Raw genomic sequence first — 60,948 nt, 5'->3', positions numbered from 1 at the left:
AGGGTGCTGCATAACCTCATATGTTGCTCACACAACATAATCATGATTAACTATGTACATTAAAAGTTTTTTTTTTTTTTATGCTGAGCGCTACCCACACTAGCGTTGCGATCGGCTTGTCGATCGTGATCGATGTATTGGGCACACCTGATTAGTTAGGTTCATATTCGTGAGAAATGTAGCCCTGCCCCTCGTTCAACCAATATGTTTGGTCTTATTAAAGTCACATCCCGAGCAAAAAGTGTACCAGCAGGTTATGCTGTTATATTGTCCCTACCAATGTTGAGACTAAACCTACGCCATTGGAGAGAATGCTTACCCAGGAAAATAGCTTTAACAGGTGGAGACTAGCGTGACAGACACTATTGGCAAATTCCATGTGACTGGCTGTTGGTTGCAGAACACACTAATGAGATTGCAACACCTGATATGCAACAATATTACTCTGTGAGGGAGAGGCACCATGTGAAAATAGTATATTTTTTCTTTTCCTGAAAACGTTTCTCTTCTTACTTCCGGCATTTGAAAATGCGTTTTTAGCTCGTTATTGACTTGTCATAGTCATGAAAAAAGTGTTAAATGATGAAATATTTTCGTTGTCGTCATCGTTGATGAAAACAACACTAGACTGACTCACACTGCTTTGTTTGGGTAACCATTTTGCACCCTTTTATTGGTTTCAGAAATGGTTTGTCGAATGAAAGAAAATACAAATTAGCCGGTAATTTAAAAAATCACCACTCCAATAATTGAAAGAAAATAGTTTATAAATGGTGGCTGTTGCTGCTTGAGTTCTGTCAGTTAAATTTCAGTACAGTATTACGTCAAAATCACTGCTCATTAGTTAGCTTGGCCCGTAGCCCAAGGGTAAAGAATCACAAGTTTAAAACTCACACGGAAGCACTCCACATAACACTCACACACCCAGACTTGAGCCCGCATTCAAGCGTCAATAGACCTTTGCCCTATCAATTGAAATGCTCCCTTTTTCTTTCATACTGGATGACGCCACAATCATCAGTCAACAGGATTACAAATTACCACCAATGGCCCATCTCATTTTTTGTTAAAAAGCACAATTCATAGTTCCATTAATCACAGCAAGTCGTTCCGGTCCTGGATCTGACCTTGATGAGTTGGCAGCACTGTGCTGTTGGCATCATTTTTGCTTCACCAATGTTCCGTGTTGTATCCATTTGTGGATAATGGCTTTCAGTGTGGTTCACTGGAGTCTTTCAGGCTGATGGATGTCAATTCATTTTTCAGAGGCATTTTGTGGCAGCTTTAGCATACAGTATACTGTATAGGCATGATTACAGACTAATGAACAAACAAATATAGAAGAATAGAGGATAGCGCAAAGCAGAGAGTGTAATTCACCAGAAGGCACTACTACATTGTATTGGAGTACTTAAAGGCCCAGGGCATCTTTTTGCACATTGCTGCCCAAAAGAGTGTTTCCAGCCATGATACACTCTGTCATACTTGGTGCTATAAAACACAACCACCCACACACACACAGACACACGTAAAAACACACACACACACCAAACAACATTATCAATTGAAGTCAAACAAAACAAACAAGCCAAAAAAAAAAAAAAACGTCTTCGAAGGACTTACCATTTTGAGCCGTTAACCATGACACAGCCTTTTGAGCAAGAAGCTTCCATTCAATTTGTGCATCTAACTTAAATGCGTGGAGCCAGACCAGGGCCAAAACTGTGGCCCAGACATTCCCATTCACCTGTTCCCACAAATTCAACACATTACACACACAAGTAGAAAAAGTGCTGTGGCAAATTTATAACAATGTCTCACTTTTGGTGGCTTGGGCTGTTCCAACTCCTTGCTGGTCTTGTTGAGCGCAGCAGCCAGAGCCGGGTTGAGTTCCCAGCAGCCTGACGCTTTCTGGAGGGAGACCAACTGCAGCAAAGAGTCTGGGTGCTTTAAGATGGCAGGGGTGGGGACAGGGTCATCTGTGCGTCGAGAGTTTGAGGAAAAGAACGTTTTGTGATATATTCTGGAACTAGACTGGTGTGCAGATATTTTCTATGCTTACAGTGGTATGAAAAAGTATCTGAACCTTTTGGATTTCTCCCATTTCTGCATAAAGTCACCATTAAATGTGATCTGATCTTTGTCAAAATCACACAGATTAAAATACAGTGTCTGCTTTAACTAAAACCACCCAAAAATGTATAGTTTTTTTTTTTTTTTTTTTTTTTTAATGAGGATAGTATGCAAACAATGACAGAAGGGGGAAAAATAAGTAAGTGAACCCTCTACCTATGGACACTTAAAGAGCAATTGAAACAATTTTTTATCAAACAATTTAAGTCAGGTGTGTGCCCAATTACTGATAAGTGGTTTAAAGCTGCCCTGCCCACTATAAAACACACCTGGTAAGAATTGTCTTGATGAGACGCATTGTCTGATGTGCATCATGGCTCGGTCAAAAGAGCTTTCTGAAGACCTGAGATCAAGGATATTTAATGTATAAAGCTGGGAAAGGATATAAACCATCTCCAAAATCTGGATGTTCATCAATCGACAGTCAGAGAAGTTGTCTACAAATGGAAAGAGTTTGGCACTTTTGCTTCTCTCCCAAGGAGTGGCCGTCCACCCAAGAGTTCAGCACAGAATGCTCAGAGAGGTAAAAATGAACCCTCGAGTGTCTGCTAAAGACTTAAGAAATGACTGGCACAGTCTAATATCTATGTGCACACACCAACTATATGTAAAACTATGGCCAAGAATAGTTTTCATGGGGGGACGCCACAGAGGAAGCCACTGCTGTCTGGAAAAAAAACATTGTTGCTCGTTTAATGTTCACAAAAAGGCACTCGGACACTCCACAGAAGTTTTGGCAAAATATTTTGTGGACTGATGAAACCAAAGTTGAATTGTTTGGGAGTAACACACAACATCATGTATGGAGGAAAAATGGAACAGCTGACCAACATCAACACCTCATCCCCAACGTAAAGCATGGTGGAGGGAGCATCATGATTTGGGGCTGTTGTGCTACCTCAGGGCCTGGACAACTTGTAATCATTAATGGAAGAATTAATTCAAAAGTTTATCAGGATGTTTTGCAGGAAAACCTGAGGTCTTATGTCAGAAAGTTGAAGCTAAAAAGAGGATAGATGCTGCAACAAGATACTGATACAAACACAGAAGTAAATCCACTTCAGAATGGTATCAGATCAACAAAATACACGTTCTGGAGGGACCAAGTCAAAGTCCAGACTTGAACCCCACTGAGATGCTGCGGCATGACCTAAAGACATCGATTCATCCCAGACATCCCAGGAATCTGACTGAATTAGCACTTTTGTAGAGAGGAATGGGCCTAGATTAGTCCTTATCGATGAGCCAGACTGATCTGCAGCTACAGAAGCGTCTGGTGTTACGTAATTACTGCCAAAAGGGGGTGAGGGGGCACAAAATATTAAATGTGATGGTTCACTAACTTATTTCGCCCCCTTCTGTCATTTTTTTGCATAGTATCCTCATTAAAATATGAAAACCTAAAAAAGTTTGGGTGGTTTAAGTTAAAGCAGACAGTTTTTTCATCTGTGTGATTTTAATAAAGATCAGATCACATTTGATGCTGATGTTATGCAAAAACGTGCAAAATTCCAAAAGGTTCAGATACTTTTCCGTACCACTGTATGAATAGATAGGTTGCATCTAATCATATGAACTTGTGAGGTCCAAAACAATGCATCTGGCCATTCTCATGAGTGTGAAATCTTGTAGTGTTACGTTTCTTTTGGTGTATACCGAGGGTTGAAAGTGGCCGGAAAGGCCCGAAACGCCACTCCAATAAAAGATTTGGGCCGGAACTGTGCTTTGATCCCGAAAATATGACGGCAACTGTCAAAACCCCATGTAAAAAAATCTGCCTGGCTATCACACATGCATCTCATCTAAATCATTTCTTCTCATTTAAGTACTCCAGTACAATGTAGTGCCTTAATTCTGCTGAATTACTCTCTCTGCTTTGCGATATCCTCTCTTGTTCTATATCTGTGTCCTAAACTCAACTCAAAAAAATGCTTGTGAAAGCTATTTCTCTTTTCTCTTGATTTTTTTTTTTTTTTTTTTTTTTTTTTTTTGATTGAAGTAATTTTTTTTTTTTTTTGATTGAAGCAACTTTTTTGATTGAAATAATGTTGACTTGTGATTTGTGCCACATTTTGGCTAGGACATTTTTGTCTTCATTATTCAATCAAAATTCAATCAAAAAATTAGTTGCTTCAAAAAAATATTTTCAAAAAGAAAAATCACTTCAATCAAAAAAAGAAAGAAAAATTTAAATCATAAAAAAAAGTTTTTGAAAAATTTGCATTTCAACACTTAATTTTTCATTGAAAAAGTTGCCTTTGATTGAAGAAATCTTTTTTGTCTTTGGGCCATATTATGGGTAGGACATTTGTGTCTAAATGATTCAATCCTCCCAAAACGTTGCTTCAACCAAATAAAAAAAAATCTTTTGAAAAATAAAATTGCCCTCCCCTATTTTTTTTTGTTTTTGAAAATTCTATGCAAAGCAAACGATCGTCTAAGTTTCTAGTCACATGATCTTTTCGAAAAATAATTTCGACCCATTATAAAAATATTTTTTTTTGTTCATTTCATTCATTTTTGTTGCAGTTTTATTGTTTTACTTATTTTATTTATTTTACTTATTTTACAGGAAAAACAGTTACAGGCAATTACACTTGTCAGCCACCGGGGAGGCTGCCCCCCTTAAAATCCGCTTATGGTTTAAAAAAACTTTTTTTTTTTTTTCAAAAAACGCCCTCCTGTTCAAAATTTTTCTTCTCCCAGAAAATTGAGATTTTAAGATTTCCAATGATGCATATAGGACAGTTTTGAAATTTGGCCAAACTGGGGGTCTGACAGCCGAACTTCAAGTTACCCGAGTGTTTTCCGCCATAAATACTATGTATCTATATAAATAAAATATTATGGCGACCTTTATGTCAGGGAGTTGTGGCAAGAAATTCTCGCCTCTTTCACCTCTGTGTATACTTACAGGTATATACATTTTTTTACAACAGTGATGTTTCATGTCGGTGTGCTTATTTTGTTCTTGAGAGTGGTCCAAAGCATTTGGTCAAAGGAACATAACCTAGTGGCGTTTACTGAACTAAACAGAGGTAGGTCGCGTCTTGTGCATGTACAACTCACCCGAACATTTACTTTCTGGGCGAAAAAGGTGTTTCACTTTGTCCATAACAGAAAGACTCTCAGGTTTGGCCTTAACACCTGAAAGAAAAAGTGAGCAGGGTTATCAACTTTGTAAAATTGTTTAGGAAGAGACTGCGCGTGTGTATGCATGAGTGTTTGCATGTTTTCAAAGTGTTTCCTGTAGAAGTTTTGTTGTTTTTTTTTTGTCGGCAGCTGTGGCAGATATAAATGGAAATAGATTTTTCAAAAATATATATACATATATTTCATAAATATAGCCCGTTTAATAAATATATATATTAAAAATTCAACAGAAATATTAACATCATGAATTATGCAAAAAATACAAAATATAAGGAAAAAAGGGTTCAAAAACACTCACCATTACCAGTGTGGTTGAGTCTAATCTCGTTTTTAAAATGAAGTCAGCAGTCAAAAAAGAGAATGCAGCTGTTAACATTAGACTAATGGTATCAATAGTTTACTCAGTTTAGGTACATTGACAAATTAACTAATTACGGTTAGGTCAGCAGGTCATCAATATATTATGAATGTCTTTTTAAAGGGGAAATGTTACAAGAAAACTAATGCCAAGACCTGAAAAATGTACAATAAAATATTCCATATTCCAAACTTGTTTCGAAATAATACAGCAGCATAATTTTTGGGGTGGCATTTTTCCTCAGTCTCACGTGTCATCAGGGACAAATATTGGCAATTGGCGTGATCGGGTACTCTCAGTAATTTTCGGCGGTGACGTCAATTAAGGGAGACGAATGTAGTAAGTCTGCCATACTGTATAGTGTAGGCATGAATGTGTGAACTGTCCGCCACAAAATGCTGAACGATTGAATTCAAGAGTAGGGCTGCAGCTATCAAATATTTTAGTAATCGAGTAATCGACTGAAAATTCTATCGATTAATCGAGTAATCGGATAAAACAGAGGTCCCCAACCTTTTTTGCACCACGGATCGATGTGATTTGGGTCTTTTTTTCACGGACCAGTGTCCCTCTTTTATATTCAGTTGGACTCTCAGTGTTATCCAACGGTGCTAAAAAACTATTTACATCATAAACATACATGTGCAACACAGAAATGGCATAAATGAATGCTTAACGACACGGCGAAGTCGTCAAGTGAGAGGGCTACGTGCAGTTGTTGTGTGCACCTAACATGGCAAACGTAAGTTAATATTTCTTTCATTAAAGAAAGTTTGTAGTGTGTACTTTGGAATCGCTGCGTTCGCGGTCCTTTTTAACGTTACGCGCATGCCAACTTTGTCAGAACACCGGCAATGTTGGCAGAAAAATACAGCAAATATAAAATAGCATTTGTTTTTAGCCCCGTCGTGTTAAGTGCAGGGAAAAAATACCACTCACCCGCTGACTCAGTGGGAGGGCTGAGTTTGTTTCGTTGAGACGAGATGGTCCCGAGATGGGAGAGTGAGAGAAGCTAGCATCACAAATACACGATGTTGGAAATTGTAGCAGTTTTCAGCGCGCTCCTAGCGATGTCAGGATATTCCAAAATGACTTTAATCTAGAACTTCGGTAGAGTTGTTGTCTCATATGTACGTTTAAGGTCGCCGTGATTTGTGATCTCTACAAGCTGATACAGTATTCTTGTTGCACAGACATGCTCCGAATCACTCTGTTTATTCACATACGGGTCACGAATTCACTCCTTCGCAGTTCGTGGGTCTTTAGTGATTGGGAAGTAGCATAAATTTTGTTTTCTTCGAGGTTGTAGGCACATCTTCTGGCTCGTCAGGTTCCCTTTTCCCCGTAAAAAGTGTCCAAAGATGTCTGTTATTCAGTCATTCTAGTGTGGAGGCTAATTATTTCCGGGAAGAAATGTGATTGGCGACGACCTACGTCATACGTTATTATCGAGTCCAAGCGTGCATAGATATACAAAACGAGATTTAGTGCTAACACCCCAATCAATGCATTTCTATGACGACCTCCTATCCTGTAGTTGTAAATCTAGAGTAGACAGGGATATTGGTGTGTTAAGCGGCACAGGCCAAAGTCAATTGGCCAGAATGCAGTCCTTAATAAATTATTTATTATTTCTGCGCGGCCCGGTACCAAATGCGCCACCGGTCGTTGGGGACCCCAGGGATAAAACTTTTTTTTTTTTTTTTTTTTTTTTTTTTAAGGTAAAGAGCAATTATAAATATAGATGAGAAAACAAGACATTCGATCTAATATTGAACCATTTTCAGTCAATCAATGTCTTTATTTTCGATCTACATATTTGAAAACAGCCAACAATTGCATCTCAAATGGTACAAAAAAAAGACCAATTCACTGCTTTCACTCAAAAAACTTTTAGAGCTTATAAAAAAAATATATATTTCTTACCTAAAAACGTCATTACGCTTGATAACACACATCACTTAAAAGTTAGGTGTTTTTCTCACGTGTTTCAATTGAATTTCCACTTGTGTCAAGCTATAAGTTCTGGTTAAGTTTTAAATTTGTCTAAACTCTAAGTCCTGATAGGATTTTGAGTTTTTGCAGTGTTCAAAATAAATGCTGTGCTGTATTGGAGCACATTAGGCACCAGTGCTACTTGGTGTTTTATCCAGCAATGACTAGTGAGCTAAAATTGACAGTTAGCATTATTACGTTTTTATTTTACACCCTAATCACTCTACAGCGCTGTTTTCACAGATTAAATAAAGCCTGTATGTAAGAGCAAGCCACGCATCGACAGTGGTCATAATGAATAGAAACCTAGCCCTTCGCAAGGATAACGTTACGTGAGCGAGTGACAGTAACGTTAATCTTATTTATGAGCGCTGATAACTGTACTGCTTTAAGATGGTGGCTGCTTTATTAACGCCGCTGAGTCGGTCATTTCGCATCTAGTTCTAAGTACATGTGATATCTATGACATGCATCAGACGCTACCTGCTACCACCGTAGCAACATGCAGGAGTAGTTTTTAGCAACGTCGGCACAGTTTGTAACGGCTCTCGGCTGCAGTAAGGTATTTTTTAAATTAATTCTTCTTCTTCTACGCACGTGACGTCAGCGCGTTGTCCCGCATTAAAAGGAGTCCGGGCAAAACGTGATGCTTAGAGCTGGCAAAATTAAACGATTCCTCGAGGTGAATAAAATTACTCGGATCAGTTTTTAAACTCAAGTTACTCAAGTTGCTCGAGTATTCGTTTCATCTCTATTCAATAGTGTTGGAAACAAAGAATTAGGGATATCAATCTAAGGATTTTTCAAAAAAGCATGCACTTAGTTGCCTGGTACACCAGACTCACCGCTGTTCCAGCTATTGAGTCCGGCCACCATTCGCGCGGATACAATTTCCAGGGCGGAGCAAGCCACAGCAAACAGACAGCGGAGTGGACCAATCAGCGACAGGCAGACGTGACGTTAGTAAAATGACGAGCGAAGGACGAGGGACTTGCGCGCGGAAGTAAACATACGAAGAGAGCGGAGTTTATTCAACATGGCTAGCGCGAGACAGGCTGTTGTCAATGACTCGTGTCGATGTGTTTTTGGTCATTTAAAACGGATTTTACCGTGGATTAGAACATATTCTCGGCTCTCCCGTTCACCATCTGTGTTGTTGCGGAGACGACTTTCGACGCGCAAGAGTGACGTTGCTCGTTAAGAACACGTCACGCAAATAAACGAATCTGATTTGTCGATTGATTTTGTACCTGCTCGAGAGGCCGTTAATGGGCTGGTTCCCAGACTATACTCTCAGTGTTTGAAAAATACAGGGAGAATAGTCTGGCAGAGCCAGGCAATGCACTCAGATGAAGGTGGGTAAGATTTGTGCAGCAGACGTGGAGCGATTTTCCTGAACTGGATCGGGGCCTGTGGTGACGCTCGGCGAAGAGGCAGGCAGGCAGGCAGGCAAACAAAGCGTTTCTTTCATCCGTGAACATAGAGTATCTTGAATATTGCTTGAATATTAAGAAAGCGTTTTAAGGAGATCCCAACCATGTTTGCTCATCGACATCGGCGATAGAGACATCTCGTGGAGATTTCCATAATCCTCCATAACAGCATCTTCTGAAGAATCATAGTCGTCGACATCAAAATCATATATTGCGAAAACGAAAACATTTTCATCTGATTCAATTGCTTGAAGAAAGACGAGTTGTCTGACGATTGTGTTGCATGAAGTGGGTTAAAATATCCGTGCAGCGGTGTCGATATAAATTTGGATTCATCCACCTGCCTTTGTCCATTGCTAAATTTAACGGGGAAGCCAAAAAGTATTCACCGCCCTGCCACTGGTTGTAGCGTCTCCCGCCGGAGACAGCCTAGGCGTCCGTTGCAATAACTACATACATTATATAATAATAGAAACAAACAAAATTATGTGATTTTGGGAAAGAGGAGCATTTGCCCTTTAACTTCAAGCATTTACACTTTGAGCGGTTTGTGACCACAGTCAGCTGTTATTCTCACAGATTATAGAGGGGCAATGGGGACGGGTGTCGTAACTCGTTGACCATTTGCCGTTGGGGATATTCGATAAACGCAACATCACAGTCAACCGATTTTTAAATGACTTGGTTTATCATTAACGTTGAAGCAGGGGTCGCGTTAACCGAATATTTTCTGTCGTTCCGACTTCAGTTTTTTAAAACGGTGACGGAAAAAACTGAAGTCCGTCCGTCATTTTGACAGGTTGCAATTCACACCCCTAGACCACAGGGTGGCAAGTGAGCATATTAATTAGCTATTGTCTCTCTTAATGCATGACGTCGTTGGCTATTCTGTCAGAATATTGTATCATCACCGGGGTCTGGCGGCGGCACCGTGATTGACACATCAACGCGAGGCTCTTATTGGTGCACCCGGTGTGCCAGCGCGTCATCCAATTGGTGGACTAGATTGCCGCCTGTGTATAGACCCCAATCACATGACGTCACAACTCCGCCCCCCTGACTGGAGCCGCCATATTGTGTGTCAGCTCGTCGTGTTTACACATTACCGCTACGTACATGCCTCCTATTACGGCGTGTTTTTCTGCTCGTTAACATTAATAATCAAAATGGTAAAGGCGTGTGTGGCGGTTGGTTGCAGTAACAGAGAAGATAGACGGAGAGACTTGAAGTTCTACCGTATTCTGAGAGACCTGAAGACGAGAGCGAGATGGACTGCTGTAATTCGACAAGAAATCTGGGCACCAAACGATCACCACAGACTATGTAGTAGTCATTTTATATCTGGTAAGATGCATTTAATATATATTTAGAAGATTTTGGGCTGACAACCACAATTAAGACCATTGTGTGATGTTGGTGATTGGGGTCTATATAGTTGCCTCTTTTTTTGGGGGGGGGGGGGGGGGGGCGGAGTTGTTGTTTTGTTGGTGATGTTGGCGGTAAGCAGAGTAAAAAGAGGGAGAAAAATACCACGACTTCCGTGTCTAATTTTTTGCCGCCAAGCAAGCGTTACAATATTAATTAAAAATGAATGAAAACTAAATATTATTGAATATTTCATCATTATCATTTTAAAACTTTAAGTGACGGGTAAAAATAGATTATGACCGGATTTTTATGACCCTGTCAGTCAAAATGACACAACGAAAATGTCTAGCGCAACCTCTGCGTTGAAGATGCAGTAATTTTACTGCAAATTAAAGAACATAACATTTTCTCAAAATCTAGGTCGAATCATAGCCACGTTAATACGCTTTGTTATGAACCAATCCATTTGTAAATCCGTCAGGAATTCAATGAGGTAAGAGCAGGGGTGAAAGTGGGCCAGAACGGTCAGGGACGCAGTTCCGGTATAAGATTCAGGGCCGGAACGCTGGTCCGGTATACAGTGCTTTGATTCCGACAATATGACGGCAACTGTCAAAACGCTATGTAAAAAAATTTTAAAAATACAAAGCTGCCACACATGCATTTCATCTCCAAGAAGAAAACGATCTACCAACATCAGATTTACATACACAAGTGTTGACAACAAGCACAAAGAAGGGCTTGTGTAGTGTCATCCGTTTCCACTGATATTTATTAATATTTATATTATTCCACGGACGGCATGGAGGTTTCCTCAGCTGCTGCAGTTATATCAGTCTGACGATGATGAGTCACGTCAATGTGCGAATGCACACAGCAAAGCAAAACGCCTGGACTCATTTATCCATTCAATTGGCTGCTATACTGACATGTGATCACCAGAGATAGTTAGCTCTGATTGGTTCAAATATGCATGTTTTCTGAAGCAGCAAAAAAAAAAAATAATAATAATAAAAAAGTTTGTTGAATTGATGCGACGAAAAAAGGGAAATGCAACAGAAAATGGATCAAATCTCCGCTGCCCCCCTGCCGGCAGGGTTGTCGACGGGGCCTCTTGGGGCCCGCGGGGCCTTGGGTGGGGCTTGCTGTCCCTTGCCGGTGGGGTGGACGTCCCCTGGTCGCCGGTGCTTGGCGTGGCGCCTGCTCGGGGGGCGGGGTGGGTGCTCGGTGGGTGGGTGGGGGGGGTGGTCGCTGTGGATGGTCTGGGGCGGGGATTGATCGGGGCCCTGACGCTTCTCCCGCCCTGCAGCCGGTGGTTCTGGTGGACGGGGCCACGCCCGCGGGAGCCTGCCTCTTAACTCATGCACTTCTCACTTCGGCACTGTAAATATCTGTCACCCTGGCACTTACATGCTCATACATTTCTCCGGGGAGAGTTGGGACGGGGCTTTACCGTCCCGGCCCGGCTACCCCGTTTTTAATGCACCACACACCAAGGTTGTGGGATGGTTGGGACCTGTTGGGGGGGGTACCTCACAGTTGCCTCCTCACCACAGGCCCCGCCATCCCCACACCTTTTTTAAACGCACCACACACACCATACTCCACAGGAGAGCTCCGGCAAAGGGCGGTGGGACGGGCGGCTGGGCAGAAACTCCATGCTGCGGTCCCACTGCCCCAAGCCAAGCTCTCCTATTTTAATGCATACATTGCACTACCCTCCCCTCACAATCCCATCACGGTGCTGGGTGATGGCTGCCAGCCGGGAACCTGGCAGCCACAGTAATAGGGTGGTAGGTGGGTCCCACACTTTTTCCTTATGGCGTGGCTCCTGGGGTGAGACCCCCCCCTGGGCTGCCGGCCGCGGGAGTGGGGTGGGGGGTCGGGGCAGTTCGCCCCGTGGCAGTTCCTTGGCGTTCTCTTGCCTCCGCCTTCCCATCTCTTCTCTGACTGGACATCCACCCTGCGCTCCGTCACGGGTCGCTGGCTGGGCGCCGGTGTATCAGCGGGGTGTTGCCTGCACCGGCGGGGGACCCTGCCCTGCCTTGGGCTTGGTGGGCCGCTGGGGGTCCCGTGGCGTGCCGTGCCGGTTGGGGGGCTGTAGCTCGTGGCCCAGGTGGGCGGGCGGGGGTGGGGGTAGACGTATGGTTGGTGGTGCGTCCCCTCCTGCCATCCCTGAAGGCCGGTTGATGGGTGCGCGGGTGGCCCGGGGGACCACCCTGGATCCCGGGGGACGAGGGGGGGGGGACGATGGTTCCTTTGCTGGGCTGCGGGAGGAGGGATGTGCTGCGCTTGACCCCCCATCCTCCGCCTGCCCTCCCTCCCCGGGCTGGCTGGGTGGGTGGGGGCCGTGGCCCTGGGTTGGCGCCTGTCTGCGTGGCTCTCGCGCGCCCGGTGGGGCTCGCGTGCTGCTGGATGTGGTAGGGCATGCTCGGGTTGGGGGTCCTGGTGCCGGGATTCGCGATGGGGTGGCGTAGGGTTGGTCGCCAACGGGCTTGCATTCATAAGAGATTCACACGATTACTGGGTTCTAGATCACAGAACTGATTTGTGTACACTCTACCCCTTCAATCACTTAGCTTACCCCACCCCCGTCCCCCTCTTTCACTGGCCAATAGGCCCCCACATGGTGTAAACCGGAAATACATCTCGCTGACGATGGCACCAGCATATTAGTAATTAGTCTAGATGTTCAATGTATTTCTTGTTGTTGTTTGTGTATGTTTCTTTTCTTTCTTCTCTTGTTTCTTTTCTTCTGTCCCCCCATAATCCCTTCCTGTTCGCTGCTTTGTCATAATAAAAAGGTATTTTGAATGATCACAATGGGAGTATGTCAGACTCTCAATGTGAAACATTAAAACTGTTCAGAATCCGGGCACTTAGACTTCCATTCTCTGTGTCAAACAGCTGAACAGGACAGGTAAAAAAAAAAAAAAAAAAAAAGAAAGAAAATGGATCAAATCTTTAAGAGCAAGGCAAGAGTTAAGGAGGCTTATTTATCATATTTAGTTTTATTTGCTCCGATGGGGAGGTTCTGAACATCTCAGCTGTCAACGTGCACTTTGGACTTATATTTGTTCATTTATCTTAGGCTACTTATTCATTTCCTTATGATTTAAAAAAGTCAATGTTTGCGCCATCTTCAAAATATATTCCATTTCACTCTACATAATATGTCATTTGTACTTATTTTTCTGAATCTATGTTACTTACATCTTTATTATTAAAAAACACAACAAAAAGTAAATGTTTACATTAACTTTAAAGGGTATGTCATGCCCTGGGAAAATGTTAATATTCCATCATTTATCCATAAACGCATGCCTTTTGTATTCATATCATGCCACTTCGTGTAATTACACACTAGAAAATGAGAGAAATTTGGCTCGATTGTCAAGCTAAAACGACCGGCGCCTGAGATCTGGCAAATTGTGTGCGTGACGTCACGACAAGTGAAGAGAGTGCCACCGGCCACTCGGGGGGCAGCGCCTGTCTGCATCAATATACAGTGCCTTGCAAAAGTATTCGGCCCCCTTGAATCTTGCAACCTTTCGCCACATTTCAGGCTTCAAACATAAAGATATGAAATTTAATTTTTTTGTCAAGAATCAACAACAAGTCGGACACAATGGTGAAGTGGAACAACATTTATTGGATAATTTAAACTTTTTTAACAAATAAAAAACTGAAAAGTGGGGCGTGCAATATTATTCGGCCCCTTTACTTTCAGTGCAGCAAACTCACTCCAGAAGTTCAGTGAGGATCTCTGAATGATCCAATGTTGTCCTAAATGACCGATGATGATAAATAGAATCCACCTGTGTGTAATCAAGTCTCCGTATAAATGCACCTGCTCTGTGATAGTCTCAGGGTTCTGTTTAAAATGCAGAGAGCATTATGAAAACCAAGGAACACACCAGGCAGGTCTGAGATACTGTTGTGGAGAAGTTTAAAGCCGGATTTGGATACAAAAAGATTTCCCAAGCTTTAAACATCTCAAGGAGCACTGTGCAAGCCATCATATTGAAATGGAAGGAGCATCAGACCACTGCAAATCTACCAAGACCCGGCCGTCCTTCCAAACTTTCTTCTCAAACAAGGAGAAAACTGATCAGAGATGCAGCCAAGAGGCCCATGATTACTCTGGATGAATTGCAGAGATCTACAGCTGAGGTGGGAGAGTTTGTCCATAGGACAACAATCAGTCGTACACTGCACAAATCTGGCCTTTATGGAAGAGTGGCAAGAAGAAAGCCATTCCTCAAAGATATCTCGTTTAAAGTTTGCCACAAGCCACCTGGGAGACACACCAAACATGTGGAAGAAGGTGCTCTGGTCAGATGAAACCAAAATTGAACTTTTTGGCCACAATGCAAAACGATATGTTTGGCGTAAAAGCAACACAGCTCATCACCCTGAACACACCATCCCCACTGTCAAACATGGTGGTGGCAGCATCATGGTTTGGGCCTGCTTTTCTTCAGCAGGGACAGGGAAGATGGTTAAAATTGACGGGAAGATGGATGCAGCCAAATACAGGAACATTCTGGAAGAAAACCTGTTGGTATCTGCACAAGACCTGAGACTGGGACGGAGATTTATCTTCCAACAGGACAATGATCCAAAACATAAAGCCAAATCTACAATGGAATGGTTCAAAAATAAACGTATCCAGGTTTTAGAATGGCCAAGTCAAAGTCCAGACCTGAATCCAATCGAGAATCTGTGGAAAGAGCTGAAGACTGCTGTTCACAAACACTCTCCATCCAACCTCACTGAACTCTAGCTGTTTTGCAAGGAAGAATGGGCAAGAATGTCAGTCTCTCGATGTGCAAAACTGATAGAAACATACCCCAAGCGACTTGCAGCTGTAATTGGAGCAAAAGGTGGCGCTACAAAGTATTAACGCAAGGGGGCCGAATAATATTGCACGCCCCACTTTTCAGTTTTTTATTTGTTAAAAAAGTTTAAATTATCCAATAAATTTTGTTCCACTTCACGATTGTGTCCCACTTGTTGTTGATTCTTGACAAAAAATTAAAATTTTATATCTTTATGTTTGAAGCCTGAAATGTGGCGAAAGGTTGCAAGGTTCAAGGGGGCCGAATACTTTTGCAAGGCACTGTAATTCCTTCTAGTGAGGGGAGAATTAGGGATGTTTTGAGCTGTTTATGCTGATGCATTGTGTTCGTCCTGCACATATTCCAGGTTCCCTCATGAAGAAACACCCCTCGTTGTCAATAAAAGAGAATTCAGAATTGACAGTGAGGGGTGTTTCTTCAACAAGAAAAAAGGCTCATTGCTTTAATACTGAATGGCGGCGATGATGGCAGACAATTTCATTTCTAGTTTCAGCGACGAACCCGACGTAGAAGGACGTAGCGAATGTTCATCTAATGGTGACGAGGAGAGTTACGAAGCTTTAATTGGTGTTTTAGGTTACCAATTTGAGCCCAAACGAACACCAATGCAGCGTAATAAACTGTCATTGAGGGGAGCAATGACACTGATGAAACATCGGCAGCAGATCGTGTGGGAAACAACAAATGATATTTTTTGCATTTCTTTTTGTGAAGCTGATACACAGTGACCGCAAAATAAAGTAATGTATAGAATAGGGCTGTCAAAATTATCGCGTTAACGGGCGTTAATTAATTTTTTAAATTAATCACGTTAAAATATTTGACGCAATTAACGCACTAGGCCCGCTCAAGACAGATTTAAATGTCAGTACAGTGAAAGGCCAACTTGTTAATTGTGTTTTATGGAGTTTTTCTGCCCTCTGCTGGCGCTTGGGTGTGACTTGCATATGTTATGTGGCGTAATGTCGCCCTCTGCTGGCGATTCAGTGCAGCTGATTATTTGGGTTTCAGCGCGCTTTTCTGACGTGATTATATGTCGACGTGAACTCACACTAATAGACAGTGCTATTCAGACCAGCTAACGTCCGCATCCTGTATTCAGTGGCAGTTCACATAGCCCCATCTCACTGTTTGTGTCTAATACATGCATCGCTTGTGAGTTATATTCCTCCTTTGTTTATATTCATGAGCATTAGATAGTTATTGATGATGTGTATTTGAATTTGTTCACATATATGGTGAAATGCAGTTACATTGTTAGATGCTTGTGAGCTAATTGGCTAGTGCTACTGCTCAAATGGAGACGTGTGTGTACATTTTATGTTATTTTGTGATTTATGCAAGTTATTGACACATTGCCTTGTTATTTTCAGTTTTACAAAAATACAAGAAACGTGCTCCTGTCAAAAAGAGATGACTTCAGTAAAGCCCATGCAACTTTGCCACACCGTCTGATTTCTTTTTGGAACTTATGTTCGCTATCTGTCAATTTGTGTACTCACACACATTGAGGACAGAATAGGGCTACTAGTTTATTTTTTGATTGAAAATTTTACAAATTTTATTAAAACGAAAACATTAAGAGGTGTAACATTTCTATAACTTGTACTAATATTCATCTTTTAAGAACTACAAGTCTTTCTATCCATGGATCGCTTTAACAGAATGTTAATAATGTTAATGCCATCGTGTTGATTTATTATTATAATAAACAAATACAGTCCTTATGTACCATATGTTGAATGTATATATCCATCTTGTCTTATCTTTCCATTCCAACAATAATGTACAGAAAAATATGGCATATTTTATAGATGGTTTGAATTGCGATTAATTACGATTAATTAATTTTTAAGCTGTAATTAACTCGATTAAAAATTTTAATCGTTTGACAGCCCTAGTATAGAATAATTATCATTTATTGCGCTATCATAGTTTTAAGCTCTGCCAACAGACACAAATATGAATGGGATCAGAGGATTTGTTCTATATATTTTACGAGCAATAATTTATACATGTGTCCAGTCCTGTATCCAATGCGTGACATTTTTTTATTATAAAAGAGTACTCACAATGGCCATTTCGAGCTTGGCTGCTCCCCTCCTTTGCTTAGCCTTAGCCTCCTTTGCCTGTCATCGTCCTCTTTCTTTATATCTCAGGACATTTAGGTGGCTGCGCGTGTATGGTCGGCACCGCATCTCCTTAGAGCAGCAATCTTTTAGCAAAACCCGATTTCACTTGTCCATAGTTCGAGAAGCTTTCAGGTGGAAAATGCGTACCATAGAAAACCGTGCCGGAGGCTGTGTCTAGAAAATTAGCCCTCTTTGCACGGACGAACTTTACCCATTGTCTGCGTAGTCCAGCTTTTTTTTTTCGCGTTCAGGAACTCATGGATACTATATTCCGATAAATAGCTATTTGTACACCACATAGCACAGCAGTTTTGAACCATTCTAGTGATGTTTTGGTCAAACAAACCGAAACGCTACTCTCTCGTCGATAAAAAACAATGGCACCTGGCTCCGCCTCGACTTTCATTCACTTGTCGTGACGTCCCCGCCCCATTCGGCTGTTTCCTGAACACTTTCGGAAATGTTCGTCATTTTCGATCTTTTTTCGATAATTGCTCATTAATGTCATTGATTTTTTTGTTAACTTTATCAATATTTGTTATCTTGGCACATATCGGTTCTATTAATGTCTCACACCCCCTTTGCCGCTACATACCCTTTAATTATAATATACATCTTATTTTCTTAAGTAGTTAGGATTTGGCATTTAGTATGTGAGGAAATGAGGGAAAATAAAAATTCGGAGATGGAGGTTGGGGTTAGCTGTTTTTGTTAACTTTTATTTTGCAAATCATTGAAAAAATACAATTTTGAATGAAAATTTTTGTATGTGTTATAGAAATAACTGACCAAAACAGTTTCCTTTGTATTTCAGTAGTTTTGACCCCCCCCCCCCCCCCCCAAAATAAAAAAATAAATAAGTAAATAAATAAAATTTCTGCCTCCTTCGAGTTCCGGCAAGAAGTTCTAATCACTTTCACCACTGGGTAAGAGTCAGTGGGGAGAATACTTCGAAGCCACCGAAACGCCTTCCTTTGAGGAAGCAGTCTATGGACTCCAAGGTGGGCGCTCTGATCTTTGGGGTTGAAGTCACTGAGGTGGTCGGAAAGCTGCTCGGTGGAAAGGCCCCGGGGGTCGATTAGATCTGTCCGAAGTTCCTAAAGGCTCTGGAAGTTGTGGGGCATTCATGGCTGACACGCCTCTACAACATCGCGTGGACATCAGGGACAGTGCCTCTGGATTGGCATACCGGGGTGGTGGTCCCACTTTTTAAGAAGGGGGACCGGAGGATGTGTTCCAATTATAGAGGGATCACACTCCTCAGCCTCCCCGGTAAAGTCTATTCAGGGGTGCTTGAGAGGAGGGTCCACCGGGAAGTCGAATCTCGGATTCATGAGGAGCAGTGTGGTTTTTATCCCGGCCGTGAACAGTCGACCAGCTCTACACACTCGGCAGGGTCCTTGAGGGTGCATGGGAATTCGCCCAACCAGTCTACATGTGTTTTGTGGATCTGGAGAAGGCTTTCGACCATGTGCCTCGGGGAGTCCTGTGGGGGGTGCTCCGGGACTGTGGGGTACCGAGCCCCTTGGTGAGGGCTGTTTGGTCCTCCTGGACGCCTCCCCGGAGAGTGTCCCACCGACGGGAGGCCCCATGGACGACCCAGGACACGCTGTAGAGACTATGTCTCTCGGCTGGCCTGGGAACGCCTTGGGATCCCGCCGGAGGAGCTGGTTGAAGTGGCTGGGGAGAGGGAAGTCTGGGCTTCTCTGCTAAAGCTGCTACCCCTGCGACCCGACCCCGGAGCAAGCGGAAGATGATGGATGGATGGATGGATGGATGGATGGATGGATGGATGGATGGAGATTCAATGATAGAAATTTTAGATTTCTATAAATTTGATCAAATCGATAAATATTTCTTAACGGGTACACGGATAGAGCGTATGAGGTACACCCTGATCCAAGCAACGCACGTATACACATAAAAAGGAAACAGTAGACTTTAATTGATAATAAATAAATCTTAGGCAGGGCCCGATTGGTTCTGCGCATGGGCATAATATATCGCCTCCACTTGAGCCACAATGCCCCTAGTGATTTATGTGGTAAATTTAGACAAATGAAAATATTATTATTCAACCCACATGTCAGACAATTCGAAGAATAAGTAATTTACATGTCAGAATCTCTCGTGTTTAGAATCATAAAGCCATCGGAGGAGGTGACATATCACAGTCACGTGAACAGCTGGTCGCACTCAAGTTGCGGTACTTTGCTTCAGAGTCCTAGATTTGCATGTGTAAATATTATTTGTTAGAGTTTAATTTTCTACGCACGTACATTAAAACTATTTCCACATTTAAAGATGTTATGTTTTCTATCTACAACAATCATTGGATGCTTTTTATAAGTCATCTAAAAAATATTATCACCCCAAAAAAAGAAATGTATTTTTATCGTGGAATGTATCACGTATATATCTATATCTGCAGTCAACGCTAAAGAGGAAGTGACGGCACGATCGGCTAGTGGCATACAAGCATGCAAGGAGGGATTTGTGGCATGAAGCGGAGTGACTGTGAGCCTTTTTTAAACTCTTGGTTGAGGTTTGGAAAGTGTGCATTCTCATCTTTTTTCCGTATATCTGACAAAGAGGCTGCTGTAGGAGATTTGCTGGCGCTTTTTCAGAATCATTCTATTACTTGTACAAATTGACTACAACTGACAGCATGAGTGAGCATTGCGTTTACGGGACATCCGTGCTTCTGTGATTGGTTCTTTCAGATTCCGTCTTTGCTTGTTAGCCCCACCTCTAGCATCGATTTTGAAATCCAGTCCAAACCACAGATCACGCGACAGAATTGCTACGTTATGGCAGAACAGGAAGCCACTCAAAAAAATAGTGTCATTATAAAAGTGCCAAACTGAGACGGGCTGTATTGTGTTACTTACCCAGGGTGTTGCCCTGCAGCATGGCAGCTGGTGCTTTGGATTAAGAAAAAAATATATTTTAAAGATATAATATCTGTCTGAAAATAGGTAATTCAGTTCTTTCATGTGGAAACATGATAATGTGTAAAAAGGTATGCAATGAAGTCACGTTAATCAGAAAAAAGAGTGGGTAAAAACATTTTTTTTAAAACATTTTTTTCATAATGTTCAAGTAGTTTGTTCGTCTGGCTAGGTTATGGCAAAACAGGAAGCCACTCAAAAAATAGTGTCATTATAAAAGTGCTAAACGGAGACTATCTGTATGTACTGTGTTACTTACCCATGGCGTGAGACTGCATACTGCAGGCTCTGGCTTTTGGATAAAAAAATAAAAATAAAAACATATGTTAAAGATATAATATATGTCTGAAAATAGGTAATTCAGTTCTTTCATGTGGAAACATGACAATGTGTAAAAAGGTATGCAATGAAGTCACGTTGATCAGAAAAAAGAGTGGGTAAAAACATATTTTTTTAAACATTTTTTTCATAATGTTCAAGTAGTTTGTTCGTCTGGCTAGGTTATGGCAAAACAGGAAGCCACTCAAAAAATAGTGTCATTATAAAAGTGCTAAACGGAGACTATCTGTATGTACTGTGTTACTTACCCATGCCGTGAGACTGCATTCTGGAGGCTTTGGCTTTTGGATAAAAAAACAAAAAAAAAACAACAAAAAAACATGTTAAAGATTTAATATATGTCTGAAAATAGGTAATTCAGTTCTTTCATGTGGAAACATGACAATGTGTAAAAAGGCATGCAATGAAGTCACGTTAATCAGAAAAAAGAGTGGGTAAAAACATATTTTTTTAAACATTTTTTTCATAATGTTCAAGTAGTTTGTTCGTCTGGCTAGGTTATGGCAAAACAGGAAGCCACTCAAAAAATAGTGTCATAAAAGTGCTAAACGGAGACTATCTGTATGTACTGTGTTACTTACCCATGGAGTGAGACAACATCATGGGGACTACGGCTTTTGGATTAAAAAAAAAAAAAAACATTCATATGTTAAAGATTTAATATATGTCTGAAAATAGGTAATTCAGTTCTTTCATGTGGAAACACGACAATGTGTAAAAAGGTATGCAATAAAGTCACGTCACTCAGAAAAAGTACGTAAAAACATTATTTAAAAACATGTTTTCTTAGCGTTCAAGTAGTTTGTTTGATATCAAAATTAAAATGTATATTTTAACAAATCCTAGCTGTTAAACTAATGCTCTTGATGCTAAATAAGTGAAATGCATTTGACAGCTTCCGTGTTAAATGCAAAAATGATGTTCCTTGGGAATCCAATTTGTTGACAAAATTGATCTATTTGGTCAGGATAGCCTCTTGAGATGAAACATCTCATTTTCAAGGTGGTTGTTTTTGGTGAAATGTCCCCCCAATCCCAGTTTTTATGATGCTATGTACCTCCAAGCGCTCTGCCTCTTGGAATACGTTTGAGGCGAAATAAATGAGAATATTACATGGGAATTAGTGAGCAACATAACCATTTTGAATTTATATACAGTATTACCTTGCTGGGATAGGCTGTAGCAACTCCGCGACCCTCGTGAGGAAAAGCAGCATGGAAAATTAATGAATGAATGAATACAGTATCACCGGTACAATGCCCCTGCCCCGATCCAAGTATTTAGTCACAGGGTTATACATTTGCTAAGCGAACTTTGTCAAAATGGTGGATACTATATTTTTTTAGCACTCACAGACTCCTGGAATACGTCTTTGCAGCAGAGGTCCATGAATGGCTTCTCTGCTGGTTTTGTTGACAGCAATGAAAGAGGTAAAGGAACTGCTCACTCCTGATTGGACGCTGACTTCCACCACCTTTTTCTTCACTTCCTCACCCTTCTCTGTCTCTAGACAACGAATCAGAGTTCGAGCACCGAGCCTGTGGACTGTTAATCTGGAGAAAAGCAAAACGGTGCAAAAGAGTCGGATCCAAATTGAGATTCAGACCCAAAACCTCTCATCTAAAAGGTTGATGTGCTTCTCTAATGTGTCCAATGCATGAATAAAGACCGTATTACCCAGTGTCCTCTGTAGGTTGTAGGGGAAAGCTGAGTTTGTCATGGAATGAGTGTCCTGCTAGCGTGTACGTCACAGTTACATGACCATCTGTTCCCTCCGCACTCTGAGAAATATTGTAGGGTTAGAAACCACATTACATAATTGTTAATAATACATCAAAAGAAAAAAAACTTATATGAAATAAAGAAATAGTGCCCTGAGATTTGGGTTTCTTGAAGTACAGTACAAGCTGTTGTTGGGTCAGTGCATATTCATAAATGTTTAATACAACCCAATATCTTAGATTTTAGCCTGCTAGCCTCTTATGCTAAGATATATTGGATGATGTCACACGCTAACAATTAGCCTCTATGTTGTGTTGTAATAAGTTATAAAATTGTGCAGCAACAAATGTGGATACAACATAGAATAGTACTCAAGGTAATAAATTCTTTATCTGCTGCACAGAACAACCAATTATAATGCCAAGAAGTTTTTGGGGCCTTTGTTGGGGGGAGGAGGGAAAGGGCTGGTGACACCGTTGCAAACACAATGATGATTGGCGAGGTGGGCGGATCATGCCCTGCTTCACTGCACGCTCTGGCAAACACAACAAGAAAGCGATAATGGCGACCGGCAAGAGAATTTCAAAGGTAGCGTTGTCAAACTTGAATTATATTTTTAATATTGTTACTTTACAGAATGTTTAAGGATAGGGCTCTGCTTATTGTACAGTACAGATTTGCATTGGTTAATGGTCACTTTGCATTTGTTTTTTTAACAGACTAATATATTTGATCTAAATAAACACCAAATGTTCTCAAATCCTTTATACAGTGTTTTTATTATTCAATCATTTGATGTGAAATATGTTATAGAAGGTATAATGTATTAACTTGTAGAACATGAAAAGTAACATCAGTTACTTTGATGAGTAACTAATTACTCTTACAATGAGGTAACTGAATTACTAACCAAATGACAACAATGAGATTTTGGACATTTTTTTATTTTAAGTGGGCCAAATCAATTGTTGCTGTAATTTCATTCTTTTAATGATCCATGTAACTTGCCAGGTTTTTAAACAGGCGTGATACTGGTTTGTGGCCACCGTGTATACATCTGATGTTGCTCAGGGGGCTTGTGTGTCTGCTCAGACACATGAAAAATTAGAGGGAACATTGGACCAGAACCCTCTGCTATAATATGACTTTTTTTCACTTTTTTCCCCAAACTATATTTGAAAAAAAAAAAAAAAACATATGTATGTATATGACGGAAAACACAGAGAAAGCTGAAAAAGCGCTTTCTGCTCTTGCGCCCCTTTTTAAAATAAAGTGCTGTATTTTAAGCCAAAAGAACTATTTTAAGCTGTATTTTAAGCCAATATGTTTATATGCTGCCATAGCAGTTTCATGGTGCATTAAGCCCTGAACGATTCTTAATTTGCCCGTTTTACCATGTGTACCCCAGTTCACAGACACCGGCCAACTGCTTTTGTTGCAATCCAGCTATAAAAAGAAGGTAAGTAATCATATTTATTATTCAGAATGTCTATTAATTTTAGCTAAGAATCATACTATATATTTGATGTAGGGGTTGCGTTAACCGAATATTTTCCGTCATTGACCGGTTTTTTAAAACGGTGACAGAAAAAACTGAAGTCCATCCGTCATTTTGACAGGTTGCAATTCACACCCCAGACCACAGGGTGGCGAGTGATATTATTGTGTTTAACCCATAAAATCCCCCAGCTGTGGCCATTCACACCTGTGTCTTGACACTCGGTAAGACAGGCTACACTGAGTTTTTGGATCGTAACAAGGTAAAGATGCAATAATATCTCTTTAAAATTATGGTGTCTTTAGTTATGCTCTCTCATGCTCTCACCTCAAGTTAGGGTTTAGGAGTTTAAACTTTTTTAAATGCCACCCTGTTCAAAATTTTTCTCCCCCCCAGAAAATTGAGATTTTAAGCTTTCCAATGATGTGTCACACATGCATATAGGATTTTTTTTTTTTTTTTTTTTTTTTTTGGGCCAAATTGGGGGCCTCAGAGCGGAACTTCAAGTCACCTGAGTGTTTTCCGCCATATGTATATTTCAATAAATGTTTTTAAGCACTTCAAATGTAATAATTCTAAGTTTTAAACATCCTACTGTCCCACCGAATTATTTTCAAACAAGAATAAAGTATAAAAATGCTTATCTTTATTAAATGCTTCATTGAGTGAGTCCACTCAAATCCACTCCGTTTCTTCACTTACACACAATGAGTTGCCACAGCAACTGTTCAACAAGTTAAACGATGATTGACGCATACTGTGCTTTGGAAAAAAAATCCGCGATGGACGGAGGGCGCGAATTTTGAAGCGCGACTTAGCGAGGGATCACTGTTGGTACCTAATTTATTCAGTTTTGAGTAAGTTATTATAATTTAAAAAATCACTTTTGACATTAAAAAATTATTAAAGGGTGACGGTGAACGGGTCAGCTGGCTCTACCAATTTTTACAGAGTTGGCAACCCTAGAAATTTATAGCTTTCACAAATAAACTCAAGGTAAAACTATTACTTTAATATGCTTTAGAATGATGCATAGAAAATATGCAATACCTCTAATTTAACAGAGTAATCAAGAGGAGTGAATCACTGCTTTTTTTAAATTTGGTTGATAGTTTACGACATTTCTCCTACCTGTCCCGTGAGCTGAGCATAAATGAGCGACCGTTGACCCTTGAAGATAGCAGTTAGAGGTGGAGACAGAGGTGTGACAGACACCCCTTCTGGCAAATCCCAGTTAACTGAGATGTCCTTCACTGCTGGCTGCAAAGCAAACTGCAACGATTGCATCACCTGTTGTCACAAAATTATTGTGTTCCGTTATGTCTTTGACAACTTGTTTTGGACTATAAGATTTGATTTTAAAAAATGCTCAATTTCTTGTGAACCTTTGGTTGCATCCTGTCAGCTCCTGTGATGAATTGGGCATAACCCCGCCCCTCCTTTGCCAAACCAGTGATGAGGGCCGTGCTTGCTCCTTCCCCAATCCCAAAAGAGAAGCACCTGCAATACAGGTGGTTTGTTTCAAACACGTACTGAAAGAAGACAACGTATTGCATTTTGCGATTCACTGTGTGTGAGTAGTTTGACCTGTGGGAACTGGAATTCTTCTTCACCAAGCTTATAACTGCATTTGTGTTCCCCACTTCGCCGTCAGTGAAGACAAAAAGCTGGGTGGAAATTGTACTTTTGACTAAAATGTAAACCTGCATCACCTCTGTAATACTTCTGCCTGAGAAGTGTCATGGCATAAACAATTGTCCTTTTCAGTTAAAGTGCACACAAAGAGATTTGGCAAACAACAGTTGACAGAGCTACCAGTTTAGCCTGTTTCAAATACTTAGAATGTGTGTGAATTTGTGTGTTGAATGTGCATGTGCCAAAGAGCAGTGTTACTGAATAGTAAGGGTGTGCCAAAAAATCGATCATTAGATTCATCGAGATTCGACAAGTGACGATTTGATTACGATTCATAAATGTTGAAAAAAACGATGATTTTCCCTAATAACTTAACGACAGCCTGCTTCGCTGCCGCCCGGACATCTAAAAGGATGCACAAGGTTAAGATTGCTACAGCGATAGTTACTGAGCGAGAAATTTACTCCTGTTCAAAAGACTCGAAAATACATTTCTGTATGAGACCGGCAAGAACCGGGTCGCGCTATGGGTCGTCTTCTGTGCGCAAGTTATTTTTTTAGAGCGAGAGGGGAAGAGAGATAATTCTTTGCTCTTAGCCTTTCAGTTGTCCAGCAGTAGGTTCAAGTCAGGTTGATTGGAAAATGTCCCATGTGCGTCTATAAGAGGTGAGTACGCAAACCCTCTGTTATTGTTCAACCTTCATTTTTGTTGTTTTTGAAGTTACTAGTTAGCGCCGAGTGCTATGCTGATTAGCGACTTTGCTTACGTGTCGATTTGTGTGTTGTTTGGTTGTGTACCAAAGTTACTCCAGATGCAGAATGTGTAAAACCGGGATCAAGTACAGCGTTAGTACTACAAACATGCTAAATAGTACAAAAATCTGTGAAAACAAAGTATATAGGTTAAATTTAGTCTTATTTCTAATGGCACTTTGTTTGTTTCCAGAAAATTTGGAAATCATTCCACCAGTGTAAATTTTATTGTATTGCTGAGAGAAATAAGTACGGCCTTTGAAATAGCTAATGTTTTTGCAGCTTCTTGTGAAAAAGAGCAGTTTAAGGTCAGCTGTGTTGTTTAGTCATATTGAGAAATAAGTACCGTACTGCCATTGAAATGGTTAACATTTCTTCTTTGAAAAAAAAAAAAAAAAAAAAACTGCTTAAGTGCAGCTTTTTGTTGTGTGGGCATGTTTCCATCGTTCCTGTTGAATTATTAGGACATATTAAATAAATAATGGACATAAATTTGTTTGGCTACTTTAATAATCAATAATGTATGATGCATCGATAATTGTGATAATCGTGATCATTGTCAATACCATGATCATTGTTCGAACATCGAATTGTTGCATCCTGAATCGTAATCAAATCGAATCGTGGGGTGCCTAAGATGGCACATCCCTACTAATAGGCTAAAAAATCTTTATGAAGATTGTGTAGCCTATGGAGTGGAAGGCCATGAATTTGGTACTTGGGAACTGACTGGACTTCCACCTTTGAATATCACCGCTTTCATATTGTAACAATTGAAATAAGCAGTACAATACAAAGGGTAATATAATGTTTGTACGTAAATGCATTTGTAATGATCATAAAAATATGTAGACTATTTAAACATTGAGAAAACTTGCGGGTTTTTTTCTGCCAACTCGAGGAGATTAAAATAAATGTCTACTATCCACCTGTTAGAACAGACACGCAAATATAAAATATATAAATGTTTATTGAATATCCTTCTTACAGTCTTGTTTAACTGGGAGAATTTGTTACAAAAGATAGGCTTTAATTTGTTATCATTATGTATATATGCACCTCATCGCTACAAACGTGATCACACAAAACGCAACCACGCATCGCATACCCGCATTTCCTCCTTCTCCTGAGTCCTCACAAATAAAACATATAATTTTGCTTTTTTTCGGACTTGTGCCTACAACTAAAACATAAAATATCGGGCTTTTTCAGGCTCGGGCAAGCAGATCAAGTTAATTGATCGGGCTCGGGCCGCGTCGGGCTTTAATACCCGCGGGCCGGTCGGTCTGGATTTTTTAGGGCGATCTAACTTCTAGCGTAATGTAATGTTAGCATAACGTACACCTTTTCAGCCTGTTGTACTCTATTGTATTTTAAATTGCCTTTCAAGATGACATGTCTGTTCTTGGTGCTGGAGTCTATCAAATAAATTTCCTCCCAAAAAGGTGACTTATACTCCGGTGCGACTTATATATGTTTTTTATCTTTTCATTGCGCATGTTTTGGCTGGTGCGACTAATACTCAGGTGTGACGTATAGTCCGAAAAATACGGTAGATATGTATTGAGGTGTGCAGAATGCAATAATTATGTTTTTTTTGTCAAAGCTTTGCTCTGACCAGCCTATCAGGTCAGAAACATGCTGTCATTATCAAGGGCCAGCTCGCCGGTGTTAAAAGAATTTTGGAAAAAAAAACAGTACCTCATATAGTTTTAATTACATTTGCAAGCACTACTATTTATGGAGGCACTCAGTTGAGTAGTTCGAAAAGGCGTTTTAAGATGCTGAAATTTGAATGGACAAAATATAACATTCAAATAGGCTAGACACATGACATGACAAAATGACGAGAACAGACTGCTGTAAATGAATGATCTAAAGCAGGGGTCTCCAACCCAGTCCTCAAGGCCCACTGTGGGTCCTGGTTTTTGTTCCGGCTGATCCAGCAGAGACAGTTGAACCAATGAGGCTTCTACTAAAACAAGCCACACCTGACTGCAATCAACTGATTGCACTTGTAAAACACCAGATTGGGGAAAAAGTGTTGTCATTTTGTTTGGTAAGAATGAAATCCTGCACCCACAGTGGGCCTTAGTGGAATAGGTTGGGGACCCCTGATCTAAAGGACCAAATATAATTAAGGTGACAAATGTAGGTCAGGACTGCTGACAATATTCTGGCAAGAAAGGGGGCCCTTACTGACTACTTTAAGCAATAAATAGAGGAGTGAATTACCTGTCGAGGTTGGCCAGGAATGCAGGGCTGGCTGTAAATATGATTGAGGGGCTTAAGTATCTCTGTTCCTCCCATGTCAGCCCGCATCTCCTCGACTTTCTTTTGAGCCTTTTCCAATGTGGTTTCATTGTACTCTATACTATTCCTGCCATCAAAATTCACAGTTCACATTCACATGTGCTGCAAGACCAAACAGGATACCGTATTAAAAGTTTATTGGACTGAAAAAGGCTAGATTCTTACTGGAAAATGGGTTCGAAGGATGAGCCGAAACTGTAAATGTTAAAATAGCAGCCCACTGGCAAACTCTTCAGAAGCAGCAAGAGAGTATCCTGCAGGGAATTGAGACATACAGAGTGAAGGAAACTGTAAAGGAGAAGCACAAATGAATGCTAACCATGTCACAACAGTACTATTTGGGAATGTTAAACCATGATCAGCATTTCCACTGCAGGCTGGCTTAGTTGTTTCACGAATATTCTGATTACCCTGGCGCTGCTGATCCGAGCACCATCCATACTTCCAGATCTGTCCAGTAAGAACACAAATTCTCCACTTGTGGTAATTGAAGACATGACTTCCTGGGAAAACTCAGGGTACACACTCAGCATCATTACTGGATCCCCAATTATTGTGCCTGAATCACAAATACGAAAGAAAAGGAGAATTTTAAGCATTAGAAAGCATGCAGACACATTCAATGAAAATTTGGAATTCACCAGGTGTTGCAAACGCTTTTCCTGCCTCCACCACAGCAGCTGGCTGGTGGGCATTCTTGTAGTATATAAACAGCTCAATATCCCTGTCAAACTTGTGTCCTGCAGCCAGTTTAACCTCAAATCCCCAAAACAAATACGACAACAATAAATAGCATGCTTCAGACGGGATAAAACGCAGAAGACAAGAGTGTTCAACATACAACCGCCTGGGTTTTCTCCTTGTTGAGGTACTGCAGAGGCTCCAGGGAACACTTGGAGTCCACTTTCAAAACCTCACGGGGAGAGGACACCCTGGCAGAGAAGGACAGACTGTACGGCACGAGAGAGGCGGGAACAGCCGTCACCTTGACGCCGTGACCTTCACTTCCTGGAAACATTGTTCATTCCATGAAAACATGTCATATGTTACAAAAACATACAAAACTACAAGTAGCTGTAATGTTATACCACTGTAAGCAATAAAGTCCCGTGGCACCTCTTCATACGAATTTAATTCGTTCCAGGACCTGAGTTGTAAGTCAAAATGGTCTTATGTTGAGCGGGATTTTCCCATAAGAATACATTATAAATAGATTAATACAATATAAATCGATGAATTCGTTCCGCAGCCCAAAAACCTACGCAACATCCTTAATGGGTTCTAATGTGGCGGTTGTGTTTTGCATGCTGTTCCTGAACTGACTGACAAGAGAGTAAGAGAGATACGTTAGAGATTTTACTTTCACTTTTCATGTTCTGTTGTTCTTGGCGTCGGCTACGGCGGACAGTGTTGTGTTGTGTTGCAAAAATTCTAAAATAAATGATTAAAAACCTGAGCGACTTTCTTGCCAATGTTACAATAGTAATAATTTTCGCCTTAACTCATCAAGAACGGAGGTTGAAGGAGGACCGTCGAGATCGAAGGCATATTCCATCATTTCCATCTTAATTTCAATGGTGAGCATCACCTTTTTCCTTTTTTTGCAATAGTCCAATCTGCTGAAAATTAATGCATGCATATTTAAGTTTTTCCATGTCTTGTTGAGTCAGAAGCCCCTTAATTCTGGTTATATTTTTTAGGTGGTAATAACCGGATTTAGTGACAGACTTTAGATGGCTATCCAATTTTAGGTCTGAGTCAATCATTACGCCAAGGTTTCTGACTTGATTTGTAGCTGTAAGTGACATTGTGCTAAGTTGCCTGCTTATCTTTGACCTTTCCTTTTTTGGCCCAAAAATGATCACCTCTGTCTTCTCCACATTTAACTGGAGAAAATTCTGGCACATCCATTCATTGATTTGATGAATGCATTTACTCAGGGAGACTAAGGGACTATAATCATGTGGGGACACAGAAATGTACAGTTGTGTGTCATCTGCCTAGGCATGATAGGAGATGTCATACTGTTCCATTATCTGAGCTAACGGAAGCATATATGGTAGATGTTAAATAAGAGTGGTCCAAGAATTGACCCTTGAGGGACTCCACACGTGAATTTGGTTCGTTCTGACTGATGGTTTCCGATTGACACAAAGAAATCCCTATTATGTAGATACGATGTGAACCACTGAAGAATAGTGTCAGTAAGCCCTACCCACTGTTCCAATCTGCTGAGTAGTATGTTGTGATCAACCGTGTTGAATGCGGCGCTGAGATCCAATAGTAACAGAACAGATGATTTGCCTGCATCGGTATTCCGACGAATATTATTTAGGACTTTGATAAGCACGGTCTCAGTGGTGTGTTGTGGCCGAAATCCAGACTGAAATGAGTTAAAAAGATTGTTTTGCATCAAAGTCTGGATCTGTTCGAACACAACCCTTTCGATAATTTTCCCCAGGAATGTCAGATTTGATATTGGCCTGTAATTGCTAATGGTTGAGGCATCCAGATTAGGTTTTTTTAGGAGAGGTTTTAATAGTGCAGTTTTTAAAGTCTGTGGAAACTCTCCTGTTTGGATAGAAATATGCAATGAAAAACAGTTTTGAAAAAGTTTGAAGGAAGGATGTCAAGGCAGCATGTTGTGGGCTTTAATTTTGACACAATTTCTGTTAAAGTGGCATAGTCCAAGAGGCTAAACTGTCCAAGATTGATGTGGGGGACATTTTGGTAGGCATTTAGTGTAACAGTTGTTAATCTGGAGTTGCAGGGAGTTACTGAGTGAACGAACGATCAATGGTTGATGGTGAGAGTTCAAATTTCTGAATATTCACTACCACAGCTGGCAAGAGACCCGATTTTTTTTTTTTTTTTTTTAAAGAATTTCATCTAGAAGCAGACAGAGAGGGTTGCAGTTGCAGTTGAGCGGTATGTCCATGGTATTAAACTTTACAGAGAGGAGACCATTATTCGTGGAAATGCTACCACTCGCAACTTAAAAACGAGAAACTAAACAGGCCGAATATATATCTAGCTATAAAGTTAGGCATGGACTTCATAATGATATTGACGGGATATGTTCCCCAGACACTGCGCCACGCCTTCAAGTAGGGGGCTGTCTCACACTCTGCCTCGCAGGGTCGCAGTTATTCTCAAACACATGCAGCGATCCTACGCCGGATTTAGGTTGAAAAAGTACGAAAACTGTACCGCATACAAACAGGAAGGATTGTCTCAGGAGTGATTTGTTCGAGGATTCAAAGTAATTATTATATTTTTCGTACCATGCATGCATTTTGAAACATTGTGAAAAAATAATCAATTGGAGAAATCAACCTCTATGGCACTGGCGTCATAATTCGCAATATTTACGTAAAATAAATGCTAACTGCCCGGTTTTTTGCTTTTAACCAAGAATTGAGACTGTTTTACATCTTTATAAAGAATTCAGGGATTCAAGCATTTATTCACAAGAATTTTTAGCGGAAAAAGCTCTTTGTGGTGATTAGGCGGCGCCACAGTGGCTTAAAGACTAGCAGCACATTTGACATATTTACAAAAAAATTAATGCTAACCGCCCGGTTCTTTGTTCTTTTAACAAAGAATCGAGACTGTTTTACGTCCATATCTACATTATAAAGAATTCGGGGATTTAAGCATTTATTCACAAGAATTTTTTAACGTAAAAAGCTTTTTGTCTGTGTTTCCACTCGGTTAGCTTTGACAGATAGACCCCCTATTAATCGGCCCCGTGTCCTGTCAATATATTATGATGTCTATGCGTTAGCTACTTAGTAATGTTATGTAATGTGTTCTGTCAGATTTTTCTCCCGAAGCTTTTGTGGCAATGAATAACCGGTCTTTTACATTCAGTTGGATTCTCAATATTATCCAGAGTTGCTAAATAAACAACTTACATAAACATACATGTGCAACATGAATACCGCGTAAATAAATGCACTCGAGTTGAGCCACATGCTAGGTGTGTGTGAAAAGAACTTTCCTTCGTGTGCGTCCTTCCGTTACCAAACGTAAGTACGTATTTCCTTCTTTATAGAAAGTTTGTGGTGTTTACTTTGTAATTTCAGTGCTGGGGTCTTGACAGCTTAGAGTTATATATTATTCTATTTGTGTAGTGACCGGCTAGTAAACAAGTAGGCAGTCAAACTTTAATAGGTATGTCTATGTTTCTATTAAATGCTATCTAAATTATTTTATTTATTTATTTATTTATTTTTTTACTAAGCGATCCTTAACTGACCTTTGAGCAAGCATGAGTGTCCTTGGTGAATGCCTTGACATTCAGCTGTTTATGTGGTCAACGAGAGACCTTTATCCATAGCTGGGTTTGGCGAGCTTTCTTTTAGGCATTGAAAAAGGCACGAGAAAGGATTCCTCTCCCAATCTTTTGGGGTAGCTGGTGTCGGAATTACAGGTACTCTACACTCAGCATTAAACCATCGGGTTTTAAAGTTAGAAAAAAGGTGTTTTACGTCACGACCCCACAGCACATTCCTGTGCAACTCTACGGTTGATGAACGAGTTTTCTGATTTGAGGGCGTGGTTTAGCGATAGGACACTTCTTTTAATCCCTGTCATTGAATGGTGATTTATTGGCTTTATGGGTGAAATGTCCTATGCTTTGCACTTGTACTTTCCATGCACTCTTATGATGTCCTGTGGTTCTGCCAATCCCTCTGTATGTCTGTTGGAACCAGCTGATTTGTTGAACCTTAAAATCCTAAAATGATGATCTTACCTTTTTGTTGCTTATCTACCTTAAAATGTACACGTTATGGTAACAAAAAAAAAAAAAAAAAAACATTGATGCTTAGAGAGTAAGTGCTGATTGTTGTCCTACCCTGAGGTTGGTAGCGAGGATTGAGTACTACAGGCAGACAAAATCTCAGGCCACTGTCAGCCTCCACAGCCAGCTCAGTGACATACTCCAGTCTGATGGAGGCGCTCTCTCCTGGAGGAAGACTACCGACATTCAGAGAGAAGATGTCTGGGCTCTGGTCACTCTCCTCCAGGAGGAAAGCCTGCTGACCGGAGCTGAGCGCATCGTCGTACTCTTCTCGAGCCTGGAGAGCACGACATGTGGTGTTCACATTGTCTTTTTGTACCTCGCTGAACTTTGGGATCCGACTCACCTCCTGTTTCTCTTTGACTTCAGCTACAATCTCAGTTTGTCCAATTTTGGCACTGAAATGGCACACGGCAGCATCCCCAGGTAGAGGGAAGACAAAAACGGCCTCGATGGCTTTGTCCTCCTTATTCTCGTAGTGCTGAGTGTAGACCACTACAGCCACGTGGTCTTTCACCTCCACTTCCACTTCAATGCCCTTTAAAGGAACTAACATACAAGTGGACGCCCCCATATGAAATCGCAGTCAGTTTGATTCATGCAGGCATTCTTTATGTACTTCCTTAATCAGATTACTTCCTCTTGCACCTCCAATTCCCCTGCCCTTTAAATATTTTTCCTTGATCTGTTTAACTACCTGCTCGAACAAAAGAAGTACAAGATCGGACCTGAAGACTGTATCATTGCATATTGAACCATGCCAATATTTAACTATGTTTGAGTGCTTTCCTATAACCTTGAACGACCACAATGTGCTACTATGGCTTATCAGAAACTGCTATGACTCACTCTCGTACCAGCCAGGACCAGGCTTTCAAGGTCTCAACTTGAGATGTTATCCTGGTGGAAAATCTCCAGGTTATGCTACAGTTAGTTTCGGTTTTGTTCTGTCAACAGTATAAAAAGACTTGCCTCGTATTGTTTCCTTGTACTTTTGCGAGATCACAGCCCTTGTCTGTATCAACATTTCAGTGACGTGCGGTCAGGGGAGGCAGGTGAGGCAGAGCCTCACCTGTCATCATGACAAAAAAATAATTATAGCATCAAATTTATATTAATATTTGTCCATTGCTCTTAATGTATGACTCATTTCAAACATTTTTTATAGTCAAAATCGCTGAATTTGCCCATTTCCTGTTCAAATAACGAAATGAAACGAGAGGTGCGGCAGCAACTAGGAAAGCCTCACCTATGATTGCGCAATCCATAACAAACTGGGTTGATACATGGAATTGGAGCATGCTGGTTGCCGTACATCTGCATGTCGCCATTATAATGTTTCCAGATACGTTTATTTGACCTGATTTTCCACAGTCTGGCTAATGTCTTTAACCCTTAAAGTTTAATGTTTGTTAGCGACATATTTAGTTTTGCTGATGGGAAATAAAACCGCAGTGAAAAGGCACAGGTTGCGGCAGATAGTACGCTGCCGCACAGAAAGGGGGCGAACGTGAGCCAACAGGTAATGGCGGCAGGCGAATCAAGTGTACTGCAGCGAGCCGTTTTGTATTGTTTACTACGTCGACATCGGACTCCCAAAATGGAAGAGGATTATACTGTATATCCAAACTTTAAAAATTCTCAAAACTGGACTTTCAGTCAAAAGTGGACCTGATTAACAGAGGAAGACCAACGCCGGAGCTAAAAGGTTTGCTTCAAACTACGGGACAGTCTAAGATAACTCGCTCTTTTCAAACGGAGTGGTACACCCGAAAAGACTGGCTGTGTGGCTGTCCTTCGAAAAACTGCCTTTACTGGTTCCCATGCCTTTTGTTCTCAACTTGTGCCAATGTCTGGACTAACACGGGATATTGTGACATGAAAAATTTACCACGAAGTCTCAGCAAACATGAGAGATCGTACACTCACATTCCTTTAAAAAAATTTGGAAGCTCAAGGATCGATTTGGCTTTGAACGAACAGCGGCGGCTCAACGTTAGCACCCACAAAGCTAAGGTAAAGGAGAACCGCGAGATTTTGAAACCTGCTTCTTAGCTAAGCAGGAGTTAGCATTTCGTGGTAACGATGAGAGGGCAAGCTCTACTAATCGTGGCAATTATGTCGAACTTTTATACGCTTTTGCTGAGAAAGATGAGAGGTTAGCTAGACATTTGGACACATCCACTGTGTTTTCTGGCTTGTCAAATAGAATACAGAACGATCTAATTGAAGCAATCGGTGATGTGATACAGTCGGAATAGGACCGATTCAGGACAACTTTCCTCCCTGGCGATCATCTCCATTGAGGCGGAGAGACTTTTAAAACTAAAGGAAAATAAGGAGGACTTTTACAACAAAGTAACTGAGGTTTTTGTGGCGAAGGGCAGGCGCATGGACTTCATCTACAAATAAAGGTAAGACCACAGTTTTCATTTTAATCTTAATATTTTAAAACTAAATTTTGGCCTTAAATAAAATATACTTTTTCTTTTCATGCTTTTTGTTGAGCAATCTGTATTAAATTGATTTAAGTATCAGATTCAAGTTTTAAAAACAACTGAATATTTCACAAAAGGTTAAAATTGAAATCTGTGGTTTTGTACACCACTCTGTACTCATTTATGTTGTATGAACTAAAAACTTGCGATGGAAATTCCAACACATGGAGAGTGTAGCGCAAATGCATGTTATTTTCTACCTTTACGTATCTGTAATATGTACCGTGTGTGTGTGTTTTGTGAAGAATGCTGATGAGATATGAAATAACCAGTAGTTAATTGAATAAGCTACCCATTTTGGTTATATATTTGTAAATCTGACACTTAAGGAGTCAGTGCCTCACCAACCACGAACCTCACCGCACGTCACTGCAACATTTGTACCCAGGATATCCTGTTTATAAAGCTTTAGAAGCAAACTTGTCCAGCTTCAGCCTCTCATTTACCAGAATTCTCACCACCCAATATTCAAAGAACACGCAAAGGACAAAGACATAGAATAGCGTCCTTCAACAGACCCGATGATCATTCGCCGTCTAAGTCTTGACCAGTATTTGTCTGCTTGTAGTATGATAAGCGAAACTCATGGATATTCTCATAACGAGTAAACGGTCAAACTCACATCGACGCTAATGAAGCCAAGTGGTACAGAAAATGGATGGACAATTAAATGTATGACTCTTTTGGAAACAAAGGCGAGTGTCAACGGTCAAGATCTTCACAAGTGACATTTACTGTAATGAACACCATTTGATTTGAACTGTTTTTTACCTCTCTCCTTGTTGGCAGTAAGCAGACCACAACTGACCACCATGATGACCAGCCAACAGATAATGTCTCAATATTACTTTTCCTGCACAAAAACAAAGAAACAGCACCATTAACAATTGTGTTACATGAATATCATGTTTCAGTGGTATGAAAAAGTGTCTGAAACTTTTGGAACTTTAACTCAGAGTCTGCTTCAACTAAAACCACCCAAACATTTATAGGTCTTCATATTTTAATGAGAATAGTATGCAAACAATGACAGAAAGGGGAAAAATAAGTAAGTGAACCCTCTGCCTAAGTAGATTTAAAGAGCAATTTAAACCAATTTTTACCAATCAGTTTGAGTCAAGTGTGTGCCCAATCACTGATGAGTGGTTTAAAGCTGCCCTGCCCTATAAAACGCACACCTGGTAAGAATTGTCTAGATGAGAAGCAATGTCTGATGTGCATCATGGCTCGGTCAAAAGAGCTGTCTAAAGACCTGCGATCAAGGATTGTTGATTTGCATAAAGCTTGAAAAGGATACAAAATCATCTCTAAAAGTCTGGATGTTCATCAATCAGTAGTCAGAGAAGTTGTGGACTGTTGAAACCAAAGTTGAATGGTTTGGGAGTAACACACAACGTCATGTGTGGAGGTAAAATGGAACAGCTTGCCAACATCAACACCTCATCCCCACCGTGAAGGATGGCGGAGGGAGCATCATGATTTGGAGCTGTTTTGCTGCCTCGGGGCCTGGATAACTTGCAATCGTTATTGGAAGACTGAATTCAAAAGTTTATCAGGATATTTTGCAGGAAAACCTGACACTGTCAGACAGTTGAAGGCAAGCTAAAAAGAGGATGGATGCTGCAACAAGACAATGATTCAAAACACAGAAGTAAACAAACTTCATAATGTTTTCAGAAGAATATAATACACGTTCTGGAGTGGCCAATTCACAGTCCAGACTTGAACCCATTGAGATGCTGTGGCATGACCTAAATACAGCGATAAATGCCAGACATCCCAGGAATCTGTCTGAACTACAGCAGTTTTGTAAAGAGGAATGGGCCAAGATTAGTCCTGATCAATGTGCCAGAGAGATCTGCAGCTCCAGGAAGCGTTGGGTTAAAGTTATTGCTGCCAAAGGGGCGGGGCACAAAATATTAAATGTGATGGTTTACTTACTTATTTTCCCCCCTTCTGTCATTATTTGCATACTATCCTCATTACAATATAAAAAACTACCCAAACAATTATAGGTTTAGTTAAAGCAGACACTGTTTTTTTCATCTGTGTGATTTTGACAAAGGTCAGATCACATTTGATTGGGATTTTATGCAGAAATGTGAGAAATTCCAAAAGGTTCAGATACTGCAAATGTACATAATGGTATACAAAATACCACAAAAATAGCATACCCGTTTAAAATTACTACATACTATATATTCTATACAGACGGGCAGTACGGTGTAGTTTCCACATCTGCATCATTTGAAACCACATCCAATGACGGTTCCTAGCAGGGTGAGGTTGGGCGGTCACCTGGGGCGGCAAATTGCTCAGGGCGCATGTACGCGACGTACACGCGAGTGATTGTCTACCTTTTTAATTGGCCCACTAGCATTGCAATGACGCCCTCCTGCAGGGGCGGGGTTTGGATCAGTAAACAGCAAGGGAATAGGTTTGCATGGGGACGGTTGGGACATAACACTACCAACTTTTCAGGATGCTCAAATTGTCCCCACCAAATTTTACGCAACCTTATTTGCGTTATATAATGACTTTAACTATATAGGTGATTTAGATTGTCTTCCCATGTTGTAAGGATAGAATTAACCCTACCATTGTTAAGTGAATTATAGTACTTTCAATATGTTCAGACGTATATTGACCCTTTTCATTTGCTGAATATGCTCGTCCATTTTCCCCCCCTCAAACGCAAGTTTGATTGGCTGATGACGTGACCATACCCCCTGCCCACACACACACACACACACACACACACAGGCGTTACAGGCGTTGTTCTGTCAAAATTTTCACCCTAATAATATTTTGTTCTCGAAGCTTTTGTGGTGGTGAATAAGCACTTTTTTACATTCAGTTAGACTCTCAAAGTTATCCAAAGGTGCTAAATAAACAAGTTACATTATAAACATACACGTGCAACATAAATATGGCATAAATAAATGCTTAAAGACACGGCGAAGACGTTAACAGTGAGAGAGCGGCGTGAAGTAGTAAATATTCCTTTCTTTATCGAAAGTTTGTAGTTTTTACTCTGGAACCGCTGCATTTGTGGCCATTTTTAACATTACGCGCATGCGCAGAACTGTTTATTTTATCATTTCATTTATTTGTCTCGTGTATGTTAATATTCATTCATTCATTCTCCATGCCGTTTTTCCTCACGTGTATGTTAATGTAATTATTATAATAATAAAATATAATTATATATTCTGGTAGTTTTCAAAATGTTTCTTTAGTAGTTTTGAAAACTTATTTTAAGCAAAAAGATTGTATATACTTTATTTTTTTATTGTTTGTCAGAAATGTTCTTAATTCAAGAAAATATGTTGTTCAAAACATTATTTAAGAGTTTTTTTTTTTTTTCGTGATTTAGGTGAAAAATTACCAACTTTTAGATGTACATCCTTAATAAGAATAAATACTGTTGTAATATTTACTTAAAACAAGTGGAAGAATGTGACACATCAATCTGATAACTCGCCTTTAACACTCAAAACAAAATGGAGAAAATTATTCGACTAGATTCAGGAAAAATGATCAGATAAAGACGTTATAAATTTGCCATGTGAAAGTTAGTACAGGTCAATACAGATTTATTTTTGCATTAATCATTTAGCCTATCAATTAATTAGGTTCATATTGGTGAGAAATGTAGCCATGACCCCCGTTCAGCCTATCTGTTTGGTCTTATTAATGTCCCGTCCCCAGCAAAAAGTGTACATGCAGGTTATGCTGTTATATCGTCCCTACCAATATTGAGACAAAACCTACGCCCTTGGCAGTGTCAGTCACTTAGAGTTGACATTGATTTTTAATGTGCAAAGAATTTTTTTTTTTCTCTTGAATATTTGACCTAGTTGTATAATGTATATGTATGCTTTCTGTTAAGAATTATTAAAGTCGTTTAATAGTTTAGCTGTTTAATTAATTTACTTTCTATTTAGAGCGGCACTTTTATTTTGGAAACTGCTCGCGCTTTTATTTCCAGTTCTGCATTTCCCTGTTCATGCGTCAGCGCCTTCAATGATGATGTGAGTGTGCCTTCTAAAGTGAATTAAAGGCGCTGCATATAGATTGTGCACATTCCTCACAATGCTAAGTGGAGGAATAGTTGTGTTAAATGTATTTTTGTGTTCATTTTTTAAAAATCGGTCACGTTCGTAATTTCGTAGTTGTTAGTTGTTTTTTTTATTGGCTATGAGTGTCAGCATCATATCAAACTAATTAATGTGAGTAGTGAAAGTAGTGGTTTGAAGGGAGATAGCGTGCAAATGTTCACTATTGTTGGTTTATAGTTTAAAATGTTGTTTAATGTTTAATAAGTGAAACATATTAAGGGGTCTGTGAATGTTGACTCTATGTCTGCAAGTTATTCAACAGATACTAAATGTCTGTACATGTATACACAACTGTACATGAGCCCCAAAAAGTATTTTATAGAACAGAAATAGCGAATAGGTTTGTATTTTAAAAAAAAAAAAAAAAAATTTAAGCATAATAAAGGAAGCATGCCAAACAGTACGCGAATTTAACAAAGTGCTACTAAGGGAGCACAAAGCCCAATAGAAAATAGAGTACAAAAAAACAAAATGATCAAAGTTGTTTGCACGAATATGAGGGCACACACAACGGTAAGCAAGGCAATCGCCCAACACGGCTGATAGACACAGGCGTCCTTAAATACAGTGCGCTCCTAATGGGTCACAAAGACAGTGTGCTCCTTAATGCGTCACAAAGATCAACTGAGAATTCAAACATTTCACAAAGAACAACTGTGAACAAAAACATGACAGCACATGTCACCTGTGCTCTCTAACCGGAGACCCTGTTGTGGTCAACACATCTGAGCCAACTAGTAACAAGTAGAATCTTCCACACTTTCTTAATAATAAATGTTGGTGGTGTTAAATTAATATTGTCTTGCACATTGTCATTTTTATGCACTTTCAACTAGTTTAATAGCATTAATAAATGTAACATTCTTAGCAAATACTGTGTATTTTGTGTGTGTGTTTTTTTGTTTGTTTTTTTGGCGGGGGGTCAAAGCATTTTTTCGCCCTGTAGCTTAGGAACGCCCTTGCACACATGGATTGGAATTGAACACCCAAACAGTTAGCCACAACATTAAACAATCTGTGATAAATGGCGAAGAATAGTTTGCCATACAAGCAGTATTAGTGAGTGTTTTGCCCTTTTTAAAGACCGTGCTCATTTTAGATTGTCATTCATTTTAACAGTATGAAGTGAAAATGATTATTATAACGCTTTAGATAACACAGTATAGCCACAGTGGAGATAAATGCGTCTTTACAAGATACGGAACGGTAAATAACTACAGAAAACGACATAAGAGTGATGTTCTGCGCACATAACACAGTCCTACCTTCTTTAGGCGGTGTGAAAAGTATTAACCTACCCTGGCAGTCCGAGTCAACCCTGAAAAGCAGAGCGAAAACGGCACGCCCACTCATCGATGATCATTCTGCCAAACCATTCAGAATATGTGGGATAACTTGTTCTCTATCTTTAGAATTGTCTCTTTTTTTCCAAGCACAACTAGGAGAATTTATGGACTTTCTCAGTTCCACTAGGTCCGACCTCATGTACCACTTTGAATCTGAGCGTGTAGACGGCGTGGCAATGCTGCGGGTTAATTCTCTTCTGTCAGTGCGGGCCAATGAGCATCAAAGTGATTGACATAGCTTGTGCCACCTATTTCACTCCCTGCAGGTACACAACAATTCAGTATTGATTTAAAAGCTATAAGATGAAGTTTGGACAAGTTTTTTTTTCTTTTCAACACAGGACTATTATAGTCACATGCAGGGCCGGCGCTAGCTATTTTGGTGCCCTAGGCATAAATGCCCCCCCCCCCATCCACCAATACAAGACAAAACATTCAGGGATTATACGGTGAAATATTGTTTTGAACCATGGTACAAACATTTTATAAATTTATTATAGTATTATGCAGGCCCATATTTAAAACCCAGATACATGAAAACTTTAATATTATACCTTTATAGACATGGACTGATAGGGCACTATATAAACATGCTGGACGTAATGTGGAAACAATGAATATGAAAGGAGAAATCTACATAGCTTTAAGATTGTTTTTTTTTTCTAATTAGTTTCACCAGTAGATGTCGCTCTTGGCTTCTGAACCTCTCGAAATGACTACGGCTTTTTACTAATGGAAAATTTTCGGTATCAACATAGTCGTTGCATAAAGCCACTACCGGTATGTCTCATAACATTCCATTTAATTTTCATTGTGCAATGAATTTGCAAGTCACATCATTTCCACCACAGTGTTTTGGAGTGGATTTTTTTGGTTGTGCACACTAATAAACCGATCATAACCCCATTTCTCGAGTTACCAGATTATTCAAGTGGTCATGTAAAGAGCATGATCCGCTATCCTTTATCTGATAAACACCGCTCTGAGCATGTGTACAAATGGAAAAACGGATGTCGCTAGAGTAGGGACGCCAAACTGATTCGCTTTCCGCCTATGGGCCTACTCTGCAGTTAGCGAGCTTGTGTAACGCAATCGCCACACTCGCATTTGAAGAGGTTCAGTGGAACAACTTCAAGCAAGCATGGGTTTTTGGTAGACATGGAGGAAGGCCTATGCTGAGACCAAGAGTTTTACGTCATGTACTAAAGAAATCGAACTACTGACTTAACATGTAAACCAGGTTTTTCCTGATTATCACATCACTGAAGTGCACGTAAATGCGTCAAATCTCATTATTGTCATTACCTGGTTATTCCCAGTTATCAGATTATTGTAGTCATGTAAACGTAGCTGATAATAAATAAACAATTGTTTAAAAAAAAAAAAAAAACATTCTTACCTGCAAGTGATGCGCGGGCATCATCTCGCTCCTTTTTCCTCTTCCTTTTTTCCGCCCCCGACTCTTGTTGTCTTTTCGATGACATTTCCTTTCAAGAATAAACTTCTGCCAAATTTGCGACTGAAGCATAATGGAGCAAACCACTAGGGAATTGGGGGGGGGCACCAAAGGTAGACTGACGAGAGGGCTGTTGTCTGGCACGGCCAGACTGTTCTCCCTGTATTTTTCAAACACTGAGACACGAGTCATTGACAACAGTCTGTCTCGCGCTAGCCATGTTGAATAAACTCCGCTCTCCTCGTATGTTTCCTTTCGCGCGCAAGTCCCTCGTCCTGCCCTCGTCGTTTTACTAACGTCACGTCTGCCCATCGCTGATTGGTCCATTCCGCTGTCTGTTTGCTGTGGCTTGCTCCGCCCTGGAAATCGTATCCGCTGAATGGTGGCCAGACTCAATAGCTGGAACAGCGGTGAGTCTGGTGTACCAGGCAAAGAGAGCCGCACAGGAGATTCTTTTGTGTGTAAATAATGAGCCTATGTTACTTATATTTGTATTACTTGCATTTATCAGCAATAAGTTTTATTTTAAATACTATATATATATTGTTGTTATTATTACAATTACTATTTTTTAGGATTTTTTACAAACTTGATTTTTTTTTTGTGCCCCTTCAGGCAGAGTTGGTGCCCTACGCGCAGTACGTGTTATGCGTATGCGGAGCGCCGTGTCTGGTCACATGCAGTAACTAGGTGGAGATGGGACAGCACTCATTTTACCTTCATCTGTTACAGCCATAGGGGCCAGCCATCCCTGTAGCTGAAGGTAATGCCGACTCATACAGACACAATTACCCAGAGCTGTTGCTTCCAATATGCATACATGTCAAGTTGTTCGGTTTCGGCGTAATTTGTACAAGGGAGGACTGATTTTTAAATGTGTACACTGTACGTTCAAAATCTGTACGTTTTTTGTGCATTACGGGTTTTTTTTCTCCGTTCGGATTTTGTCACCGTTTTGGCAACGAGACAATGTGCGTTACTACGTTGGTTGAATGACGCAAGAAAAGTCAGAGACACGGAGAGAGAAGAGTGTTTGTTGTGATGCTGTAGCAAACGCAATGCTAGGCTAGGTGGCTCCAATATTTCCTGGCTGTAGCCGACAGCCTACACTGTAAAAAATGTCAGTGTAAAATAACAGTATAGAGCTGGCAGTAGGGTTGCCATTTATATACTGTTATTTTACAGTCTTGGTAATGTAAAAATGTTTCACAGTATTAGTCCGTAATCCAGAAAAACTGCTGATTCCTGTATTTCTAGAAAATACAGCAAAAGTCTGTCAGCTGGATTGCCATTACCAGAGTGTTATTTTACAGTCTTGGTAGTGTAAAAATATTTAACAGTAGTAGTCTGTAATCCAGGAAAAACAGTAAAGAGCAGGCAACTGAGGACCTGGAGTATGCTGCGTTTTTAACGATATACTGTGTTTTAACGGTATTATTTGGGAAAATGACTTTACAGTCTATGAATGCATATATTTCCGTATAGCACAGAAAAAAACAAAGCTGATGTCAGGTGCGAAACAGAACAGGTATTATTTCATCGTGTTGGCAGGCAGTGAAAATGGACAGGAACTAGAGAGATGGTGCAGTCGGGTCGTGTAGGTGAGGCTGAGCAGGCTAGAGATCTGGCATAATCAGGTCTAGCAGGACAGGCCGGGTCAGAAGTGGTGATCGGTCAAGGACAAACAACGAGCAGGAGTGTGCTGAATTATTGACGAACTGATACTGACTTTGGGAGGCCGTGCCTTAATTGCACAGCTGGTAACAAGTTGAAGGTGGCGGTAATTAGGAGTGACTGAAAGATGAATTCCCTGATAAGTGGAGTGGCAGCAGGCTAAAGGTCGATTTATGCTTCTGCGGCCACGTCTACACCTAGCAGGGTTTTCTAAAACCGAGGGTCCAGCCCTAATACGTCGGGAAAAAATAATTACGTCCACACCTGCAGGTTTTTAAAAAAGTGAAAATAAAAAACCTTCCAGAGCCAACCACATTCACTCATTTTTAAGTGCATTAAAACAATGCATGAAAAATAATTGTCCATAATACAGTACACCCATTCCTCGCATGGGTTCTTCAATATGAAGAAGCAAGAGTTTAAAAAAAAATTGAAGCAAAAAAGCACCTGTCTAATTTACTCCAAATGTAAACATTGGTCTCATGTGTGACGTGGGGACAAAGTTTGTCGCAGTCAGTGACATTTCTACTGTAATTCACCGCCATGCCACTGGATTGGTGTGGCTTTGTCTTTGTATGGTTTTGGGGGACTCTTGTCGAATTCCTTTAATTTTCCACCGGTCATTGACAGCAATGGCAATGGAGATGGAACGTTTGTATTTGCAGCTGCAGCTAATTAATGTTAAACAACAAATGTTGTCAATACAAATGTTGAAGCGTAGGCGACACAGAAGTCGTTTGCGAATGTTTGAAAATGGTGTTGTTGTTGTGCTGAACTGGAAATAACGTTCTGAGCGGACCAATCACAGTCCTTCGACGTTTACGTCACGCGCATTGACGTGATGTGTAGTCAGGACGTTTTGGAGGTGCACGTCAGGGTCATAATCGGGTCTGTGTTAACGGCGTCACCGCTACGCAGAAGCATAAATCAGCCTCAGGGTGATGGAATACTACAATTTTTGGAGAAGGGCCAGTTCAGATTAGAGTCGGGATATAAAAAGAAACATATAATATATGAGTAGAATAGAATTGAGGCGACGTCAAATAATATAATAATATAGCCTATAGGCCAGGGGTGGCCAACCCTGGTCCTCAAGAGCCGCAATCCAGCTTGTTTTCCATGTCTCCCTCCTTTAACACACCTGAATCAAATGATCAGCTCATCAGCAAGCTCTGCAGTTGCCTGATAACAATCCTGATTATTTGAGTCAGGTGTGTTAAGTTATAAGACCATCATAACTATGACATGACACTAAGCCTGAACGATATATCGTTTAAACATCGCTATCGCAATGTGCGCATGCGCAATAGTCCCAATGACAGGACGTGCGATAGTTTTTTTTTTTTAAATCCACAAATTTTTGCTTTGCTTCATGTTTACCCTGTCCCAAGCTGATAGCCTATAGCAGAGGTCACGGAACCGCGGACTTCGGTCCGGTTCCGGACCCCCAAGCCGTCTGGACCGGATCTCAAGCTGTCCGGACTAATACACGTTGCAACAACAAAACTCTTTTTTTTCTGCGGGTTTACAGAGCGGAGGTTGGCAACAAACAAAAACCTTAGCGGTGACGCGCGTGAGCCAGCCAATCGGAGTTATTTTTAGAACAGCATGTCTTACACTCGCTTTCCAGACTCCACGGAGTAACAGCCAAAAACTGAGCCGAATGAAGTTGGAAAAAAGGCGAAAAGGTACGGCAAATGGCGTGCTCAAAACGATGCAAGGTTGATGCAGAAAACAGAGTGTCTCAGGAGTAGTGGACCAACACATTTTTGTTCATTTTACCTGGCGGCAGCACCAGACCGTTATGCCTCATTTGTTCAGAGATGGTAGCGCTTGTAAAAAGCAGCAATTTGAAAAGGCACTATGAGGCGAAGCACGCAGCTTTTTCGCAAAGTTTTCCTATGAACTTTGCCATCCATTCTCAAAAAATAGCGGAATTAAGGGCTCAATATGATCGCACCTCAAGGCTCATGGTTCATTCATTCACTGCACAGTAACGCGCAAATGAATGCTCCCTCAAAATAGCGTGGATATTGGGTCAAAACAAAAAGTCTTTCAGTGACGATCCGATTGTCATAGATTGCATGAGTGCAGTTGCTGAAACTTTGCTTGATGGAAAGCAAAAAGAAGAGGTCTGTCAAAAAATAAAGCAAATCCCCCTGTCAGCACCCACAATAACTGCGAAAAGTGAACTGGTGACATGTGATGTGCGAACACAGCTTGATGATGCCATTCAAAAAGCAGAATTCATAAGTGTGGCTGTCGACGAATCTACAGACATAACTGACATGGCGCAGCTTGTGATTTTTGTAAGGTTTTTTAACAAAGAAGAAAACAAAATGTGTGAAGACATTCTGGGTGTATCGTCACTGGAAAACAATACAACAGAAGAAGACATCTACAGAGCAATAAAAAATATGTTAACTGAGAGAGGGATTGATTTGAGAAAAGTTGTGTCTATAACCACAGATGGAGCCCCAGCTATGTTGGGAAGAGAAAGGGGAGCTGTGGCAAAATTGAAAGAGGACCACCCTGACCTTATGTCTTACCACTGTATAATTCACCAATCAGTCATGTGTGCCATACTGTCTGACAAGTATGCTGATGTGATGAACACAATGATGAGAATGATCAACTTCCTTCGGGCGTCTTCTTCCCTGCAGCATCGCCAGCTCAGAGAATTCCTCAAAGAAGTTGAAGCAGAAGCAGATGATCTGCTCCACAACAATGTTAGGTGGCATAGTAAGGGGAAAGTGTTGGAGCGCTTTTGGTCCATACGGAATGAAATAGCATTTCTGGGTCAAATTAAGAAAGAAAAAGCAGCAACATTTCTTTCATTTCTAAATGACACAGAGAAGATGGAACAACTTGCATTCCTGGTTGACATAACATCTCACTTAAATCAGCTGAATTTAAAGCTACAAGGCAAGGACAATTCAGTGTGTGCCCTGATGAGGGATGTGCAGGCTTTCCAAAGAAACCTGGAAATATTCAAAGATGACATACAGCAGGACTGCACCCACTTCCCAGCTGTAAAAGAACAAGTGAAGGGTGACAAATCTTGTTTTGTGAGATTTATAAACAAGCTGATCACCAATTTTAGCAACCGATTTCAACTTGGAGAGCAGCTTCAGCTATTCATTCAAAACCCATTCCTTATCACCGACATCAGGGGGGTTTCTAAGGAGGCCAGTGGCATCTTTCAATGGGCAAAGGAGGGATCTCTTCAGCTCGAACTTGCAGATCTTCAGGCCAATGGTGTTCTTAAAGGGTTAGGTTGGAAACGGTGATAGTGCAACCTTTTGGATCCAAATGGTTTCAGAGACTACTTTCCCAACTTTAAGAAATGTTGCTTTGCACATTTTGGTTATATTTAGATCTACCTATTGCTGTGAAGCTGCATTCTCCACAATGAACATAATAAAAAATAAACATCGCAACAGACTCACCAATGAGCACCTTAACATGTGCTTGAGAATGGCTTTGTCCCCCTTCAAACCTAGGTTTACAATCCTTGCAGGGCAGCCACATGCACATTTTTCTCACTAACTTGAACAAAAAAACAAGCATTTCAGTTGTTCAGTCATTTGTATTTTTTTCCTGAATTGCCAATAGGACATGTTAGTTTTAAGGCCTACTTGAATAAAAGTAGGTTAGTTTACTAAAGTTGAAAATGTGAATAATGTTAAATGTTCTAATTGTTCTTGAACATGCTCTTACGTTGCTATTTAATGATTCAATTAAAGCACTTTTTTTTTTTTAGTTCTATGTACCTTTTATATTTTATTTACATTTTTGAATGTTGTAATTACCAGCATGGCCACGTAAAGATATGTTTGTATTTTTTGGGGAAAAAAGTATTAAAAATATTTCTGGACCCGAGATTGTTGTAATTTTTTAATTTCGGACCCAGAGGATTTTTAATTCATGACCCTGGCCTATAGACCCTACCCACGTGACGTCACAACTCCTTCCTCCTGACTGGTGCCGCGCAATTGTCCGTCAACACATCATGTTTACCTGTTACGGCTACGTACATTCCTCCTATTTACGACGTGTTTTTCTGCTCGTTAACATTAATAATCAAAATGGTGAAGGCGTGTGTGGCGGTCGGTTGCAATAACAGAGAAGATAGACGGAGAAGACGGAGAGACTTGAACTTCTACCGGATTCCGAGAGACCCGGAGAGAAGAGAGCGAGATGGGCTGCTGCAATTCGACGAGAAAACTGGGCTCCAAACGATTACCACAGATTATGTAGTAGTCATTTTATATCTGGTAAGATGCATTTAATATATATTTAGAGGGTTTTGGGCTGACAACCACAATTAAGATCATTGCTAGGCTAATCGCCGACAACATACACGTACGTATGTAGTGAGAGTGCTATCGCTAAACCATATAAACATTAAAAGCCCTAACTCCATTGACAAACGACATGAAATACATTAGACTTGACAGTGGATGTTAGCAATAACAAAAGATTTTGAATTGAAAATTTCGTAACTCACCTTTCCAAGCACAAGATAGATTCCTGCCGAATTTTCGTGGACGAGGACCTGTTTCACCCAACCAGCAACGAAGTATTTATAAGCCTCCAAGCTCTTAAAGGTTTTCAAACTTTCGTGAGAATAGGCTGATTTTGTGTGGACAAGATAGTTGTACATATCAGGCTAGCTAGCAGATGTCAGGCAAATACGGCGGAGACAGCGGGTCAAAAAAAATCGATTTAGGCATCAAATATGGATCTGGCGAATGGATAAACTGAAGCTTTTCCACATAACGCCTTGCCTATGCAACGCATCAAGTGAGTTTACGGCATCCGAAAGCACCGGGTCTTCCATGAAATGCATTATAAATTGCTCGATCAATTGAGACCATTGATAATACAGACACAAAATGACGGACAAGGGGGCGGAACCATACAGCGAGCACGTGATTTTGTGACGTCGGTGGGCAGGGTGTATAGTGTCACTGTCGCTCCCTCCCTCTCCCAGTTCTTTGTTCCTCTGCGGCTCTTGCTTATTAAAGTTAACGTGGATGATAGAGGGTTGTGTTTGATCTTGCCAGAGAAGCGGACTTCAAACACGCCACGTTTCAATAATCATTTAACTTGTTAGGCACTTGCTGCATGAAGGAAGCGCGCGCTGGAATGAATGTGTGTGCGTGTAAAGACGTTCGAGGCAGCAGGTGTTCTGATGAATGGGTATACTTTGTACACCTGTTGTGTTGTGTTGTGGAAATAAACACCAGAAGTGATTCTGCAGCCAAGGTAGATAAAGAGAAGCATGAAAAAAGCAAAGCATTTTCCTACTACAGTACTTAATTCTTGTTTAAAAATGATTTTTTGATATGTCTAAAACTGATCAATAATTATTACATTTGAAGTGCTTAAAAAACATACAGTCCCTGACAAAAGTCTTGTCGCTTATCCATTTTGTAGAAACAATTGCTAATAACCTGACTTTTATTTATTCAATTGGTTTCAGAAATGGCTCATATGAAAGCTAAGACCCTCCCAAATGATGTTGAATGTACAAAAATATACCGTATTTTTCGGACTATAAATCGCGTTTTTTTTTTTTTTCATATTTTGGCTGGGGGTGCGACATACTCAGGAGCGACTTAAAGTGGGGAGAACAAGTATGTGATACACTGCCAATGGGATCACATACTTGTTCTCCCCACTCTACGTGTGAAATTATTAACACATTATGATATCATTTCACATGTTATTTTGTTTTTTTGGAGTGACACTGATGGTTTGGGAAACTTGTTAGCATGTTCTTTATGCTATAGTTATCCGAATAACTCTTAATAGCTATGGCCACGTTCGCGTTCTGCCTTTGTGAATGTGTGTTCAATTGTATTATTGACCTTTTTATATTGAAATGATCCAAAACTGGTGATGTACTCGCGGCAAGTGCGTCTCAATGACAACCGAGCGAGCGAGTGTATGCTGTCGAGAACTCCGGTTTTTGTCAGCAGATCTTCAAGGTAAGCTGTTGCGTTTTCAAACTTATCCCAGTATAATTATGTAGATTGTTAGCAGCCAGAGCTGTCGTGTGCTTTACATACAGTACAGAACACACGTTTGAACACACCTTGTCATTCATGCATTTTTATTTTCATGTCTATTGACATTATAAACTCTCACTGAAGGTAATAAAACTATGACTGTGAATGTGCTATTGTAGCAGAGGTGGAAATAACGGTGCTAACAAATTTTAAATTTGCAGGTCGGTGTCGTCGTGGTTCGTGTGCGTTTTTGCAGTTGACTTGATGAGAAATTTATTTTGTCTGATTGAGCAAGCTGGGAAGAGAGGTCGTTCTGAAGTGTGGGAACGCTATGATCTGAGCGCTCTTGATAAGCTGTTTATAAACACGTAACATAAATAATGTCATTTTAAAAAGTTACATTGCTAACAAAATTAAAGTTCAGTATCGATACTCTGGACGGAGATGCGTCTGATACCAGGAGGTCAAAGAATGCCTCAGCAGATGCAACAAAGGAGGTGCAGCGATACTTTACTGATCCACCACTGGGAAGACCGAAAAACCCACTCACCATCAGAATGTGTACGGTACCCTCATTTATTACATGCAGCAAAACATTTTTTATGCAAACCAGCATCATTTGTTTCCCATGAATGAGTATTTTCTAAATTTGGAGAAGTTGTAAGCAAAAAAAAAAAAAGAAAGAAATCGACTAAATCCAAAAATTGTGCAGATTATACTGTACCTCAATAGAAATCTTTGAATGTTCCCCATCACTACATAATAATAGTTACACAAGCACACTGCATTTCCCCCCCAACATCGCTCACATCAGTGACACAAAACACATTCATAAGTCTATTTGTAAATACTGACCCTCTTAAAATATTCGCCAAAACCATATTTGGACAATTATTTACTTTTTTCCCCTTGAACATTTCCTCAAGATGCTGACCATCTCTGCTAAAATTGGCTATATCCTTAATAGTGTATGGCACGAATGCTATTTTTAGACCGCAAGGCTGCATGACGTCACCATTGTAAACCGGAAGTGGGTCAACACAGAAGCGCGCAAACATACAACCCATGCAAGTACGACTTGTTTTCTGCCGGTAATCTTTCGAAAAAGAACATGCCGAGTAAACACTGCTGCTATGGAACTTGTACAAACAACTCTAGACATTCCGACCGTCCACATATGCAGGATGTTTTCTTCATACGTTTCTCGATGCCAAAAACTCGGAGGGAAAACATGTGAACAATGGATCAACTTGCACGGACGTCCAAAAGACCAGTTTAACGCCAGCAGAGTGAAGCCATTCAAATATCATATGCAGTAAACATTTTGTTGGGGGCCATGGTCCGACAGAGGACGAAGAGTAAAGCTATTTTATTTTTACTTATTTTTTAGCATGCCGTTCTGCTGTCTGACAATGAATGACCTGAAAAAATTTAAAATAGTATCTGACTGCCACTGTTGTTACCTTTTCTGTTGTAAAAAAAAAAAAAAAAACTTTAGTAAGGGGGAAGTGTAAATAAATGATAGAATTAAGATTTGTTATTAGTGAAAAAATTTAAAGACTTCGTTGGCTCTCACTGAGTAGCATTTGCGATCGCTAGACAAAAATAGCAATATAAATTACCCCCCAAAACGGCCAGAGACGTAAGACAACCAGAAGATATAATATATAAGAAAGACGGGGCATATGGTGGTAAAGGATAGATTGCTGAAACAGGAGAATGTCATTGTCAGTGGCATAAGGCAATGCAGACAAGAAAAAGGTGTCGATAAAAAAGTTACGTCTGGATCAGGCTGGCTCTTTTTCTCATCTTTTTCAGCCATCGACCCTCAAGCCATCTCTTAAACTGAGGGACATCATTTTCGGACAGAATTGGTAGGTTTAGGTCAGTAAACATCTCGTTCGTACACTATTTCCATGCATTTACTATTAAGGACAAATGTCAGCAATATTAATGAGCAAAGGTGACGTGTTGCGTGCGGTATCGTCAAAGGGTTTACTCAATTCTGCCCCTGAAATGGAATTAATAATCAATATAGTGTAATGAGAATTTGGTTCAGTATTTGTTTTCTATGCAAAAAATAAATAAATAAATAAATACCCTAATTTTCGCACTATAAGGCGCACCTGACTATAAGCCGCAGCCCACCAAATTTGGCACGAAACCGGCATTTGTTCATAGATAAGCTGCACTGGACTATAGGCCGCAGCTGTCCTCACTGTATCATGGGATATTTACACCAAAAGATATTAATCGGTAAAACTTTATTTGACAGCGGCGTCATACGACTGTCAAAAGACCAAATGAAGCACCGTGAAGCTTTGAACCAATTCGCTGCAAAGCTTTATTGCTTCAAGAAGCTTCATTTGGCCATCACTGCTCCCTCAGGGGAGACAGTCAACCTCTGCTGCCATCTGCTGTCAACACTGTTGTCATCCAACAATACTCTTAGCATGCATTGCAGCGCTACAGATGTAAATAACAATCAAAAATCATGTTCTGTGCTAAATATTTCTTCAGTTACTGTTCCAGTTGTTTCATCAATTGCTAATTATGTTATTTGCTAACACTTTATTTGACAGTGGTCCCATAAGACTGTCATTACACAATCATAATTACGACATGTCTCTGTCCTGAGCATTCATGAATGCTTATAACAGATGTCATTAAGTGTTATCCGGCAAATGATCTCACTTTTGAATGGATGCAAAAGATCCAAGATGGACAAAAATTGAGTTAGTGACATAACTTGCCAAATGACACTTAATGACATAAGCATTCAGTAATGTCCATGATAGTTTCATATCATAATTTTGATCATCTTAAGACAGTCTTATGGCACCGCTGTCAAATAAAGTGTTACCTAAAAAAATCAACAAATAAGCCGCATTGGACTATAAACCACAGGTATCAAAATGAAGGAAAAAAGTAGCGGTTTATAGTCCAAAAAAATTACGGTAAATAAATATTGAGCCCCTGCAGTTCCAGCTTTTGCCAGGAGATGTCACTGGTAATTAAGTTCCATGAAGTGAACCTATTTTCTAATTAATTTGGCCAAGTGGTTCGGAAGTTCACAAGAAGCTTCATTAATCATCACTAATAAACAGCCATAGACATCATAATTTACTTGACAGGTCAGATAAGGTATTCTCCGCGCACCACCATAGGGGGCTATGTGAGTCAGCTTCGTTTATTAGAAATCGATGGGAATGACTCTCACATGCTTTTGAACCTTACCTTCAAAAAGTACGAAATCTGGACAGTTACTAACAACAAGCATTTTCTCAGGAGTGATTTGTTCGAGGATTCAAGGTAATTATTATATTTTTCGTACAATGCATGCATTCTGAAACGTCGTGAAAAAAATCAATGGGAGCCGCCATGGCAGTGGTGTCATTCTTTGACAAATTTATGTAAAATAACTGCCAACCGCCTGGTTTTTGCTTTTAACCAAGAATCGAGGCTGCTTTACGTCCATATCTATAAAGAACTCAGTGAGTGAAGCATTTATTCGCAATAATTTTCTTCTTTATTTACACATCGAGGCGGCTTAAAGACGAGCCGCACATTCGCCATATTTACGTAAAATACATGCTACCTGCACGGTTTCTTTTGCTTTTAACCAACAATCAAGACTGTTTTACGTCCACATCTATGAAGAATTCAGTGATTGAAGCATTTATTCGCAATAATTTTCTCCTTTGTTTACACATGGAGGCGGCTTAAAGACGAGCCGCACATTCGCCATACTTACGTAAAATACATGCTACCTGCACTGTTTCTTTTGCTTTTAACCAAGAATCGAGACTGTTTTGCGTCCATATCTATAAAGAATTCAGGGATTTAAGCATTTATTCACAAGAACTTCATCGTAAAAACCTCATTGTTTTGCTACGGCGGCCATGTTGGATTTTGTATCTCTATATTTTATTTTAGACATTTCTGCGTCCATATTAAAAACAATCAGCTGTTACCTGTTTTATTTTATGTAATATTTCAATCTAATAACTTTAAGTGAAACACCATGGTCCTACACCAACCCCTACGACGACAGCAACAAGCAGATCTTTGTCTACTTTGACCCCATACACCTTCTTCAACAGCTTCCACAACAACGGCTGTATGGTGCTGCCCAGGTGTCCTGTGGCTGAAGTAAGTGCGCAGCATTATTCACTTTATAAAACGGATGAATCAAAACGCCTATCTTTCTAAAACAAACATGTTTTGTAGGAGCCTGAGAGGATGAGGACGGCCCGATTCTCGAGCCTGAAGGCACTGGCCAGCTGGGAGAACATGTTTGTCAAGGCAGGCTACAAGTTGACACAGAAGGTGCTGGCGCCCTCCTTCAATTGAGAAGCAGCGCGTCGGGCTCATCATGGCGATGGTCAACCCCTACACGGTCGTTGGGCTGAGGCTCCTCGCCATGACCAAGGGCAAGGAGGAACACAGGGACACGACTGACGTTCTGGAGATGTTCCAGAGGATGATCTCTGTGATGAACGTGCGCCGGCTAATGATAACTACCGATGTCTGCTGCTGCCAAGAGCGGGAGGTGATAGGGGCAGCCTATTATGGGTACAGGTACCAGGAGGGGCACAGGCTGGTCAACATCATTTCGCCGCACATCAGCAGGTCCCTCTTCAACTGTTTTGGTGCGAACTTCTCCAAGGATGTGACTTCCGGAGCGAGGACGTACGAGGCCTTAGAGTGGCAGACAAGCAGGAAGGAGATGGCGAGGAACAGACTTGTACAAGTCGGGGAAGCTGACCATAAAACACAGCAATAGTCCAATATTCATTTGCATGCATATTCTATGTTCAATACTTTCTCACCTACAATATTCAAAGCATTAACTTTCAAACTGCTGCTCGTTCACTTCGATTATTGTTCACTGCCTGAACATACGACTATCTCATACGCATTTTATTTTTGTTTATTTAGATTTTATACTTGCAAGTCACTTTTGAGATTTTCATTTATAATGTACAGTAAAGGGAAATGCTCCACAATTCCATTGTACACAATAAAGGGTTATTCTATTGTATAAGAAGTTGTGATTGTATATACAATTTATTAATAATCTATATATTATTTATAGTTGATTCTATAGGATTTCCTGAAGTACTACGTTTCTGATGTGAAAATTGAGTGGTTTATTATCTGTTGAAAACTTGCAGTAAATAAAAAAAAAACAAAGTTACTATTTTGGGCAAAAACTTGCTATTGATCCTGAAAATATAGGTGATTATCTCTGCATTTGGTGATTTTTGTGCATCTACTGTAAATTCTGAGAATTTTATAGCCATTTTAAGTTTTGTTATACTTAGGTAAAAAAAATAATTAATAGGGATTCTATAAGCCGAGAAGCGACAGTTATCTAAATGTTCAGTCTTTTGAAAGCTGCGGGGCAGTGGGCCGGGCCGAAGGTGTAGCTGAGCTCTGTCTTGGGATCCTCCTTCAGTGGCAGGTTTGGACGGTCAAGTTCGTGCGTCATCTTTCGTGGTTGCCACAGCTACCGACGCATGTCTTGACGTCCAAGGCGCCGTGCTATCAACATGTTGTTGCCTCGGTAGGGCAAGAGTGCCCTGATCCACCAAAGAGCCGTTGATGTCCTTTCCTTTGTTTTATCAGGCGAGGGCTGACAAGTTGATTCACTTTACTGTGTCAAAGAGCATGGAGTGAAGTCTGCCTAAACTATGGTTACATGCTTTACTATAACGAATGTGTTAGACTAATGCAAACAATTATATGGTGTGCGCGAGAAAGGTAACTAGTCCCTTCATTCCCCCTCATGAGCCCCGACAGGGGATCGTAAAAACATGGATGGGGCCTTAGAACTTAGCCTTAGCAAGTGGTGGAAAAATTAAGCAATTGATGAACAGATTAAACAGTGATGGACACAATTAGCAAATCCCCCCTCAGGACTCCTGTTAAAGATTCTATAAAACTATTTAATACCGCTTAAAAGGGTTAATCCTTGGTGGTGTCTGATCCCGTGGTTATAGGCATCAGCTTACAGTGACCTCTTTGTACAGGTGTATTGAGAAAGATTTTTCCATGATCAATTAGATGGGCTACCAATCAAGTTTAGTCCTGAAGTTAGGAAAAATGAGCTATACACCAAGTTAAATTTGGCCCCATATATAAAAATCAAGTTAGTCTTCAGTTAAGAAAAAATGAGAACCACACTAAGTTAAATTTGGTCCAGTAAAATAAAAAATCCTTACATTAGGAAAAAAATGAGAAACGTACTAAGTTAAATTTGGCCCAGTAAATAAAATTTAAGTGCCCCCTTGTCAACTTCTGTAAAGTTAAGGTCGAACACCACCTGTTGTAAGAGGGAACTGTGCGCAGCCCTGAGCAAAAAGGAACGCAACAGAGTACAGTGTGTCAAAAACCTCTGAAAGGCTTTCGAAGGAGGAAAAAACATCACTGACAAACTGCTACATCTAAAAACATAGTACAGCAAAAAAACATTCCCCCATTGACTAGAGAAAAAAAAGCAGTACCGTACAAAAGCGGAATGTTGCAATACAGAAAAACTTGGACACAATGAAACTCGAAACGCGAAATAAACATCTCCCCTACCAGTTGTTGAAAATGATGGACACAGACACCTGAAGAAAAACTTTATCCCACCCCAATTAAAGAAAAACTTTATTCCACCCCAGTGACCAAAAAATAAATATCCTAATTAAAAATAAAAATAATAAAATCTATATCCCCCATCCTAAATGAAAAAAAAAATATGGAGGCTAAAGAATCCAAAAATAAAAAATGGGACTTAAAAATGGCGAAAATCTACCGATTACCATGATTCAGAATTTAACAAAAAATAGTAGTCTTCAAACAAAAATCCAGAGCCGGTAAAGGAATTTACAAAAATGAATCTACTATGATTGTGGAACTATAAAACAACCCAGTGAACTTATATGACATGTGTCGAGGATTTACAAAACCCAAATGTGACTGCAAAAAAATGAAAAAATGTGATGGAAATAATTTAAATGAAAACCTACTACATAAACAAGTGTATTCCCAGCACCTACCAACAATGTCAGGGGCACCTCTCCAAAACACATTCCTAACAGCAACAACAAACAGCAAAATCAAATCAATCAAAAATTTACAGTTGTCCGCATCCATATTAACTTCCATAAATAATGTTATCAAATAATATTGGTGTTACCTTGACCCACTTATCCCCCCTCTAGCCATGCCCACAATTGCAAACATGCTTGCAATTGTAAGCATGGCTATATCACTCATTGCTACAACTAAAAGTGCATTATAAATACCAAGTCCATGTATCATTACTGATTTACATTAACTTGCGCGATAACCCAATTATCTAGACAAAATCAAAAAACTACTCCACTTGGTGGTCAAAATACAATTATTTAAGAGTCTAACTTTTCTTTGGGGTTCTTCGCTCCCCATTATATACTTTAAAAATAAACTTGATAAATAATATTGATCGTCAGCAACCTTAGTCACAAGGAATCATTTTGTCGAAAAATGGGAGTACATTCATTACTACGGTGTATGGTTATCTGCTCCAAGTTTGAACTTTTCAATTTTTACCAATGCAACAATCAACACAAAAATATGTATGTCTTACTCTTTCCAGTTTAACAAAGCCCTCATGTCCAATTCAGATCCAAAACAAAGCCATTTAGCAATAATTAGGATATGTATATCTTGAAAACTGATGCCTTTTCTTTTGTTCCTTATGTCATTGAAAGTATGTATAATTTAGTATCAATAAAATAAATGCAAGCCAACCAGTTTTTTTTTTTTTACGCAACTTAAACGATGTCCTCCAAACCGCCCAATATAAAATAAAAAATAGAAATTTTATAAAAATGAATACAATTAGCACAGCCATGAAAATAAAAAACACTTACTTTATTATTTGAATCCTTAAAAATTAAAAAAAAAAATTAAAAATAAAAATTAAAAAAAATTAAAAATCAATGCTTAGTTGTGTCCAACTGCAGGAAGGTGTTACTTGCCTTCCCTAGATTCCCTAGATTACCATTTTTTAGCCAGAAAGGTAAACATATCCAAATCACTGATTGTTATCTGCCCCACACATGTATGTTTTATCTGAATAAATAAAGAAAAGATAATGTGATGGAGTAAAAAATAAATGTTGATAATCAAAAGTAAATTAACTTCTATGAACTCAAAAACATACACAAAATGGGCTAAAAGTCTGTTCTATATAGGTGTCAAAAGAAATGGAAAATTATCAAATGAAGGCAATTCATCAAAAGTTAAAATATAAAAATAAAAATTAAACCATAAAAATTGGCTTATACTGGGGAAATTGTATTTATAGGCGGTAAATTTGGAAATCATATTAATTATTCTGAAATTAAAGTAACTCCTATCTAGATTCTATCTAATTATAGTTGTATCTCTGAGTATTATTTTTAACATAAGCAATTTGCCCGGCATAATAAATTGCATTTGGCACAATGCCAGTATTTGTTTACGTTCTCAAATTCAGTAAGTCCCCTCTTATGTGATTTGTTAATTAGATTTTTGCTCTGGCCTTTCTCTAAAAAAACATGGCTGCTACTTTCCCCTATAGACCCCACTCACATGACGTCACAACCACGCCTCCGCGCCATATTGTCCGTCAGCTCGTCGTGTTTACGCATTACCGCTACGTAAATTAACTATTATGGCGTGTTTTTCTGCTCGTTAACATTAATAATCAAAATGGTGAAGGCGTGTGTGGCGGTTGGTTGCAGTAACAGAGAAGATAGACGGAGAGACTTGAAGTTCTACCATATTCCGAGAGATCCGGAGAGGAGAGCGAGATGGACTGCTGCAATTCGACGAGAAAACTGGGCTCCAAACGATTACCACAGATTATGTAGTAATCATTTTATACCTGGTATGATGCATTTAATATATATTTAGAGGGTTTTGGGCTGACAACCACAATTAAGATCATTGCGAGGCTAATCGCCGACAACATAGTTTCAAATTCAAGATGTTTATTTCTTCCGCCATCATTATTTTTTGAATAATATTTAGCTGGTACCAAGTGAAAGAAGCTGGCCACGTCTACGGCTCATCAGTTAAACAGGGGTGTCCAAACTTTTTGCAAAGGGGGCCAGATTTGGTGTGGTAAAAATGTGGGGGGCTACCTTGGCTGATTTACGTAGAACAATATATTTAAACAATTTTTAGCAAGCCCTTCTGTGTGTCACATTTGCTTTATTATTATTATTTTTTAATTCATAATTTCTACAATCTCGCCTTTGTGGCGTTCTCTTTCGACACTCGGGCTCTTGCGAAATACTGCTGCTGTGAAATTAAACTAGCTTCTAGTTGATATAATTTCTCGCTGCGTATCTTCCTTGTAATGGTGTCGTACATGTCAGCATGTCTTGTTTGGTAATATCGCGTCACATCGAACTCTTTGAAAACAGCGACTGTCTCTTTGCAAATGAGGCAGACACAGTTGTTGCGTATTGTATTGAAGAAAGTCCAATATCCACCTATCCTTGAAGCGTCGGCCATCGCAGTCAACTTTTTTTTTTTAATGATTGTCGCCATTTTAGAAAATTGAAAGTAAAGGGTCACACAGGGTAATGTTGCTTAAGAGTGCTGCTCTTAAAGTTTTTCAAACTTTCGTGAGAATAGGCTGAGTTTCTGTGGACAAGATAGTTGTAGATATCAGGGTAGCAGATGTCAGGCAGAGACGACGAAGACAGCGGGTCGAAAAATATCGACTTAGGCATCAAATATGGATCTGGCAAATGGATAGACTGAAGCTTTTCCACATAATGCCTTTTATGCAACGCATCCAATGAGTTTACAGCGTCTGAAAGCACTGGCGCTTCCATGAATTGCACTATAAATTGCAGGACAAATTGAAACCCTTGAGAATACGGATAAACAATGACGGACAATATGGTGGCCGGATACAGCGACACATGACGTGTGACCTGTGTGACGTTGGTGAGTGGGGTCTATACCGTATTGGTCCGAATATAAGATGGCCCTGATTATAAGACGACCCCCTCTTTTTCAAGACTCAAGCTTGAAAAAAAGACTTTTTGAACACCAAATTAATTTTTATACAGAAAATTATGACAGTACATCTGAAACAAAGATTATAACGATATATTTGAGAGAAAAAGCATGTTATTTTACCTCATTCAAATCTTAATATCTAAACATTTAAATATGTAAACTAAATTGCAATCACATTCGTAAATGAAGAGCTTCTGGTTTTTGAAATGTAAATAAACCAATCTATTGTGATAAAACAACAAAATTGCAATAACTGCATTAACCATCAAAGTGAATTTTAATTGTAACTATAGTCTTGAAACAAATCTGAATAAGGAAAAACATTACAA

The 60,948-nt window shown here is 40.0% G+C and overlaps 1 protein-coding gene across 5 annotated transcripts; it reads right to left on the bottom strand.

Annotated features, from left to right (window-relative positions):
- Positions 1 to 545: 545 nt before the first annotated feature.
- On the bottom strand, positions 546 to 41,714 carry LOC130917540 (von Willebrand factor A domain-containing protein 5A-like). 5 transcript variants are annotated; one of them, XM_057839062.1, is made up of 23 exons: positions 41,336 to 41,709; positions 36,721 to 36,802; positions 33,798 to 34,000; positions 33,506 to 33,728; positions 29,486 to 29,652; positions 29,286 to 29,400; positions 29,055 to 29,203; positions 28,810 to 28,898; positions 28,567 to 28,711; positions 25,532 to 25,611; positions 25,330 to 25,444; positions 25,076 to 25,234; positions 22,402 to 22,505; positions 22,078 to 22,277; positions 21,888 to 21,920; positions 21,306 to 21,338; positions 20,973 to 21,005; positions 20,645 to 20,677; positions 20,326 to 20,358; positions 5,203 to 5,280; positions 1,822 to 1,979; positions 1,624 to 1,747; positions 547 to 1,491 (listed from the first exon to the last, which is right to left on the bottom strand). In XM_057839062.1, the coding sequence occupies exons 2-23, from the start codon at positions 36,761 to 36,763 to the stop codon at positions 1,412 to 1,414; spliced, it is 2,397 nt and encodes a 798-aa protein (XP_057695045.1). In that variant the 5' UTR covers positions 36,764 to 36,802; positions 41,336 to 41,709; the 3' UTR covers positions 547 to 1,411. The 5 variants fall into 5 exon arrangements, with proteins under 5 accessions (XP_057695046.1, XP_057695045.1, XP_057695044.1 ...); XM_057839061.1 differs by having other exon boundaries at positions 41,369 to 41,709; XM_057839063.1 differs by lacking the exon at positions 21,306 to 21,338 and having other exon boundaries at positions 546 to 1,491; positions 41,369 to 41,710.
- Positions 41,715 to 60,948: the final 19,234 nt, after the last annotated feature.

Source organism: Corythoichthys intestinalis, chromosome 6 (assembly GCF_030265065.1).
Source record: "Corythoichthys intestinalis isolate RoL2023-P3 chromosome 6, ASM3026506v1, whole genome shotgun sequence".
In the NCBI taxonomy this organism is placed as follows: domain Eukaryota; kingdom Metazoa; phylum Chordata; class Actinopteri; order Syngnathiformes; family Syngnathidae; genus Corythoichthys; species Corythoichthys intestinalis.
This window is presented reverse-complemented; position numbering and strand designations above follow the sequence as displayed.

Coding starts and splice junctions, on each gene's coding strand:
- LOC130917540 (XM_057839062.1), bottom strand. CDS start 36,763: ATGGTGGTCAGTTGTGGTCTGCTTACTGCCAACAAGGAGAGAG. Junction 28,899..29,054: donor CTCGGATCAGCAGCGCCAGG/GTAATCAGAATA, acceptor AATTCCCTGCAG/GATACTCTCTTGCTGCTTCT. Junction 1,492..1,623: donor ATGGTTAACGGCTCAAAATG/GTAAGTCCTTCG, acceptor TGTGTTTTATAG/CACCAAGTATGACAGAGTGT.